This window comes from Amphiura filiformis, chromosome 5 (assembly GCF_039555335.1).
Source record: "Amphiura filiformis chromosome 5, Afil_fr2py, whole genome shotgun sequence".
Taxonomy (NCBI): Eukaryota; Metazoa; Echinodermata; class Ophiuroidea; order Amphilepidida; family Amphiuridae; genus Amphiura; species Amphiura filiformis.
In genome coordinates this window covers 52,023,184-52,095,272 of record NC_092632.1, presented here as the reverse complement: position 1 = coordinate 52,095,272, position 72,089 = coordinate 52,023,184, and the positions used below count along the sequence as shown (strand labels likewise).

Here is a 72,089-nt window from a genome sequence, read left to right as displayed (position 1 = left end):
TCCAAAGACAGGAAAGTCTACTTTGCTATCGCTGTTGCTTCTTTATGTGGCGGGTATTTACGTATGCTCTCAGATGGAGATGTATTTTGTAAAGGACAGTCCTGTGAGTAAATCCAAAATACCGGAAAGTCTACTTTGCTATCGCTGTTGCTTCTTTGTGTACAGAATTGAGTATATGGCGGGTATTTATGTATGCTCTCAGGTGGAGATGCGTTTTGTAAAGGACAGTCCTGTGAGTAAATCCAAAGACAGGAAAGTCTACTTTGCTATCGCTGTTGCTTCTTTATGTGGCGGGTATTTACGTATGCTCTCAGATGGAGATGTGTTTTGTAAAGGACAGTCCTGTGAGTAAATCCAAGATACCGGAAAGTCTACTTTGCTATCGCTGTTGCTTCTTTGTGTACAGAATTGAGTATATGGCGGGTATTTATGTATGCTCTCAGGTGGAGATGCGTTTTGTAAAGGACAGTCCTGTGAGTAAATCCAAAGACAGGAAAGTCTACTTTGCTATCGCTGTTGCTTCTTTATGTGGCGGGTATTTACGTATGCTCTCAAGTGGAGATGTGTTTTGTAAAGGACAGTCCTGTGAGTAAATCCAAAGACAGGAAAGTCTACTTTGCTATCGCTGTTGCTTCTTTGTATACAGAATTGAGTATGTGGCGGGTATTTGCGTATGCTCTCAGGTGGAGATGCGTTTTGTAAATGACAGTTCTGTGAGTACATCCAAAGACAGGAAAGTCTACTTTCGCTGTTGCGTCTTTGTGTACAGAATTGAGTATGTGGCGGGTATTTGTGTGTGTTCTTCTGTGGGGTGCGTTTTGTAAAGGAGAGTTCTGTGAGAACATCCAAAGACAGGAAAGTCTACTTTGCTATCGCTGTTGCTTCTTTGTGTACAGAATTGAGTATATGGCGGGTATTTATGTATGCTCTCAGGTGGAGATGCGTTTTGTAAAGGACAGTCCTGTGAGTAAATCCAAAGACAGGAAAGTCTACTTTGCTATCGCTGTTGCTTCTTTATGTGGCGGGTATTTACGTATGCTCTCAGATGGAGATGTATTTTGTAAAGGACAGTCCTGTGAGTAAATCCAAAATACCGGAAAGTCTACTTTGCTATCGCTGTTGCTTCTTTGTGTACAGAATTGAGTATATGGCGGGTATTTATGTATGCTCTCAGGTGGAGATGCGTTTTGTAAAGGACAGTCCTGTGAGTAAATCCAAAGACAGGAAAGTCTACTTTGCTATCGCTGTTGCTTCTTTATGTGGCGGGTATTTACGTATGCTCTCAGATGGAGATGTGTTTTGTAAAGGACAGTCCTGTGAGTAAATCCAAGATACCGGAAAGTCTACTTTGCTATCGCTGTTGCTTCTTTGTGTACAGAATTGAGTATATGGCGTGTATTTATGTATGCTCTCAGGTGGAGATGCGTTTTGTAAAGGACAGTCCTGTGAGTAAATCCAAAGACAGGAATGTCTACTTTGCTATCGCTGTTGCTTCTTTGTGTACAGAATTGAGTATATGGCGGGTATTTATGTATGCTCTCAGGTGGAGATGCGTTTTGTAAATGACAGTTCTGTGAGAACATCCAAAGACAGGAAAGTCTACTTTGCTATCGCTGTTGCTTCTTTATGTGGCGGGTATTTACGTATGCTCTCAGGTGGAGATGCGTTTTGTAAAGGACAGTCCTGTGAGTAAATCCAAAATACCGGAAAGTCTACTTTGCCATCGCTGTTGCTCCTTTGTGTACAGAATTGAGTATATGGCGGGTATTTATGTATGCTCTCAGGTGGAGATGTGTTTTGTAAAGGACAGTCCTGTGAGTAAATCCAAAGACAGGAAAGTCTACTTTGCTATCGCTGTTGCTTCTTTATGTGGCGGGTATTTACGTATGCTCTCAGGTGGAGATGCGTTTTGTAAAGGACAGTTCTGTGAGTACATCCAAAGACAGGAAAGTCTACTTTGCTATCGCTGTTGCTTCTTTGTATACAGAATTGAGTATGTGGCGGGTATTTGCGCATGCTCTCAGGTGGAGATGCGTTTTGTAAATGACAGTTCTACCGTGAGAACAACCAAAGACAGGAAAGTCTACTTTGCTATCGCTGTTGCTTCTTTGCATACAGAATTGAGTATATGTGTCGGGTATTTGCGCATGCTCTCAGGTGGAGATGCGTTTTGTAAATGACAGTTCTGTGAGAACATCCAAAGACAGGAAAGTCTACTTTGCTATCGCTGTTGCTTCTTTATGTGGCGGGTATTTACGTATGCTCTCAAGTGGAGATGTGTTTTGTAAAGGACAGTCCTGTGAGTAAATCCAAAGACAGGAAAGTCTACTTTGCTATCGCTGTTGCTTCTTTGTATACAGAATTGAGTATGTGGCGGGTATTTGCGTATGCTCTCAGGTGGAGATGCGTTTTGTAAATGACAGTTCTGTGAGTACATCCAAAGACAGGAAAGTCTACTTTCGCTGTTGCTTCTTTGTGTACAGAATTGAGTATGTGGCGGGTATTTGTGTGTGTTCTTCTGTGGGGTGCGTTTTGTAAAGGAGAGTTCTGTGAGAACATCCAAAGACAAGAAAGTCTACTTTGCTATCGCTGTTGCTTCTTTGTGTACAGAATTGAGTATATGGCGGGTATTTATGTATGCTCTCAGGTGGAGATGCGTTTTGTAAAGGACAGTCCTGTGAGTAAATCCAAAGACAGGAAAGTCTACTTTGCTATCGCTGTTGCTTCTTTATGTGGCGGGTATTTACGTATGCTCTCAGATGGAGATGTATTTTGTAAAGGACAGTCCTGTGAGTAAATCCAAAATACCGGAAAGTCTACTTTGCTATCGCTGTTGCTTCTTTGTGTACATAATTGAGTATATGGCGGGTATTTATGTATGCTCTCAGGTGGAGATGCGTTTTGTAAAGGACAGTCCTGTGAGTAAATCCAAAGACAGGAAAGTCTACTTTGCTATCGCTGTTGCTTCTTTATGTGGCGGGTATTTACGTATGCTCTCAGATGGAGATGTGTTTTGTAAAGGACAGTCCTGTGAGTAAATCCAAGATACCGGAAAGTCTACTTTGCTATCGCTGTTGCTTCTTTGTGTACAGAATTGAGTATATGGCGTGTATTTATGTATGCTCTCAGGTGGAGATGCGTTTTGTAAAGGACAGTCCTGTGAGTAAATCCAAAGACAGGAATGTCTACTTTGCTATCGCTGTTGCTTCTTTGTGTACAGAATTGAGTATATGGCGGGTATTTATGTATGCTCTCAGGTGGAGATGCGTTTTGTAAATGACAGTTCTGTGAGAACATCCAAAGACAGGAAAGTCTACTTTGCTATCGCTGTTGCTTCTTTATGTGGCGGGTATTTACGTATGCTCTCAAGTGGAGATGTGTTTTGTGAAGGACAGTCCTGTGAGTAAATCCAAAGACAGGAAAGTCTACTTTGCTATCGCTGTTGCTTCTTTGTATACAGAATTGAGTATGTGGCGGGTATTTGCGTATGCTCTCAGGTGGAGATGCGTTTTGTAAATGACAGTTCTGTGAGTACATCCAAAGACAGGAAAGTCTACTTTCGCTGTTGCTTCTTTGTGTACAGAATTGAGTATGTGGCGGGTATTTGTGTGTGTTCGTCTGTGGGGTGCGTTTTGTAAAGGAGAGTTCTGTGAGAACATCCAAAGACAGGAAAGTCTACTTTGCTATCGCTGTTGCTTCTTTGTGTACAGAATTGAGTATATGGCGGGTATTTATGTATGCTCTCAGGTGGAGATGCGTTTTGTAAAGGACAGTCCTGTGAGTAAATCCAAAGACAGGAAAGTCTACTTTGCTATCGCTGTTGCTTCTTTATGTGGCGGGTATTTACATATGCTCTCAGATGGAGATGTATTTTGTAAAGGACAGTCCTGTGAGTAAATCCAAAATACCGGAAAGTCTACTTTGCTATCGCTGTTGCTTCTTTGTGTACAGAATTGAGTATATGGCGGGTATTTATGTATGCTCTCAGGTGGAGATGCGTTTTGTAAAGGACAGTCCTGTGAGTAAATCCAAAGACAGGAAAGTCTACTTTGCTATCGCTGTTGCTTCTTTATGTGGCGGGTATTTACGTATGCTCTCAGATGGAGATGTGTTTTGTAAAGGACAGTCCTGTGAGTAAATCCAAGATACCGGAAAGTCTACTTTGCTATCGCTGTTGCTTCTTTGTGTACAGAATTGAGTATATGGCGTGTATTTATGTATGCTCTCAGGTGGAGATGCGTTTTGTAAAGGACAGTCCTGTGAGTAAATCCAAAGACAGGAATGTCTACTTTGCTATCGCTGTTGCTTCTTTGTGTACAGAATTGAGTATATGGCGGGTATTTATGTATGCTCTCAGGTGGAGATGCGTTTTGTAAATGACAGTTCTGTGAGAACATCCAAAGACAGGAAAGTCTACTTTGCTATCGCTGTTGCTTCTTTATGTGGCGGGTATTTACGTATGCTCTCAAGTGGAGATGTGTTTTGTGAAGGACAGTCCTGTGAGTAAATCCAAAGACAGGAAAGTCTACTTTGCTATCGCTGTTGCTTCTTTGTATACAGAATTGAGTATGTGGCGGGTATTTGCGTATGCTCTCAGGTGGAGATGCGTTTTGTAAATGACAGTTCTGTGAGTACATCCAAAGACAGGAAAGTCTACTTTCGCTGTTGCTTCTTTGTGTACAGAATTGAGTATGTGGCGGGTATTTGTGTGTGTTCGTCTGTGGGGTGCGTTTTGTAAAGGAGAGTTCTGTGAGAACATCCAAAGACAGGAAAGTCTACTTTGCTATCGCTGTTGCTTCTTTGTGTACAGAATTGAGTATATGGCGGGTATTTATGTATGCTCTCAGGTGGAGATGCGTTTTGTAAAGGACAGTCCTGTGAGTAAATCCAAAGACAGGAAAGTCTACTTTGCTATCGCTGTTGCTTCTTTATGTGGCGGGTATTTACGTATGCTCTCAGATGGAGATGTATTTTGTAAAGGACAGTCCTGTGAGTAAATCCAAAATACCGGAAAGTCTACTTTGCTATCGCTGTTGCTTCTTTGTGTACAGAATTGAGTATATGGCGGGTATTTATGTATGCTCTCAGGTGGAGATGCGTTTTGTAAAGGACAGTCCTGTGAGTAAATCCAAAGACAGGAAAGTCTACTTTGCTATCGCTGTTGCTTCTTTATGTGGCGGGTATTTACGTATGCTCTCAGATGGAGATGTGTTTTGTAAAGGACAGTCCTGTGAGTAAATCCAAGATACCGGAAAGTCTACTTTGCTATCGCTGTTGCTTCTTTGTGTACAGAATTGAGTATATGGCGTGTATTTATGTATGCTCTCAGGTGGAGATGCGTTTTGTAAAGGACAGTCCTGTGAGTAAATCCAAAGACAGGAATGTCTACTTTGCTATCGCTGTTGCTTCTTTGTGTACAGAATTGAGTATATGGCGGGTATTTATGTATGCTCTCAGGTGGAGATGCGTTTTGTAAATGACAGTTCTGTGAGAACATCCAAAGACAGGAAAGTCTACTTTGCTATCGCTGTTGCTTCTTTATGTGGCGGGTATTTACGTATGCTCTCAGATGGAGATGTATTTTGTAAAGGACAGTCCTGTGAGTAAATCCAAAATACCGGAAAGTCTACTTTGCTATCGCTGTTGCTTCTTTGTGTACAGAATTGAGTATATGGCGGGTATTTATGTATGCTCTCAGGTGGAGATGCGTTTTGTAAAGGACAGTCCTGTGAGTAAATCCAAAGACAGGAAAGTCTACTTTGCTATCGCTGTTGCTTCTTTATGTGGCGGGTATTTACGTATGCTCTCAGATGGAGATGTGTTTTGTAAAGGACAGTCCTGTGAGTAAATCCAAGATACCGGAAAGTCTACTTTGCTATCGCTGTTGCTTCTTTGTGTACAGAATTGAGTATATGGCGTGTATTTATGTATGCTCTCAGGTGGAGATGCGTTTTGTAAAGGACAGTCCTGTGAGTAAATCCAAAGACAGGAATGTCTACTTTGCTATCGCTGTTGCTTCTTTGTGTACAGAATTGAGTATATGGCGGGTATTTATGTATGCTCTCAGGTGGAGATGCGTTTTGTAAATGACAGTTCTGTGAGAACATCCAAAGACAGGAAAGTCTACTTTGCTATCGCTGTTGCTTCTTTATGTGGCGGGTATTTACGTATGCTCTCAAGTGGAGATGTGTTTTGTGAAGGACAGTCCTGTGAGTAAATCCAAAGACAGGAAAGTCTACTTTGCTATCGCTGTTGCTTCTTTGTATACAGAATTGAGTATGTGGCGGGTATTTGCGTATGCTCTCAGGTGGAGATGCGTTTTGTAAATGACAGTTCTGTGAGTACATCCAAAGACAGGAAAGTCTACTTTCGCTGTTGCTTCTTTTGTGTACAGAATTGAGTATGTGGCGGGTATTTGTGTGTGTTCGTCTGTGGGGTGCGTTTTGTAAAGGAGAGTTCTGTGAGAACATCCAAAGACAGGAAAGTCTACTTTGCTATCGCTGTTGCTTCTTTGTGTACAGAATTGAGTATATGGCGGGTATTTATGTATGCTCTCAGGTGGAGATGCGTTTTGTAAAGGACAGTCCTGTGAGTAAATCCAAAGACAGGAAAGTCTACTTTGCTATCGCTGTTGCTTCTTTATGTGGCGGGTATTTACGTATGCTCTCAGATGGAGATGTATTTTGTAAAGGACAGTCCTGTGAGTAAATCCAAAATACCGGAAAGTCTACTTTGCTATCGCTGTTGCTTCTTTGTGTACAGAATTGAGTATATGGCGGGTATTTATGTATGCTCTCAGGTGGAGATGCGTTTTGTAAAGGACAGTCCTGTGAGTAAATCCAAAGACAGGAAAGTCTACTTTGCTATCGCTGTTGCTTCTTTATGTGGCGGGTATTTACGTATGCTCTCAGATGGAGATGTGTTTTGTAAAGGACAGTCCTGTGAGTAAATCCAAGATACCGGAAAGTCTACTTTGCTATCGCTGTTGCTTCTTTGTGTACAGAATTGAGTATATGGCGTGTATTTATGTATGCTCTCAGGTGGAGATGCGTTTTGTAAAGGACAGTCCTGTGAGTAAATCCAAAGACAGGAATGTCTACTTTGCTATCGCTGTTGCTTCTTTGTGTACAGAATTGAGTATATGGCGGGTATTTATGTATGCTCTCAGGTGGAGATGCGTTTTGTAAATGACAGTTCTGTGAGAACATCCAAAGACAGGAAAGTCTACTTTGCTATCGCTGTTGCTTCTTTATGTGGCGGGTATTTACGTATGCTCTCAGGTGGAGATGCGTTTTGTAGAAGGACAGTCCTGTGAGTAAATCCAAAATACCGGAAAGTCTACTTTGCCATCGCTGTTGCTCCTTTGTGTACAGAATTGAGTATATGGCGGGTATTTATGTATGCTCTCAGGTGGAGATGTGTTTTGTAAAGGACAGTCCTGTGAGTAAATCCAAAGACAGGAAAGTCTACTTTGCTATCGCTGTTGCTTCTTTATGTGGCGGGTATTTACGTATGCTCTCAGGTGGAGATGCGTTTTGTAAAGGACAGTTCTGTGAGTACATCCAAAGACAGGAAAGTCTACTTTGCTATCGCTGTTGCTTCTTTGTATACGGAATTGAGTATGTGGCGGGTATTTGCGCATGCTCTCAGGTGGAGATGCGTTTTGTAAATGACAGTTCTACCGTGAGAACAACCAAAGACAGGAAAGTCTACTTTGCTATCGCTGTTGCTTCTTTGCATACAGAATTGAGTATATGTGTCGGGTATTTGCGCATGCTCTCAGGTGGAGATGCGTTTTGTAAATGACAGTTCTGTGAGAACATCCAAAGACAGGAAAGTCTACTTTGCTATCGCTGTTGCTTCTTTATGTGGCGGGTATTTACGTATGCTCTCAAGTGGAGATGTGTTTTGTAAAGGACAGTCCTGTGAGTAAATCCAAAGACAGGAAAGTCTACTTTGCTATCGCTGTTGCTTCTTTGTATACAGAATTGAGTATGTGGCGGGTATTTGCGTATGCTCTCAGGTGGAGATGCGTTTTGTAAATGACAGTTCTGTGAGTACATCCAAAGACAGGAAAGTCTACTTTCGCTGTTGCTTCTTTGTGTACAGAATTGAGTATGTGGCGGGTATTTGTGTGTGTTCTTCTGTGGGGTGCGTTTTGTAAAGGAGAGTTCTGTGAGAACATCCAAAGACAGGAAAGTCTACTTTGCTATCGCTGTTGCTTCTTTGTGTACAGAATTGAGTATATGGCGGGTATTTATGTATGCTCTCAGGTGGAGATGCGTTTTGTAAAGGACAGTCCTGTGAGTAAATCCAAAGACAGGAAAGTCTACTTTGCTATCGCTGTTGCTTCTTTATGTGGCGGGTATTTACGTATGCTCTCAGATGGAGATGTATTTTGTAAAGGACAGTCCTGTGAGTAAATCCAAAATACCGGAAAGTCTACTTTGCTATCGCTGTTGCTTCTTTGTGTACAGAATTGAGTATATGGCGGGTATTTACGTATGCTCTCAGGTGGAGATGCGTTTTGTAAAGGACAGTCCTGTGAGTAAATCCAAAGACAGGAAAGTCTACTTTGCTATCGCTGTTGCTTCTTTGTGTACAGAATTGAGTATATGGCGGGTATTTATGTATGCTCTCAGGTGGAGATGCGTTTTGTAAATGACAGTTCTGTGAGAACATCCAAAGACAGGAAAGTCTACTTTGCTATCGCTGTTGCTTCTTTGTGTACAGAATTGAGTATATGGCGGGTATTTATGTATGCTCTCAGGTGGAGATGCGTTTTGTAAAGGACAGTCCTGTGAGTAAATCCAAAGACAGGAAAGTCTACTTTGCTATCGCTGTTGCTTCTTTGTATACAGAATTGAGTATGTGGCGGGTATTTATGTATGCTCTCAGGTGGAGGTGCGTTTTGTAAAGGACAGTTCTGTGAGTAAAAGTCTACTTTGCCATCGCTGTTGCTTCTTTGTGTACAGAATTGAGTATGTGGCGGGTATTTACGTATGTGCTCAGGTCGAGATGCGTTTTGTAAAGGAGAGTTCTGTGAGTGCATCCAAAGAGAGGAAAGTCTACTTTGCCATCGCTGTTGCTTCTTTGTGTACAGAATTGAGTATGTGGCGGGTGTTTGTGTGTGTTCTTCTGTGGGGTGCGTTTTGTAAAGGAAAGTTCTGTGAGTACATCCAAAGACAGGAAAGACTACTTTGCTATCGCTGTTTCTTCTTTGTGTACAGAATTGAGTATGTGGCGGGTATTTACGTATGTGCTCAGGTCGAGATGCGTTTTGTAAAGGAGAGTTCTGTGAGTACACCCAAAGACAGGAAAGTCTACTTTGCTATCGCTGTTGCTTCTTTGTATACAGAATTGAGTACGTGGCGGGTATTTGTGTGTGTTCTTCTGTGGGGTGCGTTTTGTAAAGGAAAGTTCTGCGAGTACATCCAAAGACAGAAAAGTCTACTTTGCTATCACTGTTGCTTCTTTGTATACAGAATTGAGTATGTGGCGGGTATTTGTGTGTTTTCTTCTGTGGGGTGCGTTTTGTAAAGGAAAGTTCTGCGAGTACATCCAAAGACAGAAAAGTCTACTTTGCTATCGCTGTTGCTTCTTTGTGTACAGAATTGAGTATGTGGCGGGTATTTACGTATGTGCTCAGGTCGAGATGCGTTTTGTAAAGGAGAGTTCTGTGAGTACATCCAAAGAGAGGAAAGTCTACTTTGCCATCGCTGTTGCTTCTTTGTGTACAGAATTGAGTATGTGGCGGGTATTTGTGTGTGTTCTTCTGTGGGGTGCGTTTTGTAAAGGAAAGTTCTGTGAGTACATCCAAAGACAGGAAAGTCTACTTTGCTATCGCTGTTGCTTCTTTGTGCACATAATTGAGTATGTGGCGGGTATTTACGTATGTGCTCAGGTGGAGATGCGTTTTGTAAAGGAGAGTTCTGTGAGTACACCCAAAGACAGGAAAATCTACTTTGCTATCGCTGTTGCTTCTTTGTGTTCAGAATTGAGTATGTGGCGGGTATTTACGTATGTTCTCAGGTGGAGATGTGTTTTGTAAAGGACAGTTCTGTGAGTAAATCCAAAGACAGGAAAGTTTACTTTGCTATCACTGTTGCTTCTTTGTGTACAGAATTGAGTATGTGGGGGTATTTATGTATGCTCTCAGGTGGAGATGCGTTTTGTAAATGACAGTTCTGTGAGTAAATCCAAAGACAGGAAAGTCTACTTTGCTATCACTGTTGCTTCTTTGTGTACAGAATTGAGTATGTGGTGGGTATTTATGTATGCTCTCAGGTGGAGATGCGTTTTGTAAAGGACAGTTCTGTAAGTAAATCCAAAGACAGGAAAATCTACTTTGCTATCGTTGTTGCTTCTTCGTGTACAGAAATAAGTAGGAGTGAGTATCGGATCAAGGGATGGGGTGGGGTGTTCTGCGTTCTGCAGATGAGATATATTCTGTTTAAAAGGACAGTATATCCAAAGACAAGAGTGTCTATACTTTGCCATCATTGTTAATTTTGCATACAGAACTGCACATCTATACCTAGGTGTGGGGGATGTGGTGTGGATGGGTGTCCCGGGGATGGGTGTGGGGTGGTGTGGTGTGGGGTGTATGTGATGACGCCCAAAAATTATTTCCTGCAAATGCACAAAATGACAAAATTCCAGTTCAAATCGTGCCTATGTTTAGTATTGTTGACCTATATACGGCCAGTTCCTTTTTTACTCGTCAATATATAACATATACCACACTGCACGTTGATATTTTATTTGTTACGTCGCAACTTTATTGGTTGTTATACCATTAACCATGTTAACATTAATTGCAAAGACAATGACAATAACACACTAAACTTTTCTCTTCACTATGTCCTCACACACATATGATTCGTTTAAAACTTAATGTACTGACCTTATAAATAATACGCAATATATTATCAATGCATTATGTGCTTACTTGTCCTAAAACATTTTACGACATTAAAAATCACAAAACCATCTACATGTACAAATATTCATGTCTCTCTATATTGCTCTTGTGTTTAGGGTACGTATATACACACACTGTTATTATTTTCTTCGTTTTTCTACACTGATAAGAAAATTTACATTACGTGTACCATCTGGTATTTTTGTTGTTTGTCAAAGTGACGAATGGCAATAATAAATTGTTTGCGTCGTATTCCCGGTTACCTTATACCGTAAAACCTCGTCTACAAGCATATAGTGTTTTTGATGGAAGCTAAATTAATACGATACATGCGTAAATATACCAACACAATAGATTGGTCTTACAATAATACTTGTTTGTATGCTTGGATCTGTAATTTATTTGCTCAAACTCCATAATGATTAATTTAATTTAGCTTTCATCAGAAGCATTCTATATGCTTGTAGACGAAGTTTTACGGTATTACAAGTAGCAAGTAAATATTGTCTTATTGTGTCAAAAACAACCCTTATTCTGAAAAGTTAAACACGCTGTTATACTAATATTATACAGTTTGAATGTGATGCGATCAAACAATAGTCATAAGTCGAATTTGAGTCATATCTCCAAAACAGGTTACATTGTTTACATTGTAAATTGTTTCCGTCCAGCATGCTTATAGAAATAATGGTCGTCTCCCAAAAAATAACTCCCTCTTTTGATGGATTCTACAGCAATTTGCTTGCCTATTTGCATAACATGCAGAATAATTATTCAATGGATAATTAACTTTGCGCAACAAATGTCTCATTTAACTTGAGCGTGTCATATTGAAGTAAACGACCCTTTATGATAATGACATGCCATTAATCTAACCATAATAATTACGAGCATTTCAAAACCAGAACTTGTTAAAGAAAAATATCGCAAACAGCTTCTCTGGGGCGTATGGAGATGGTAATGATAGAATATTTTCCCCTTTATAATATTTCATAGATTATAATAGCAGTTTCATGGAAATGTAAAAAGGCGCTAACGAGAGAGCATTCGTTGTGATTCACATGATTATGTTTACATGATCACACACATACTGTGGCTGGACTGTCTCAACGTTTGTTTTAATACCCGCTCAATATCAAGCTCAAGCAAATTGCTGAACATTAACTTACAGAATACCACAATGGTAAATGAAAACAGAAATAAGATGATACATTTAATTATCGGATCAATCATGTTACCCCGACAAAATATGTGAGCCCACAGATATTTCCCATATCTGTGGTGAGCCGTTTGCTTCATAAGCTTTTGAATCTCAAGAAAGGCATTTCTTATTCCGATCTCAACTGCCAAAGAGGGGTAATGTACAGCAGATGCAAACATGCGACAGCTAATTATACAGTGGCGTAGCCAGGGGCGTGCCCCTCTTGCCGTTGGTACATTGCAACCCGTTGCTGGTATTTCTCCACAGAACTATGATAGAACTTTTATACTTCATCAAAAAGGAGATTAGTGATGTAAAATTTTCTAAAATCATTATGGTCGTCTAATATCTCTGACAAATTAAGCGATGTCAAAGAAGGCGGGTTTGTTCATCTTAAGATTTTGGAACCGGTTTATTTGATAATCAGATAACCGTTCAAAAAAGTGTCGCAATGTCAGGCCGTTGGTGCATCATTACAATTGCACCATAAGACCCTAACCTCAAAGACATGGCTACGCCACTGCGCTTATATTTATCTACTTAATGTATAAAAAACGCTATACATGTATATTAACATTATTTCGTACGCAAATTTACAAGTCCACAACATTTTAGGAAAGACAATATTAACGCAACGACACTATAACGATACAGTGCGGTGTAGACAGCAATTCTTCCTGTTTTAGTGATCGCTGCCTTTTTTTTACTCAGCTAGCGGGGCACGCGGACATCCGGCTAGTGCAGAATAAAGACTATTATAGGACCCATTTTAAAAGGTTTTTTTTTAAATATAAATATCCATGGAACAAAACCTGTTGAAGATTGCTTCAGATATCGCCTGTTGAAGATTGCTGAAGATATACTACGTAACCCGGTGTTATTTCAGATTATGGATGGTCCCAAAACATGAATGGTCCTAGATACTATAACTGTATAGTGCTTGCATGACCCTGACGCAACAGAGGACCCGATGACGGCATCGACGGCGATGCATTCATCACACACGCGTCAAGATATAAATATATATTATTATGTATATAATATATATATAATATGTACATATATAATATAATATCCCCGCCTATATTGGCTGGATTAGCGACACGTCTTACCATTCAGCCTTTCTGTGTCTAAAGTGGTTATTATGTATGCATGGTACGTTTGCATGGTACGCAGGAGTCCCCGGTTCGAATCCGGGCGAAGGGTTTTGCTTTACGTTCCTCTTGTTTTTTTCTCTATTCTTGTTATCCTTGTGAACATATATAATACAATTGTATACCACTACTCAAAATATTATCCTGAATTTCCTTCTTTCTTTTCTGTCGCATGATTTCAGTATTTGGTATTGCAAGTGTTCTGCTACCTAAACATGTAATGCATTACACTCATTTGATATATAATATTACTGCTGCCTTCTAACTGCAGGCTATAGCATAGCTTTTATAACTATAGTCTCAGGAAAATATTATGCCAGTGTCAGGCCTATTGAAAAACAAACAAACAAACAAAAAACAATGTCTGTCTCAGATCTACTCGCATAGTTCTTCCTGCCAGGCCTCCACCAAAAATGCTAATTAATAAGTTCGATCCTTTAATTGTTTTGAAATGTATATTTATCAGTGGGCGTCTTACACTTACATTTATACATTCACACCTTATACAATATGGTTGCATAATTTACAACGATTAGGTCATATGCATAAAACATGTTTTACATGTTTTGATTGCAACAATTCTGATTTCTACAGGGCAACTTAGAACAGTTACATGATATGATACAATAATGTAAATTAAATTATTTAACATTTTAAGGCTAAACTAAATTGATCAGACAATATACATGAAAGCATAGTGCATTACGACAGTATATAGGTTTAAGAAGAATCACATTTTCTTCGATTCGGGTCTGGTAATGCATAATATATTATAATAGAGCATAAAGTAAGCATAAGTTTTTCTTCAAGGTTGTAATCAAATAAAAATTAACAATTTGTAAATAAATGTTTAAAAATTACATCCTAGCTATCTTACTTGTACTATAATGAGTAAAAAATAAATTCTAGCTAGCATGAATTATATATTGCACAGTGGGTTCTACCCGTATTAACAAAATTATTTTGTTATGCGTTTTGCAAAGCGCTATCAATGCAAAAACAATATTTTAAATAATTGCTAAATAAATCAACTGTTTTATGGTAATCCATACAGGTTTGATGTTTACAATTATCATGATGATAAAACAAAATGAAAACAAAAATGAAAACAATATTGATATAAAATTGGATAGATTGAGCACATCGGTCTCGCTATGAGATTTAAAATATTGGACGAGACGTAGTTTTGGATCCAATATTGTCACACACTTGGACTCATCAAAACATAATCATGTCTGCAGTTGTATGCGAATTCTTTCGTTTATGATATAATTTATGGGCATATTCAATGACTGATTCAATATTCATAATCAATTCAAAATTATTGAGTCGAGTTTTTATAATTAGTTGCTTTACATCAAGACGCTATGCTATGAGCATACACGACGAGTAATACCGTACAGTGCAAAAATATTTTACTCAACATTGAGTAAAAAGGTCACAACTCAACAAATGAGTAAAAAATTACTCAACATTGAGTAATTTTTAATCATTTGTTAATTTTTTACTCATTTGTTGAGTTGTGACCTATATGAGCTCAATATTGAGTAATTTGTCACTCATTTGTTGAGTTGTGACCTTTTTACCCAATGTTGAGTAAAATATTTTTTGCAGTGTAGCAAATAAACTATAGGGTCTATGGTAGAGTAGATATGCAATAATACAATGCTGTTTTGTTTTGCAAGCAATTTTAAGTATGAAATATAATTAAAACTATTAATGATACTTCATAACTGCAAATAAACCTAATGGCATAAAAACGCATTTTATGTTTTTTAAACAAAAATGCATGTCAAAAAGAGATTTTGAACTTGGTGGTGTAAATGAATCTAGACACTGTTAAATCTGCAAGCATTTTGTGCACATTTAAAATGCTTCAAGATTGTATGTCATTTGAAATATGTGTTTTAAAATATGAAGTGAAATTTAATAATTATGTAATAACAAATTATAATTGTACACCTTATTCTACGGCTTTATATCCTGTTCTGTCTGTGATACTTCCCATTCGTCGGCCTACGGCATAGATAATTATGACTATAAGAATAAGGCAGCCGAGAGTTGCTCCAACTGCTATAGAGGCTACGTTACTGGTTGGTTTCTTCTGTTTATCCGATTCACAAGGCTCTTCTGTAAAATAGATAGGAGGAAAAAAGGAGGAATTACTAGTATTATGCGCACACCTGCGCCATAGAGCATTGCGTTATATTGACGTCATGCAGGACAGTGCTGGTCATGCGCAGGTAGGTAAACGCCCGAGGTAACGTCATGAGATATAACGTATAATAGTTTTTTAATAGGCCTACGTTATATTTGGCGTATATAAAATAATTTTAAAAAAACCTCTCCTTAAGGGAAGGGGTATGAACGTTTGGACAGTATTTATTGTGGGACATTAGAACACATCAGACATATCGAATTGCATTCTGAATACGAAGAATGTCATTCTGATATCAAATAATTTTGATTTTTGAAATTCGCAATGTAATACACATTTTATGGCAAATCATTAAAATTGATATTTTTGATATTTAACAGTACTCGAAGTAAACTTTATAAATCTGATGATTTATACTTAACGTGTATGTAGGTGGGATGAAAAGCCGACGATCAATTGAAAATTTTGACCTTTCGTATTGAACATATGCATTTTTCCCCCAAAACACCAACAAAAATTAGGTCTTTTGGGGAAAAATCCATATCTTCAATATGAAAGGTCAAAATTTTCAATTGATCGTCGGCTTTTCCTCCCAGCTACATACACTTTAAGAATATATCAATAGATTTATAAAATTTACTTCGAGGACTGTTATATATCAACAATTTGAAAAATATCAAATTTTTATAATTTGTCATAAAATTTGTATTTTATCGTGATTTTCAAGAAATGAAAATTATTTGATATCAGAAAGACATGCTTCGTATTCCGAATGCAATCTGAGGTGCTCATGTTCCATAAAAAATACTGTCGAAACGCTCATTCCAGATCCCTTAAAAGCTCTTAAAATAGAGGCCTATATAGGACAGGTCAAAGCAGGTCTATATAATACGCTGTCCGTGTATAAAGCAAGATAATGTTGACGTTCTATTTTGTTTTTATATAAATTATAATTGAATTATTCATTCTTATGCATGGGAATAACAAACAGTATTTATTTTACGTCACGTCAACAGTGGAGCCAAAGCGGTTTGGCACACAGAAATTGTGGCAGTCGACTTTTGAGTTTTGGATAAGTAACACGGGGAAGAAAATTATTTATAATTATTGGCATAAGGAATTCTATAACATAAATCTATAATTAAGTTAAAATGGCATATTTAGGCCTTATTATTTAACTACAAATATCTGCTAAATTTAACTAAATATGATTCAGATAGCATGGTTAATTACACCTCCTACATATTCATGAGCTAATGCATGCGCCAACAGACTCGGCCAACTGATTCAACAAGATCACGCACAATAAAAACAACTAGACTTAGCTGTGGTCTAAGACCACGAACACAGCCGTGTTATGACCCCTTAATGACCTTTGACCCTAAAATATATGAAAACCCCATAGATATTGGCTAATGTCAATGTATGTGTGCACGTGGCATCACTTTGCCATGTTATTTGTGGCAGAAAGGGCATTTTGAAGGTTTTTCGTTTCAGGCCGGAAGTGACACCTTAATGACCTTTTACCCCAAATAAAAAAATACCACGTATACACTGAGTAACATCAATTCATGTGTGAATGTACCGTCTCTGTGCTATATTTTTCTTGGCTGATAAAGTTTTTGAAGTTATTTCGTTTTATACCGGAAGTGACCCCTTAATGACCTTTGACCCCAAATCTGTGTACACCCTTTGACACTGGGTAATAACAACATACATGTGTGCAAGTGGCATCACTGTCCTACGTAATTTGTGGGAGAAGATGTATTTTAAAGTTATTTCGTTTTATACCGGAAATTACCCCTTAATGACCTTTGACCCCAAATAAAAAAATACCATATATACATTGGGTAGACATAATTCATGTGTGAACATACCATCACTCTCCTATATTTTTCTTAGCTAATAGAAATTTTTTCAGGTATTTCGTTTTATACCGGAAGTGACCCCTTAATGACCTTTGACCCCAAATCTGTGTACACCCCATAGACACTGGGTAATAACAATGCATGTGTGCAAGTGACGTCTCTGTCCTACATAATTTGTGGAAGAAGATGCATTTTAAAGGTATTTCTTTGTATACCGGAAGTGACCCCTTAATGAGCTTTGACCCCAAATAAAAAAAATACCACATATACATTGGGTGACTGCAGATTATATGTGAACATACCGTTACTTTCCCATGTTTTACTGAGCTAATAAAAAATTTTGAAGGTTTTTCGTTTTATACCGGAAGTGACCCCTTATTGACCTTTGACCCCAAATCTGTGTACACCTTATAGACACTGGGTAATTACAATGCATGTGTGCAAGTGGCGTCTCTGTCCTACGTAATTTGTAGGAGAAGGTGCATTTTGAGCTGAAATCACGTTTTTGACCCCTGTGACCCCTGCGTGACCTTTGACCCAACAAGTTTCATGTGACATGTAGGGGCACGGTCAATGATCATTGTGAATAAGTTAGGTCAAAATCGATGTAAGCATGTGAGTGCTAGAGCAAATGTAATGGTTGACAGAAGAAAGAAAGAAGAACTAGACTTAGCTGTGGTCTAAGACCACGAACACAGCCGTGTTGTGACCTCTTAATGACCTTTGACCCAAAAAATATATGAAAACCCCATAGGCATTGGCTAATGTCAATGTATGCGTGCACGTGGCATTATTTTGCCATGTTATTTGTGGCAGAAGGGCATTTTGAAAGTTTTTCGTCTCAGACCGGAAGTGGCCCCTTAATGACCTTTGACCCCAAATCTGTGTACACCCCATAAACACTGGGTAATAACAATGCATGTGTGTAAGTGGCATCACTGTCCTGAGTAATTTGTGGGAGAAGATGCATTTTAAAGGTATTTCGTTTTATACCGGAAATGACCCCTTAATGACCTTTGACCCCAAATAAGAAAATATCATATATACATTGGTTAAACACAATTCATGTGTGAACATACCATTACTCTCCTATGTTTTTCTTAGCTAATACATTTTTTTGAAGATATTTCAATTTATACCAGAAGTGTCCCCTTAATGACCTTTGACCCCAAATGTGTGTACGCCCCATAGACACTGGGTAATAACAATGCATGTGTGCAAGTGGCATCTCTGTCCCACATAATTTGTGGAAGAAGATGCATTTTAAAGGTATTTCTTTTTATACCGGAAGTGACCCCTTAATGAGCTTTGACCCCAATTAAAAAAAAATACCACATATACATTGGGTAACTGCAGATCATATGTGAACATACCGTTACTGCGCTATGTTTTACTTAGCTAATAAAAATTTGTGAAGGTTTTTTGTTTTATACCGGAAGTGACCCTTAATGACCTTTGACCCCAAATCTGTGTACACCATATAGACACTGGTTAATATCAATGCATGTGTGCAAGTGGTGTCACTGTCGTACGTAATCTGTAGGAGACGATGCATTTTTAGTTGAAATCACGTTTTTGACCCCTATGACCCCTGCGTGACCTTTGACCCCACAAGTTTCATGTGACGTGTAGGGGCATGGTCAATGATCATTGTGACCAAGTTAGGTCAAAATCGATGTAAGCATGTGAGTGCTAGAGCAAATGTAATGGTTGACAGAAAGAAGAAAGAATTAGCTGTGGTCTAAGACCACGAACACAGCCGTGTTGTGACCCCTTAATGACCTTTGACCCCAAAATATATGAAAACCTCATAGACATTGGCTAATGTCAATGTATGTGTGCACGTGGCATCACTTTGCCATGTAATTTGTGGCAGAAGGGGCATTTTGAAGGTTTTATGTCTCAGACCGGAAGTGACCCCTTAATGACCTTTTACCCCAAATAAAAAATACCACGTATACACTGAGGAACATCAATTTATGTGTGAATGTACCGTCTCTGTGCTATATTTTTCTTGGCTGATAAAACTTTTTGAAGTTATTTCGTTTTATACCGGAAGCGACCCCTTAATAACCTTTGACCCCAAATCTGTGTACACCCCATAGACACTGGGTAATAACAATGCATGTGTGTAAGTGGCATCACTGTCCTACGTGATTTGTGGGAGAAGATGCATTTTAAAGGTATTTCGTTTTATACCGGAAATTACCCCTTAATGACCGTTGACCCCAAATAAAAAAAATACCATATATACATTGAGTAAACACAATTCATGTGTGAACATACCATCACTCTCCTAAGATTTTCTTAGCTAATAAAAATTTTTGAAGATATTTCGATTTATACCGGAAGTGACCCCTTAATGACCTTTGACCCCAAATCTGTGTACACCCCATAGACACTAGATAATAACAATGCATGTGTGCAAGTGGCGTCACTGTCCTACATAGTCTGTGGAAGAAGATGCATTTTAAAGGTATTTCGTTTCATACCGGAAGTGACCCCTTAATGAGATTTGACCTCAAATAAAAAAAAATACCACATATACATTGGGTGACTGAAGATCATATGCGAACATACCGTTACTGTCCCATGTTTTACTTAGCTAATAAAATTTTTTAAAGGTATTTCGTTTTATACCGGAAGTGACCCCTTAATGACCTTTGACCCCAAATCTGTGTACACCACATATACACTGGGTAATAACAATTCATGTGTGCAAGTGGCGTCGCTGTCATACGTAAGTCGTGGGAGAAGATGCATTTTTAGTTGAAATCACGTTTTTGACCCCTTTGACCTCTGCATGACCTTTGACCCCACAAGTTTTATGTGACATGTAGGGGCACGGTCAATGATCATTGTGACCAAGTTAGGTCAAAATCGATGTAAGCGTTTGAGTGCTAGAGCAAATGTAATGGTTGACAGAAAGAAGAAAGAACTAGATCTGGTTACAGATCTGGACCTGCCCGGGGCCGGAAATGCCAGTCTTAACTTAAAGTTTGACCTTTGACCGGCTATTATGGACATCTCACATAATGGTGCATCACTGTAGCATGTAGGGGCTTTATCCGTCTTCCACAGGCTGAGATACAGCTACTTTTCCGTAATTTTAATTTTTTATGTGCAAATTTGACGTTTTGACCTCCTTAATGACCTTTGTCCCCAATATAAAAAAACCTCATATACACCGAGAAAATGCATTGTTACAGTTTAAATTAAACAAATCTACTATGCTTAGTTATGGAGAAAAAAATTCTTGAAGTTATTTAGCTTAAAACCGGAAATGACGTCTAAATGACCTTTGACCAAAAAATAAAAATACCGTGCATACATCGGGTAACACTAATGCATATATGAAGTTTATATCACTCTGGTCTGGTCACGTTTTGAGATATAAAAAAATGAACATATTTGATGATTTTTGGTTTTTGACCGGAAGCAACCCCTTAATGACCTTTGACCCCAAAACTGTAGACACCCTTAAGACCCTGGTTAGTAGCAATGCATGTGTGCTAATGACAACACTCTGCTATGTAATTTGTAAAGACAGTGATTTTTTAAATATTTTTAGCATTCTGACCGGAAATGACCCCCTTAATGACCTTTGACCCCTTATATGTGAACACCCTATAGACACCAACCAAAGTCAAGTCACATGACCTAAGCATGTCACCATCACATGTAATTTGTGGAAGAAGAAGCATTTTGAAGATATTTGGTTTTATCCCGGAAATGACCCCTTAATGACCTTTGACCCCAAATCTGTGAACACCCTATAGACACTGGATATAGACAATGCATATGTGCAAGTGACGTCATTGTACGATGTAACATGTAAGAGAAGAAGCATTTTGAAATTTGTTGCCAGAAAGAAGAAAGAAAGAAGAAAGAACTAGATCTGGTTACAGATCTGGACCTAGCCGGGCCGGAAATGCCAGTCTTAACTTAAAGTTTGACCTTTGATTGGTTATTATGGACATCTCACACCGTTAATGGTGCATCACTGTTTATCCGTCTTCCATAGGCTGAGATACAGCTACTTTTCCGTAATTTTAAACATTTTTTTGCAAATTTGACGTTTTAACCTCCTTAATGACCTGTGACCCCAATATAAAAAACCCTCATATACACCGAGAAAATGCATTGTTACAGTTTAAATTTAAAAAATCTACTAAGCTTAGTTATGGAGATAAAAATTCTTGAAGTTATTTAGCTTAAAACCGGAAATGACGTCTAAATGACCTTTGACCAAAAAATAAAAATACCGTGCATACATCGGGTAACACTAATGCATATGTGAAGTTTATGTCACTCTGGTCTGGTTATGTTTTGAGATTTAAAAAATGAACATATTTGATGATTTTGGTTTTGACCAGAAGCGACCCTTAATGACCTTTGATCCCGAAACTGTAGACACCCCAAAGACCCTGGTTAGTAGCAATGCATGTGTGCTAATGACAACACTCTGCTATGTAATTTGTAAAAACAGTGATTTTTGAAGATTTTTAGCTTTCAGACCGGGAATGACCCCCTTAATGACCTTTGACCCCTTATCTGTGAACACCCTATAGACACCGACCAAAGTCAAGTCACATGACCTAAGCATGTCACCATCACATGTTATTTGTGGAAGAAGAAGCATTTTAGAGTAAAAATCACATTTTTGCCATTGTGAGCAGGTCACAGGTCAAATGGAGTTCAATGTCATATCACATGTGGGGACATGGTCAGTGGTGTTTGTGACTAAGTATGGTCAAAATCGGTCAAAGCATAACAGAATTAGGGCGAAACGTGGCAAGTCACGCACGTGTTGCCAGAAGAAGAAAGATCAGATACCACCACAAGACCGAGCCGGTGTCCCGGCTAGGTAAAGATCCAGTAGCATTTCAAGACCTAGCCGGTGTCCCGGCTAGGTAAAGAAGAAAGAAGAAGAACCTGTAAGAAAAAGACACAGCCGTGACTAACGTCACGGCTGTGTAAAGAAAGAAAGAACCTGTAAGAAAAAAGACACAGCCGTGACTAACGTCACGGCTGTGTAAAGAAAGAAAGAACTAGACTTAGCTGTGGTCTAAGACCACGAACACAGCCGTGTTGTGACCCCTTAATCACCTTTGACCCCAAAATATATGAAAACCCCATAGACATTGGTTAATGTCAATGCACGTGTCCACGTGGCATCACTTTGCTATGCTTTTTGTGGCAGAAGGGATATTTTGAAGGTATATCGTTTTATACCGGAAGTAACCCCTTACTGACCTTTGACCCCAGATGTGTGTACACCATATAAACACTGTGTTATAACAATGCATGTGTGCAAGTGGCGTCACTGTCCTACGTAATTAGTGGAAGAAGCATTTTAAAGATTTTCGTTTTATACCGGAAGTGACCCCTTACTGACCTTTGACCCCAAATCTGTGTACACCCCATAGACACTGGGTAATAACAATGCATGTGTGCAAGTGGCGTCACTGTCCTACAGAATCTGTGGAAGAAGATGCATTTTAAAGGTATTTCGTTTTATACCGGAAGTGACCCCTTAATGAAATTTGACCCAAATCAAAAAAATACCACATATACATTAGGTGGCTGCAGATCATGTGTGAACATATCGTTACTGTCCCATGTTTTACTTGGCTAATAAAAATTTTTGAAGGTTTTTCGTTTTATACCGGAAGTGACCCCTTAATGACCTTTGACCCCAAATCTGTGTACACCATATAGACACTGGGTAATAACAATGCATGTGTGCAAGTTGGGTCGCTGTCCGACGTAAGTTGTAGGAGAAGATGCATTTTTAGTTGAAATCACGTTTTTGACCCCTGTGACCCCTGCGTGACCTTTGACCCCGCGAGTTTCATGTGACATGTAGGGGCATGGTCAATGATCATGGTGACCAAGTTAGGTCAAAATCGATGTAAGCATGTGAGTGCTAGAGCAATTGTAATGGTTGACAGAAAGAAGAAAGAAAGAAGAAAGAACTAGACTTAGCTGTGGTCTAAGACCACGAACACAGCCGTGTTGTGACCCCTTAATGACCTTTGACCCCAAAATATATGAAAACGCCCATAGACATTGGCTAATGTCAACGCATGTGTGCACGTGGCATCACTTTGCCATGTTACTTGTGGCAGAAGGGGCATTTTGAAGGTTTTCGTCTCAGACCGGAAGTAACCCCTTAATGACATTTGACCCCAAATAAAAAAATACCACATATGAATTGGGTAACCACAATTCATGTGAGAACATACCGTTACTGTCCTATGTTTTTCTTAGCAAATAAAATTTTTGAAGGTTTTTCGTTTTATACCGGAAGTGACCCCTTAATGACCTTTGATCCCAAATCTGTGTACACCCCATAGACACTGGGTAATAACAATACATGTGTGCAAGTGGCGTCACTGTCCTACAGAATCTGTGGAAGAAGATGCATTTTAAAGGTATTTCTTTTTATACCGGAAGTGACGCCTTAATGAGCTTTGACCCCAAATAAAAAAAAATACCACATGTACATTGCGTGACTGCAGATCATATGTGAACATACCGTTACTGTGCTATGTTTTACTTAGCTAATAAAAATTTGTGAAGGTTTTTCGTTTTATACCGGAAGTGACCCCTTAATGACCTTTGACCCCAAATATGTGTACACCACATAGACACTGGGTAATAACAATGCATGTGTGCAAGTGAGGCCGCTGTCCTACGTAAGATGTGGGAGAAGATGCATTTTAGTTGAAATCACGTTTTTGACCCCTATGACCTCTGCGTGACCTTTGACCCCACGAATTTCATGTGACATGTAGGGGCATAGTCAATGATCATTGTGACCAAATTAGGTCAAAATCGATGTAAGCATGTGAGTGCTAGAGCAAATGTAATGGTTGACAGAAGAAGAAGAAAGAACTAGACTTAGCTGTGGTCTAAGACCACGAACACAGCCGTGTTGTGACCCCCTTATTGACCTTTGACCCCAAAATATATGAAAGTCCCATAGACATTGGCTAGTGTCAATGTACATTTGCATATGGCATCACTATGCCATGTTACTTGTGGCAGAAGGGGCATTTTGAAAGATTTTCGTCTCAGAACGGAAGTGACCCCTTGATGACCTTTGACCCAAAATAAAAAAATACCACATATACACTGGGTAACCACAATTCATATATGAACATACCGTTACTGTCCTTTGTTTTTCTTAGCTAATAAAAAATTTTTGAAGGTATTTCGTTTTATACCGGAAGTGACCACTTAATGACCTTTGACCCCAAATCTGTGTACACCCCATATACACTGGGTAACACCAATGCATGTGTGCAAGTGGTATCACTGTCCTACGTAATTTGTGGAAGAAGATGCATTTTATAAGTATTTCGTTTTATACCGGAAGTGACCCCTTAATGACCTTTGACCCCAAATCTGTGTACACCCTATAGACACTAGGTAATTACAATACATGTGTGCAAGTGGCGTCACTGTCCTACGTAATTTGTGGGAGAAGATGCATTTTAAAGGTTATTTCTTTTTATACCGGAAGTGACCCCTTAATGACCTTTGACCCATATAAAAAAAATATCACATATACACTAGGTAACTGCAACTCAGATGTGAACATACCGTTACTGCCCTATGTTTTGTTTAGCTAATAAAAATTTTTGAAGGTATTTCGTTTTACACCGGAAGTGACCCCTTAATGACCTTTGACCCCAAATCTGTGTACACCATATAGACACTGGATAATAACAATGCATGTGTACTAGTGGCGTCACTGTCCTACGTAAGTTGTGGGAGAAGATGCATTTTTAGTTGAAATCACGTTTTTGACCCCTATGACCTCTGCGTGACCTTTGACCCCACAAGTTTCATGTGACATGTAGGGGCACGGTCAATGATCATTGTGACCAAGTTAGGTCAAAATCGATGTAAGCGTGTGAGTGCTAGAGCAAATGTAATGGTTAAGAAAGAAAGAAAGAACCTGTAAGAAAAAAGAACAGCCGTGTAACGTCACGGCTGTGTAAGAACCTGTAAGAAAAAAGACACAGCCGTGACGTTAGTCACGGCTGTGTAAAGAACCTGTAAGAAAAAAGACACAGCCGTGACTAACGTCACGGCTGTGTAATAAGAAAAAAAGACACAGCCGTAAAAAGAGAATCAGCCACCAGCGTTTGTGCGATTTTGGCCCGATGATCAAGGACTTAATGGTCCTGTCTTGGAGTCGACCATATGTGAGTGGACGCGGCGAATCAGCCGTAAACTCGGCAAATCAAATGTATGTGAAGGTCGTATTCATAGGTGTATCAATTCGTTGCGACAAGTATCTTATCAAACGCTGTTTAAATCAATCAATAATACTACTGCTGAAGAGGATAATAAGCTTCTACCTATTTCTATAGAATAGTTCTAGTCTTTGTTTGCTTTGGCTAAATCCTGTTCAAGTGGTAGATAACAAAGCATTGTATTTTTGTCTAGGTATGTATAATCAACAATGAACAATGAGAGGATATTTCTGTACCTCGTTGACTTGGGGATGATTTGAAATGACCGCCAATTATGACTGTTGGATATTTATTACCAGAAGTGTAGAAAAAGAGGCACATGTAGAACCGATAAAAAATACAATTTTATCTAAGGAACAGAGTTCAACAAATCATAACCCCGCTTTTGGATATCGTTTGAAGTCAAATGATATACCATTTTAAAGCTTATGGTATATATTTTCTAAACACGAAATAAAACAAAATTGACCGGGCCGACTTTACGGCTGATTCGCCGCGTCCAGTCACATATGGTCCTGGACCATAAGCCTATTTAGAATCAGGCACCAGCGTTTGTGCGATTTTGGCCCGATGATCAAGGACTTAATGGTCCTGTCCTGGAGTCGACCATATGGTCCTGGACCATTAGCCTATTTAGGCTCATTTTAGACAAATGAAAGATAAAATATATGCATCTTTCAACACATAATAATATATGCAAGTTCAACGGACGCCGAAAAGAATTGGCACATTTAGCTCATAAATATTTAAGAGGTGTAATAAACCAAATACTACATATAGGCCTATCCGGGAACCTCCGGGTTCGGTGTGATAGGCCCGTATAGCCACGGTACCTCTGGAAAAATAGTTTGCCCCATTTCCCGTATAACCATGTAGTATTTGTATAAGGTTGTATTTTTATCCCTTGGTGCAGCTTGATTTATTACGTGATTTTTAATTTCAGTCAAGAATGGGAGTTGTGATTGAGTTACATCGGGTGTCATGATATCCGACGTACGCCTACAAGATACAGGTACGTGGATGGCAGGTGGAATATATAGTAAACTAATACAACATGATAATTGATCAATTTATGTTCACCCATTCATCATGCTCATCTTAACCTTTTATATGATGAAACCATTATGTTAAAAACATCGTGTAGGTAGTTAAAACAACAAGTTTGTTTCCCGTGGGCATTTTGTTTTTGGAGCCATTTTACCGCAATTGTGTTTGTTTGAGAAATCCTCTTGAAAAAGAAAAATTTCAAGCAAAAAATGAATGAATGACACAATTTTGCATTTTTTCTCGTTTTGTTTTACAAACAATAATAAAATCAATAAATCATATGAAAAGCAATATATAAATTTCCTAAAACTCAAAAATGTTTTATGTCTAACCTACTCGGCACTATCGGCACTGATTTGTCGTTAAAGTATTTTAAAGTGATTTGAGGCATAGGCCTATAATAGCCTATGTTACCATAAACCCTGACCGTGAACGTAATTTTGTTAAATAACAAAAACACGCATTTTGAAATTTCGTTTTTAGGCCACCTGTGGGAAAACAAAACTGTTCTTTTTAGCCTAAAACTCCTTTCATGGTTATTAAATATCAACCATCTACTTATTTCAGCCGCCGTGTACTTCTAGTTGCTGTATGGTATACCATGGATATACAAACTTAAATATGTTTTGCAGACTGAAAATAGTTTGTTTTGCAAACTCAACCTATATTTTATATGTTTTTGCTAACTAGAAATATTGGTTGTAAACTATAGTTGTTGCAAACGTAAACAATATTTGTTGCAAACTTAAAATATTTGTTGCAGACTTTAAAGGCCAAAAATAAAAAGAAAAAAGAAGAAGATAGTTTGCTTGTCCTCCACAACTTTTTCAGAATTGGGTCGGTTGGTCGTGATTTTTCCCAATTTTTTAAAGGTCATAGCCAAAACATGACTGTATGCCTTTAATTAGCTTAATAAATAGCCCAAATAGTTGTGAATTGGGATATTTCTCTACTGATTACCACTACAATCATTTTTTTAAACAATTTAGAAGTGTGTAGAAACTGTAAAAAAACCTTTTCACGATGTCAAAAATGTTGAAAGATATTTTTTTTCTGGAATTTCCAAAATTAGGGTCGGCATTTGTACAGTAAAACTAAAAAAGATTTTTCTGATTAGGGTCGGTCGGTGAAGGACAAGCAAACAATCTTTTTTTGGGGCCTTATAATTAACATATTTTTTTTTTTAATTAAAAAATATTATATGCACCAAACTTGAACCTACCTTCACTAAACGTCCCATTATTTTTTGGTTTCATAAATGGTTGTAATCGTATCTCGTCAATTTTTAGAACACTTGTGTGCATTTTATCTGATGATGACAGCTCGATTGAATCATCTGCTTGGCAGGTATAAGCACTCCTATATGGAGTCTCAAAAAATTCTGCTTTCGAATCAACACGTACTGTCACTTTTCCAGCTGTATTCAGAAATAGAAGAAACAAGAAATAAAATACAATTATTATAATTATGCTAACATCGTCTTTTCTTTTACCATTGTGAATTGAGTTCCTTTGATGCTATCTTCAGTAGATAGCCATGTGAATTCGATGCTCCTTGGTAGATAGCTATGTGAATTGAGTTCATTTGATGCTATCTTCAGTAGATAGCTGTGTGAATAATTGAGTTCATTTGATGCTATCTTCAGTAGATAGCTGTGTGAATTGAGTTCCTTTGATGCTATCTTCAGTAGATAGCCATGTGAATTCGATGCTCCTTGGTAGATAGCTGTGTGAATTGAGTTCATTTGATGCTATCTTCAGTAGATCGCCGTGTGAATTGAGTTCCTTTGATGCTATCTTCAGTAGATAGCCGTGTGAATTGAGTTCCTTTGATGCTATCTTCAGTAGATAGCCATGTGAATTCGATGCTCCTTGGTAGATAGCTATGTGATTATTGAGTTCATTTGATGCTATCTTCAGTAGATAGCCATGTGAATTGAGTTCCTTTGATGCTATCTTCAGTAGATAGCCATGTGAATTCGATGCTCCTTGGTAGATAGCCGTGTGAATTGAGTTCATTTGATGCTATCTTCAGTAGATAGCCATGTGAATTCGATGCTCCTTGGTAGATAGCTATGTGAATTGAGTTCATTTGATGCTATCTTCAGTAGATAGCTGTGTGAATAATTGAGTTCATTTGATGCTATCTTCAGTAGATAGCTGTGTGAATTGAGTTCCTTTGATGCTATCTTCAGTAGATAGCCATGTGAATTCGATGCTCCTTGGTAGATAGCTGTGTGAATTGAGTTCATTTGATGCTATCTTCAGTAGATCGCCGTGTGAATTGAGTTCCTTTGATGCTATCTTCAGTAGATAGCCGTGTGAATTGAGTTCCTTTGATGCTATCTTCAGTAGATAGCCATGTGAATTCGATGCTCCTTGGTAGATAGCTATGTGATTATTGAGTTCATTTGATGCTATCTTCAGTAGATAGCTGTGTGAATAATTGAGTTCATTTGATGCTATCTTCAGTAGATAGCTGTGTGAATTGAGTTCCTTTGATGCTATCTTTAGTAGATAGCCATGTGAATTCGATGCTCCTTGGTAGATAGCTGTGTGAATTGAGTTCATTTGATGCTATCTTTAGTAGATAGCCATGTGAATTCGATGCTCCTTGGTAGATAGCTGTGTGAATTGAGTTCATTTGATGCTATCTTTAGTAGATAGCCATGTGAATTCGATGCTCCTTGGTAGATAGCTGTGTGAATTGAGTTCATTTGATGCTATCTTCAGTAGATAGCCATGTGAATTGAGTTCCTTTGATGCTATCTTCAGTAGATAGCCATGTGAATTCGATGCTCCTTGGTAGATAGCCGTGTGAATTGAGTTCATTTGATGCTATCTTCAGTAGATAGCCATGTGAATTCGATGCTCCTTGGTAGATAGCTGTGTGAATTGAGTTCATTTGATGCTATCTTTAGTAGATAGCCGTGTGAATAATTGAGTTCATTTGATGCTAACTATAATAGTTAATATGATGCTATTTGCTACTGAGAAATAAAAGCAAATCTACTATATATATTAAATATAACATCAAATGAACTTCACACAGCTATCTACTGAAGATTAAGATAGCATCAAATGAACTCAATGCACACAGCTATCTGCTAAAGATAACATCAAATGAACCCAATTCATACGCCATCTACTGAAGATAGCATCAAAAGAACTCAATTCAACGACTGTCACCTGGAGATATAAAGCATCAAATGAACTCAGTTCACACGGCTTCTACTGAAGATAGCATCAAATTAGAATGATTAGTTCCAAGCGGAAGCCACAAGTCTTCGACTACTTCTTATGTGAGCAAAAACTCAAACCAGTCGACACAAACCCATACCTTGGCGTCGAGATTTCTTGCATGATGCCGTAGAACCTCCACATTGACAACACTGTCAAGAATGCAAAGATAAAGTCCGGCATGGATCTGGTGCAGAGAAATCTCCAAGTCCAAGTAAACACAAAATTCTAGCATACAAATTGTAAGCCCTACTTTAGAATATGTATCCATCTGGTATCCGCACACACACACAAATATTGCTAAACTTGAACAGCGCTCCGCAGGCCGTTTTGTTTGTAGTAACTATAGCAGATACAGCAGTGTAACATCCAGGCTTCATGAACTGGAATGACAATCTCTTCAAAACAGAAGAGAAGCGGATAGACTCACACATTTTTTTTTTGTAAATTCAGAATGGTGATCTACATGTATCTGCTCCGGATAGACGGCTTATTCCAACTATAAGGGCATCCGCTTGCACTCAGCAAGATATAAACATCTCATATTTTCCCAAACAAAGTGTCGACTGGAATGCCCTGTCCCGCCCCTCGGTCATCAAGGCACCTTCTACATCATTCTTTAAAGAAAGACACAAAGAATATAGGCCTATAAACCAGAGTATCTAGCAGTTGACCCTAACCCCCATTGGCGTGATCCTCCAGAGGAGGCGGTGCCGATTATATCAACCCAGATCCAGACCTCAATTCACACGGTTATCTACTGAAGATAGCATCAAATGAACTCAATTAACACTGTCATTTATTGAAGATAGCATCAAATGAACTCAATTCACACTGTCATCTACTGAAGATAGCATCAAATGAACTCAATTCACACTGTCATCTACTGAAGATAGCATCAAATGAACTCAATTCACACTGTCATCTACTGAAGATAGCATCAAATGAACTCAATTCACACTGTCATCTACTGAAGATAGCATCAAATGAACTCAATTCACACTGTCATCTACTGAAGATAGCATCAAATGAACTCAATTCACACTGTCATCTACTGAAATAGCATCAAATGAACTCAATTCACACAGCTATCTACTGAAGATAGCATCAAATGAACTCAATGCACACAGCTATCTACTGAAGATAGCATGAAATGAACTCAATTCACACAGCTATCTGCTGATAATAGCATCAAATGAACTCAATTCACACATGCACCTACTGAAGATGATTTCAATTCACACGGATATCTACTGAAAATAGCATCAAATGAATCAATTCACACAAGTATCTACTGGAGATAAATGAACTCAATTCTCCCGGCTATCTACTGAAGACAGCATCAAAATGAACTGAATTCACATGGCTATCTACTGAAGATAGCATCAAATGAACTCAATTCACCCGGCTATCTACTGAAAATAGCATCAAATGAACTCAATTCACACAGGTATCTACTAAAGAGAAATGAACTCAATTCACACGGCTATCTACTGAAGACAGCATCACATGGCTATCTACTGAAGATAGCATCAAATCAACTCAATAGAGGCCGTCAGCCTTTCGCCATCTTGTGGGTACAAATGATCTGCGTGTTCATGCATTGGACGCTACGCGCAGGGCGCAGCTTGCCACGCAGCTGTTTTCACGCGTTGATGCGGTGATTTTGTTGTTCACGCATGCAGATCGAATGACCATCGCAGCGTGTACCCACAAGATGGCGGTATATGACGTCACGCTGACGGCCTCTATTCAAATGGCTCGCAACTGAAGATAGCATCAATTGAACTCAATTCACGCAGCTTTCTATGGCTGACAAATTAACATCAAAATCTTGAGGAACAAAAACAAATCCATTATTAATTTGTTTCCTTGCGCGACACAATTCATCGACGCTTCAGGCCCACATGCATGCACAGCTAGAAGCAAATTTATCCGCGATTTTTAAACATAATAATACACTCATATTCATATGCACTTACGATCAGCAGCGTCTTCGAAATATGTGGTATCCTCAGTGTTGTAGGTAAACTCTAAATCTTCTGCAAGCCAGTCATCAGTATCTCCTGAGCGTGTCTGTCAATGATTTCAACAAATCCAATAAGTCTTATATAATGCTTCACACGGGATATTTTTAAGTGGGTTTGACATAAAATAGAACAACAATAAAACATTTTTACAATCATACACTGTAAAAAATGTGTCTAGCTCTGATTCCAGAAAAATACAGCACTAATGTTTGGGGATGAAAAAATATTATCCTGTTTTGCCGAATGAAACATTGGTAAATCTTATAATCTTTCTAATAAAAGTTAATTTATTGGCCATTTGAGGGAAAATGGGTCAAAAACATGCAATCAATCACAAAATTTAAAGACTTGGCACAAGTCTAAGTATTCCAAATTTTGAGTATGGGCTTCAAGTTTGCTTATAATTTATTTATTTTTTTTGTTAATTTTGATAATTGATTATAACAGATATTAAACAAAACCAATCCATTACCTGAAATTGGTATTGTACAAGTCTTTAGACATGATGTCAGAACATACAAAAAACACTCTAAAAATGCATGTTTTGGGCCCATTTGATCAAATATTAAACTGTAATGCCATAGTTAGGGGAAAAAGTTCACTTTGGTGACCACTCTCTGGCTAGTAAGGTTTGACGATTGATTCAACTTCTATGGACCATTTAGAAAAAAATAGCCACCATGTCCCTCGCGAAAATCCGGCATTTTTCGCTAGAGGCCAAAATCAAAATGGCCGCCGCCACCATTTTGAAAATCAAGTTTTGAACCAGAGCACCTATAATCATGCACACAGACACTTTTCGGATATGTCGAGTACAAGGATTCCGATTCTGACATTAGTTTGACATTACGGCATCATTTTCCCAGAAATCCAAGATGGTGGCCGGCACCATCTTGAAAAATTTAGTTTTGAACAAGGACCTAAAATCGTGTACAAAGACACTTTTTGGATAAGTCGACCACTGATTTCAAATTTGACATTACTTTGACATTACGAACTCATATTTGCAGAAATCCAAGATGGTGGCCGCCGCGCCATCTTGAAAAAAAAAAGCATATTGCAGATTCTAAAACCCAGATAAGCACTTTTATAAACCCCAGATAATCCTGCCGTAACCCCAGATAAGCGACTAGGGATAAGGCGCCATATTCTGTAGACCCTCAGATAAAGTTAGTCATTTTTAAACCCCAAATAAATGCCTTAACATAGCATATTAAATAAGGAACATAAACCCCAGAAAGGTATCTAAACCCCAGATAAACATAAGGTGCCTTAACTCTAAATAGATAAACCCCAGAAAGGTTACCCCACATAAGGTCTTAACTCAGATAAGGGTTGTTCGTAGACCTCAGATAGGCATCTAAACCCAAAATAAGGCGCCTTAACCCCAGATAAGAGACGTAAACTCAGTATAAACCCCAGATAAGGCGCCGTCTGGGGTTTACTTCTCTTATCTTAGGTTTATGTTCCTTATTTAGGGTTAAGGCGCCTTATTTGGGGTTGGGACTGGTTTATCTGAGTGTACGTCCCTTATCTGGGGTTACGGCGCCTTATGGGGGGTTTAGACTGCCATATCTGAGTTTACGTCTCTTATCTGGGGTTAAGGCGCCTTATCTTGGGTTTAGATGTCTTATCTGAGGTTTACGACCCTTATCTGGGGTTAACGACCCTTATGTAGAGTTAAGGCACCTTATGTGGGGTTTAGATGCCTTATCTTAGGTTTATGTTCCTCATATAGGGTTAAAGCGCCTTATTTGGGGTTTGGACTGCTTTGTCGGCGGTCTACGTCCCTTATCTGGGGTTACGGCGCATTATCTGGGGTTTAGATGCCTTATCTGGGTTTAGACTGCGATATGCTAAGGTTAAGGCATCTTAGCCACAGGTAAGGAACGTAAACCCTGGATAAGGCCGTCTAAACCACAGGTAAGGCGCCTTATCCCAGATAAGGGATGTAAACCCAAGATAAGGCAGTTTAAACCCCATATAAGGGACATGAACCCCAGATAAGGCGGAAATGACACACTTATGCTTCTGCTCTCATTCAAAAATCACATTTACGCTCTACCAAATGGGGGCCATCTTGGATTTCTGGGCAAAAATGATTGTGTAACGTCAAATTAATGTCAGATTCGGATTTCTTGAGGTCGACTTACCGGAAAAGGTGTCTTTGTACACGATTTTAGGTAATCTGGTTCAAAACTTATTTTTTTTCAAGATGTCGCCGGCGGCCACCATCTTGGATTTCTGGGTAAATATGAGTTCGTAATGTCAAAGTAATGTCAAATTTGAAATCTTTGTGGTCGACTTATCCAAAAAAGTGTCTTTGTACACGATTTTAGGTCCTCTTGTTCAAAACTAAATTTTTCAAGATGGTGCCGGCCACCATCTTGGATTTCTGGGTGAAAATGATGCCGCAATGTCAAACTAATGTCAGAATCGGAATCCTTGTACTCGACATATCCGAAAAAGTGTCTTTGTGCATGATTATAGGTGCTCTGGTTCAAAACTTAGATTTTCAAAATGGTGGCGGCGGCCATTTTGGATTTTGGCCTCTAGCGAAAAATGCCGGGATTTTCGCGAGGGACATGGTGGCTATTTTTTTTCTAAATGGTCCATAGAAGTTGAATCAATCGTCAAACCTTACTAGCCAGAGAGTGGTCACCAAAGTGAACTTTTCCCCCTAACTACCAGTTATACCTAAATAATTAGAATTTAGCTATATATGTTTCATTTGACAAAATATAATAATTTATATATATTTACTCTGTTACACGAGTTTTACAGTGTGGGTCCATATTCCTAAATGTAATGAACAGTAAATAAAATATCATTTGAGACTTTTTAAAAAAAATAGTTGCGTTGTTCTACATTATGAATATATACCGTAGCTGTTTAAACAATCTTGCTCTGTATCATGCAAAATTAATGTTTAAGGGGTACTATACCCTCGATAAATTTAGTGTTATTTTGCATTTTTCTCAAAACTAATAACACACTGGTAACAAAAGTATATGTATTATTTAGGGGCAAGGAATCAATTACTACACTGGAATTTCAGTGACCCAAGACAAGCGGTTCGTTATTTATGATAAGAAATAAGGTACCGCTAGGATGTACCTCATTTCCTATCATATATATGCTGAACCGCTTGTCTTGAGTTACTGAAATTTCAGTGTAGTAATTGGATCCCTTGCCCCAATAATATACATAACTTTTGTTACCAGTGTGTTATTATTTTTTGAGAAAAATGCAAAAATAGTCACAAATTTACCACAGGGGTGTAAGTACCCCCTTAAAGAGGAATATTTTGATTTCAACGTATTACTATTTGTACTTATACCGTAGTAAATGCATTAGAAGACAATATAGTCCAAGAAATTGGGATCAATATGTAGGCCTACTACAATCGTGCAAATCATGTTAAATGTGCCCTTTTTGACAGGGTAACATAGTACTTTTAGTTCAACCACCTTTTCACACAAAATATAGGACTGTTGTTGTTGACATGGTACCAAAATCTACAGGCATATCTCTGCCAATTTTCGAAATACAGGTAAATTTAACATGACGGTTGTGGAAATCTAATGTACTATTATGTTTGTAAAATGTAGTTGAGAATACTGACCTTACTAAATTTCATTTTAAATGAATATGCTGCTTCTCTATCCAGAAAGGGTCCCCATTGTACATTGAGAATCTGCGCCTCGCCTGGCTTCTTACCGCTGTCGCAATCTCCTCCGATTTTAACTTTGAAATCTGAAAATGGTACTTCGGCGGTCTTAGGTAATTCCTGATATTGGATGAAACAATAATATTATACTGGTAATGTTACCAAGAATGATACACGGAAGTTACTGTCAGTATAACAAACTAAAATAAGTTTGGCATCATAATACGATAATCAGTGATATATAGACCAGCCATACTCTAAATGAAAAAGGAATTTTATTCAGCATGATTAGGAACTTTGGATTTATAGTTTTAATAAATTATGCGTATCAAGTTACTGAGATATTGATGAGGTGGGGGGGGGCAGTAGATGCATCAACATCTCAGTACAAGTGAATAATGTTGTACAATTTCTCGAGGAACAAATGATACGCATTTATTAACCATTTCACGCGACTAAAAAATCCCGTAATTTTTGCATCCACCCGCAAGAAAATTGAATGCGTTTTATGCCCGGCTAGTAATTTACTAATGTTTATACTCTGATTGGATCTCACTATCTAGGAGTGCATGAATAAATTAAATGAATAAAATGCTTTGGCATGTCATTTTTCACTTGGTCAACTCAAAAGCCTTTGACTCATGGCTAAATACGCAACAGCATGAGTGTTATTCTCTGAGTAAACCTAAGAGGTCCTAAAGCCATATAATGGACGACCTTATATGAAATTGGTTAATTGTTTTCAAACCTGATTTTATGTTATATTTGTAATATCTACACATGTCCCAACTTAACCTAAAATGGATTCGCTGTGTTTGTAAGTCAACAAAGCAATTTCTGACATAAAGTCGTATTTAAATTCACACATCAAGTCCCCCATATAGCATGCAACCAAATTAGCCAGTGGGGTTTCTTTCACTTTATCGCGTTAAATGAACAGAACCCCTTCCCCACAGTTACTACTCATATTATTTCAACATTTTGGGTAAATAATAATAAAATAAAAATTTGACGGAAATCGTACATTATGGTGTTAACCCTTGATACTTACCATTCCATCTGGACCCAAAGCGGTATAAGGAATTTCAAACTTTGCTTTTAAACACAATCTCAAACATACATTTCCATCTATGTCTTCATATTTATAGTCGGCTGTAGGTAGGGGTTCTTGGGTTGTTGGAGTTTGGGTTGGAACCACTGCTGAAGTAGCCTGAGGTGAGAGTAAATTGCAAGAATCATTAAACAATAAACATTTAATAATCAGGAATATTGACGAGATAGTTTGAAATTTAATACAATTTTGAATTATTTTACACATAATGTTTGTGTGCAAAATAATTCTTGCAGATTCGGTCGCTTAGCAAAAATATCGTAAAAGTTGTATTTAATGTTCTGCAAACAGAACTAAATTACAGTACATGGCGTATGAAGCAACAGTGGCATGCGCCGCACATTGAAAGTGTGTGTGGGGGGGCAGGTTGTTCAGTTCCCCGAATGGAGTCTGATTAGGAGAAAATTTTGATGTTTTGAACGTTTTTCTCCCCGAATCCCCCGATTGACCAACAAAAGTGGGGGCTTTTGCGCACGCCACTGTAAAGCAATGTAAAATACAAAATCATGCATAACTCGCAAATGCAAAATCGTGAATATAACTTTCTGGGCAAAAATGTGCGCAAATTTGCAATTTTGAAACTTAATTTGCTACAAACATGTAAAATTTGCAGATTTTGTGTGAATTTCTAAAAAAAAAGGTGGTCGTTGGTTGTAAGCTGATGAAAAGGGGGTCATAGGGTGGCAGATTTGAATAGGGGTCTATACACATGACGCGTGCCAATATATGCGAGTGACCCCCGGGCGCCGCGAGAGCAATAATTCCTCTTAAAATTGCAACAGTTTCTCCCTCCAAATTGAAAAAAGAAATACATTCTACAATTTGAGCTTAGCGGCTTTGCCTTTGAATTTTGAAATTATAAGGAAACATTCAAAATTGCATATCTTTGGCCCTTATTTCCAAAACTTAATAACCAAATATTAAAATTTGACTTTTTATTGCCAGTTAGTGCCGAATAAAGAATCAGGATCGGGCCATATATATTTCATTTGGGTAAGAAATATATATAGTTTTGAATCCCAAACATTATAGTGCTCTACTTTCTGGAATAGAGAGTAGATGCGCCACAATATAACCAAGGTTTTATAGCTTTGTAATGCTTTGATATAACGTACAATACTTACAAAAGAGAAATCATGTAATATTTTTGTTTAGAATTGAAAAACCAAAGACAATTTGCAACACGTCTTAGAATATACATGAATTAATTTGATTTAAATTCAAGCATTAACAGTCTAAGAAATATAAACAGTCAACGTTAGTTCAGAAATAACATCATCGCTGGCGAATAGGGATAGCATTTGAAGTACTTGTAGAAATGCATTACATACGCTTATCTCGTAGGGCTGGAAATAGACCGTTGTATTTATGCATCATCAGCAAGTGAGTGAATAATCCTCTCAGAATAATTTAAAGCACCAGTCACCAGGCTTATTATCTAAAAGGTGCGTGGGTTTTCCCGGTCCCGGTCAGTAAATGTCTTTTTCCGAGTTTGGGAAATTCAACAACAGCGTGTTTTTTTTTTACGGTTGGACAATAAAATCACTATTATGTTCTGTGTGTACAGTGAAAAATGGTAGATTTTGTATTGACTCTTGTATCTAGGGTCTTTGATATTAGTCAATCAAATCTGAAATTGATCGTGTATGGGCCGCATTAAACTGAGCAGGAATAAAGACCTGGATCGTAATTCTATATAATATTCATACCATGCTGATCACTCGCACCTGTAAGATAAGTATCTTTAAAAAGAGCGGTATTGTATTCAATCTATGGTTGCAGACATACACAGGTGATGAGTGCAACCTGCTTGTAGTGCAGCGCGATATATTCAAAAATTGTTTGAACGTATTACTATGGTAGTTACTAGTAATCCGATTATTACATCACTTCGACAGCGAATAGTATGGTAGAGCCAAAAAGCTCCTCAATGAGACCCTCCATTTATAATCAAACCTGCACTGGTATAATTGAAGACCGAATTAAAAAGACTAGTCTGCGTATGACGTCCTGTCAACCAGACCAAAAATGCCATACAGCACAGGTCAGCAACCAATCATGGTGCGCCTTTGTCATGACGTCAGACGCAAACTAGTCTTTTTAATTCAGTCTTTAATAATAATGCTGGTAACTTATTCCAAATGAACGTGAAACGAATTACAACTTCTCTTTTTCTTTTATAGACGAATCCAACGAGCCAAGTCATGGTCAGGATTTGGTCGGCCATTATTGGGTCCCCGCAGCACCTAACTGGTGTTGTGACTGCCCAATTGGGTGGATTAAAGCCGCTTAAAATTCGATGTTAGATTCTTTTGTGTTGTAAACTGTCATCATTCTTTTGTCTACCCTACAAGGCCGCATCTTTTCACATTTTAGGAGCTTTGGCGGCCATTGAGGTGTAGGAATGCGTGAAATTGGATTCGTCTATAGACGTCTATAATAGACGAATCTAACGAGCCAAGTGATGGTCAGAATTCAGTCGGCCATTACTGGGTCCCGTCTCCACCAAACTGGTGTTGTTACTGCCCAATTGGGTGGATTAAATCCGCTTAAAAATTGATGTTGAATTATAATTGTGTTGTAAACTTTCATCATTCTTTTGTCTACGAGTAACACGGGTGATGGAATGCAGTTTAATATTCCCGCCAAGGCCACATCATTTCACATTTATGTGGTATAGACCAAAGGGGGGACCCAGTAATGGCTGCCATTGAGGTGTAGGAATGCGTGAAATTGGATTCGTCTATACGTGAAGCGCAAGATACGTACCTCTCCTTTTTCTGATGGTTTCGAAGTTGGTGAAAAACCAGGATCAAGAATATCTAATGCCGATTTTGGAGATTCTGTTATGTTATTGTTTTGATTAAAATCTGGAAGGTGCGGGAATTTGTCTTCGTATGCACTAGTATCATCTTCTCCTTCGATTTGGCACGTCCCTAAAGCTGTTCAATTATATAAGATATATATAAATATTAGTATGGTCTTTCTCAGAACCAAAATTGGTATATGTGTTGCGATCAAACAAAATCAGTCGGAACTCGGAAATATTGATTTTGAGATATAGCTATATACAAAGGAAATATTTCATTTTGTTTCCTGTTGTTTTGAAAATTCTTTAATTGCTCATATCTTTGGAATTGGTTGTTCAATTTCAATGGGGTTTTTCTGTAAAATCCAAATTTGTAAATCCTTTTTACTATACTATATATAAGAAACTGAAAATTTAAATTCCCGAGTTCCGACTGATTTTGCTTGATCGCATCACATAATTATAATATTTCTTCATCACTCTGGTGTTTCTGAGATGTTTGTGGATTTATGCGACACTTTTGCGATATTTTTTTAAGTTTAATTTATTAACGTGCGTGTGTTATACATACATTGAACACAATTTTATCGTGTTTATGCGTCAATATAAACATCTCAAAAAAAGTAACTAACCCCTCTTAAATAATGGCTATTATTCAAAAAGGGGCTATTGTATTACAGATCTGTAAAATGCGTTGGAAGCATAAGTTATTTCTGCGCATTTGCATTTGATACGATAAATAAAACAATAAAACACTGGACAATTTAATGTAGTGAAGTCTAGATTTGAAAGTTGCACTTATATACAAATTTTAACAGTACAAAAACACTCAGATATCATTACACAGATTTCCTTCCATTACACTGAATACAAAATCAATACAATTTACTGCAACTTTCAAATCTTGGGTTACATTGATTTAAATATAAGCTGTGACGTCAATATGAGGTTTCAAAATATGCAGAAATACATTCGGCTTCCAACGCATTTTACAGATTTGTAATACAATCCGTTTTTGAATAATGGTCATTATTTAAGGGGGGTTAGTTACTTTTTTTGAGATGTTTATTAACACACAGAGGATGATTTAAGCACTTCCCACCACGCCACTGTGTTGACTTGCGGTTAGCACAGCTGTGTGAGTGAACATGACACGACTGCTCGCACATAGCATTGACGGCCATGGTTAAATTTGAATTTGGACTGATATATTTACAATAAAAACGCATTCACAATGCTGGTCGATTTCACATTTTATGTTACCTATAGAAGGTGTGAATTATCCTTCATGCATACATCACTTTAGATCTGAAATCGACCAACTAATAATGACACACGCACAATTCTTAAACAACATCTTTTGCACAGAGTTCAATGGGATTTGAAAAGTAAAGTGGCAGTTGAAACTCTGGTGATAACACGTTTGCAGTGCATGATGGGGCTTCCTTAAATCATCCTCTGATTAACACATGTATTAACGCTTCTGTTAATCAAGTGTTTTAACATTTCAGGTCACAGAAGTGCATATTATAGTGTTAAAATTGATGTTGTTCAAATTGGTGTGCATTATTTAGTGTTATTCTCAAAAATGTAATATATGTCAAAACATGTTTTTGCAGCGTATATATCTTGCACTCGAGAGGCCATGTCGGATTTTCAATCAGAAGAAATCACATTGAAAATCAATACAGAGATGGGACACAAGAAATGCATATAGCGTGCTATGCTTTTAATTTGTACTTCATTATATAGTGTAATAATTAACTATTATTGGAAAAACCATATTATTGGATTGTATTACAATAGTGTAACATGATGCTGTACTTTGCATTTGGCATTTAAAGCAGTGGTACAAGAAAAGCAATAAAAATGACCTTAAAAGCAGTATCGGATTTAACGCGTGACAATGCTGATAACAATTTAGTGTAATTTATTAACAAAATATTATACAATTTCAATTAACGATACTGCTTCATGAAATGTATCGTTGTTTGAAAACATGAAGTGAAATATTGTTATGCATTAGGCCTATATAATATTTTTGAGGAAGACTATATACGATTATTCGAGAACTTGATCAATACTGATTCGTTAAACATTGTTGGCATTAGGCTTCAGTATTATGTGACGTTTTGAGCAAACTACGATTATTCGAAGAATGGGTCAATGCAATACTGACAGTCAGAATTAATAGGTACATTTTCTGGACACGTGACACCCATGGGCGCAGACATATTAGCATTATGGAATGTGACCCCGAGCACAGCGGGTGTTCTTCCAATGTATTTGAATAGGAAGAATTTCTCCTTTGATGCAAAATAAGTTACTTGTCGCAAGTTGATAATATTATGGTAAGAGTTTCCGTAGATAAATATTTTTTTCCGTAGATAGATATTTTTGAAATTACGTTTTGATGATATTGTGAAGAAATTAAGATAACATAATATTTAATAAATTTGCAATGCACAAATTTCTATCAAAATTGCAGTCAAAAATACTATTCCAATTCAAAATTACTAAGACTTGAATAGCGAGGTCACCGCCGAGGGTCAGAGATCAGGCTCGAGGTTACACTCACATTGATACGCATTGGGGGTCACGTGTCCAGAAAATTTTCCCGTGAAAATTTACCTATTAATGTTGACTGACTGATTACTCTGATTAAATAATGGCGTACATGTCAACATTTCCATTTAGATAGATATAGATTTAAAAAAACCCAAGTTTTTATGATATACCATTTACTATTGACCCTGTATAAATCGGTAGGCCTATACCTTATGCAATAAAAAAAAAATGCTGCAAAAGTAATTCTTATCGCAAAAAATATTAGTATTATGCATGTGCATGCACTTTTTGTCATTCAGTAATGGGTAGGCTAATTGTCTATAAATAAAACCAAAGTATATGCCTCTAAAAGAGATCACGGAAGAAATCAAAATGTTCTCTATGGATTCAGCTCAAAAGGAAAATGTCTTAAATTTCTCACTTGGTTAAATATTTTACGCGTTACAGTCATCGTAGTAATCTGAGTTTGAGTAGGTACTATACATCATGTCTTGCTTCATAGGAACATCAATACACTGAATCCCATGCTGCTCGTTTTGTACTTGCATAATTCGACATGCTGAGTGCCAGAAGTGGGTAAGTGCAATAGTTGCCCTGTGAACATTTAGCAATTTACACATTAAAGGGGCATTTCGTGATCCACAGCCTCATCCCCCCACTTTTCTCAAAAAAAGTTGAGATTTTTATATCACTGGAAACCTCTGGCTATATAATGTTTATGTACAAAAGATTTCTTGCAGATTAATTCGTTTAGCAAAGATATCGTGAAATTTGAATTTCGTTCTGGTGCACCAGAACGAAATTACAACGCATTGTCTATGGAGCAGTGTAATACATATAATCATGCATAACTCGCATACGTAAAATCGGAATCAACTGAAATTTTGGGAATAGGTTTTTTTCGTGGATATTTAATGAAAAATGACCTAAATAGAGGATGCTAGGATCACGAAATACTCCTTTAAACAAATCAATCATTCTATAAGACCTTTTAGTTTGGGTCCCAAATTTTATAAGATCGGACTGATAGTAGATATTTAGAGAAACGTGGAAAATGCTATTACATTATGACGATGGGTTTGAAACCCAGTCAAAACAGAATGAAAATTTGTATGCCCTTTATATAACCATACACGAGTCCTTTGGTACCAAATGATGTGCATATCGATACTCAATATATTTACTCAACACTGAGTAATAGAATGTACCGCTAGAATGTACCTCATTCCTTTATAATGAACCACTTGTCTTGAATCACTGAAATTTCAGTGAAGTAATTGGATTCCTTGCCCCTATAATATACATAACTTTTGTTACCAGTGTGTAGTTATTTTTTGGGAAAAATGCAAAATTACTCACAAAATGTATCAGGGGTGTAGTACCACCTTAAATTTGTCAATTCAAATAATAGTTTTCTCTTTTTCCCACTCAAATTATTTGAATATATGGTTGATGTATACTATAGCGTTATCTGGGTTAAGGGTTGGTGGTGATGCAATGTGCGGCACATGGAGTATGGCCCAGAAAACCCGCAACATTTTACTTGCAGAGCTTCTGATTTTAATAATTTAGAACCACTATACTGCTGATAATAACGCAAATGGTTATATTTTCTGGCTGGTGTGATGTGAGAGCTACTACTTTGTTGCAAAAATATCCAAAAAAATCCCAAAAACATGGACCCTACGTTTAAGTATACGACTGTCATTGCATCACCGCCATTCCGTCATTTTTGGTGTCGTATATGCCCTATACCACCTTTGACAATTATTGTCTTTGGTAGAAATATCGTGGATGATTTCCCATGATGTGCCAAATATCAACGATTTACTGAAAACCGATTAGAATGGTTCCAGGCATGCCAAATAAACCACAAAACTGGACATTGAAAATGATATTCATCTTTGGATACATCATATTTGCAGAGTTTGATTCTGGATGCTCTGGGTGCTAACCATAACCTTCAACATAAAAAATCCTAGTTTTGAGATATTTTCTCAAAATATTTAGAGCTATCTAAAAAACCACTGAACCAATACTAGGCTTATTTGTACTCATTTTCTTGCATTTTTCATGCTGATTCCAAATATGGTAATGAAAAATTAAAATTCTGAAATTTTTGAAATTTTGAATTTTTTTATTTGTCGTCTGCAGTCGACACCCGCGTGGAGAGAGTTAAATCGGAAGCTCTGTTCTCGGTTTTCTGGGACACAATGTACAGTGGCGTCCGAGGTAGCAATTATGTTTTTTAAAAAAAGAGCTCTTATATTTCATCCCATCCTATGGTTTTTTATCAAAAGAGTAATATAATGCTCTACTTCATATGAGCTTGTAATAAGAGCATACTATGCATTGATTTATACAAAATATATAAACTCCATTATCATACACTAGGATTCACAACATACTCATCTATCAAGGGCGCAGTTCTTTAACCCCAATACATTTGTACATTCATTGAATGACCTTTAAAAATTTGGGTACTTAAACTCATCCTCTGCAACTTGAGGTCAAATTTTGCACTATGATTGTTTAATTGAGGCTATTGAACTATGCCATTGGGATGAGGCCATTGTGGTCCATAGTGATAGGCTTGGTTATTTTTAGATGCAATGATTACATCGTACAGCTACAAGAAATTAGAAATGGGGTGTTTTTTTCCAGATTTTGGCGACATATTTTGAATTCATATTCGATTCAACACTGCACGCATTAGTATGTCATCTAAGCATGTCATTGCAATGTCATAGCATTCTTTTACTTTGGTTGAAACATAATTTATCTAAATTGATTGATGAGTGTGTGTAATAAAATTAGGCAAGTGGGAAATGGAGCTCTTGTGAACGGTATCAAATATCAACGAAAGAAAAACACCACGTCGAGGTGTCAGCCATTTTGAAATGAATTGTGCTATAAGGTTTATTAAAATATGCTAAACTTTTACCAGCTTTTTCGCAAGGAATTTAATTAGTACTTTGTCATAATAGTATATAAATTATATAAATATATAAATTATTCATGTAATTATAACTCTAATGCAATACGTATTAACATGTGTATATGTTATGAATAAATAACATTATTATCAAATTAACAAGCTTCCACATGAACCAACTATTAAGCCAATACATAATTAAAAAATCATTATGTGCTAGTTTACACAGTGGGAAAGTGATTTTAATATGTACAAATCGCCACGAAGCATAAAAAATTCATCGCTGTTTCCCCAGGGTGTTTTTTGTTATCATGTTTTACCAAATTAATGCTATTATTGTAAAGGATAGGCCTAATGCACTTTCTCAACTTCTCATGCAATCATTTTCTGTAGGCCTATACATGTATGAAAAGAAGAAAAACAAACAAGGAAGACAAAAGGAGGAGGGAAAAGGAGAATGGGAAATATAGTAAAAGAGAAAATAGTATGAGAAAGAAAGAAGGAGGAAGCACAAAAAGGCAACGATATATAACCAATGCCAATTCACCTCAACCGCTATCTCTATACTTATATCCATGGCAATGTTTAAAAGAATTGTCTGACGACGCCCAGGTTAGGTATATTTGTTAGTAGGCCTACTTATTGATATTTGATTGTGTTATTTGGAGACTAATCCAGAATCCAGAAACTTAGTTTGGTACTCAGAAATGCACATTTCATAAGTAAATTAGACCTTCCTGATCTAGGCTTTTAAGATCGCGAGTAAAAAGATTTTCCTGAACTAGGCACATCTTTTATCATGGTCAGAAATGCAAAGATCACAAGTAAAGTAGGTTTTCCTGAACAAGGCACATCATTTACCAAGGTCAGAAATGCAAAGAGCACGAGTAAAGTAGGTTTTCCTGAACAAGGCACATCATTTATCAAGGTCAGAAATGCAAAGATCACGAGTAAAGTAGACTTTCCTGAACAAGACACATCTTTTATCATGGTCAGAAATGCAAAGATCACGAGTAAAGCAGGTTTTCCTGAAGAAGGCACATCTTTTATCATGGTCAGAAATGCAAAGATCACGAGTAAAGCAGGTTTTCCTGAACAAGGCACATCATTTATCATGGTCAGAAATGCAAAGATCACGAGTAAAGTAGGTTTTCCTGAATAAGGCACATCAATTATCAAGGTCAGAAATGCAAAGATCACGAGTAAAGTAGACTTTCCTGAACAAGGCACATCAATTATCAAGGTCAGAAATGCAAAGATCACGAGTAAAGTAGACTTTCCTGAACAAGGCACATCATTTATCATGGTCAGAAATGCAAAGATCACGAGTAAAGTAGGTTTTCCTGAACTAGGCACATTAATTATCAAGGTCAGAAATGCAAAGATCACGAGTAAAGTAGACTTTCCTGAACAAGACACATCTTTTATCATGGTCAGAAATGCAAAGATCACGAGTAAAGCAGGTTTTCCTGAACAAGGCACATCATTTATCATGGTCAGAAATGCAAAGATCACAAGTAAAGTAGGTTTTCCTGAACAAGGCACATCATTTATCATGGTCAGAAATGCAAAGATCACGAGTAAAGTAGGTTTTCCTGAATAAGGCACATCAATTATCAAGGTCAGAAATGCAAAGATCACGAGTAAAGTAGACTTTCCTGAACAAGGCACATCAATTATCAAGGTCAGAAATGCAAAGATCACGAGTAAAGTAGACTTTCCTGAACAAGGCACATCATTTATCATGGTCAGAAATGCAAAGATCACGAGTAAAGTAGGTTTTCCTGAACTAGGCACATCAATTATCAAGGTCAGAAATGCAAAGATCACGAGTAAAGTAGACTTTCCTGAACAAGACACATCTTTTATCATGGTCAGAAATGCAAAGATCACGAGTAAAGCAGGTTTTCCTGAACAAGGCCCATCATTTATCATGGTCAGAAATGCAAAGATCACAAGTAAAGTAGGTTTTCCTGAACAAGGCACATCATTTACCAAGGTCAGAAATGCAAAGAGCACGAGTAAAGTAGGTTTTCCTGAACTATAGGCACATCAATTATCAAGGTCAGAAATGCAAAGATCACGAGTAAAGTAGGTTTTCCTGAACAAGGCACATCAATTATCAAGGTCAGAAATGCAAAGATCACGAGTAAAGTAGGTTTTCCTGAACTAGGCACATCAATTATCAAGGTCAGAAATGCAAAGATCACGAGTAAAGTAGGTTTTCCTGAACAAGGCACATCATTTATCATGGTCAGAAATGCAAAGATCACGAGTAAAGTAGGTTTTCCTGAACTAGGCACATCAATTATCAAGGTCAGAAATGCAAAGATCACGAGTAAAGTAGGTTTTCCTGAACAAGGCACATCAATTATCAAGGTCAGAAATGCAAAGATCACGAGTAAAGTAGACTTTCCTGAACAAGACACATCTTTTATCATGGTCAGAAATGCAAAGATCACGAGTAAAGCAGGTTTTTCTGAACAAGGCACATCATTTATCATGGTCAGAAATGCAAAGATCACGTGTAAAGTAGGTTTTCCTGAACTAGGCACATCAATTATCAAGGTCAGAAATGCAAAGATCACGAGTAAAGTAGGTTTTCCTGAACAAGGCACATCATTTATCAAGGTCAGAAATGCAAAGATCACGAGTAAAGTAAACTTTCCTGAACCAGGCACATCATTTATTAAGGTACTCAGAAGTGCAAAGATCACGAGTAAAGTAGATCTTCCTGAACCAGTCAAAATATTTATTAAGGTACTCAGGAATGCAAAGATCACGAGTATAAAGTAGATTTTCCTGAACCAGGCATATCATTTATTAAGGTGCTCAGAATGCAAAGATCACGAGTAAAGTAGACTTTCCTGAACCAGGCACATAATTTATTAAGATACTTAGAAATACAAAGATCACAAGTAAAGTGGACTTTCCTCAACCAGGCACATCATTTATTATCATCAGAAAATAATTACAGAAAGTAAAAAGCAGAATCGCAAGGCACGTCATTAATTTATCAAGGTCAGAAATGCAAAGATCACAAAAGTAGATTTTCCTGAACCATCCACATTATTTATTCAGGTACGGTCCTCATAAATCAAAGATCACGAGTAAAGTAGATTTTCCTGAACCAGGTACACCATTTATTAAGGTACTCAGAAATGCAAAGATCACGAGTAAAGTCGATCTTCCTGAACCAGGCATGTCATTTATTCAGGTACGGTACTCGGAAATCAAAGATCACGAGTAAAGTAGACTTTCCTGAACCAGGCACGTCATTTATTAAGGCCCACAGAAATGCAAAGATCACGAGTAAAGTAGACTTTCCTGAACCATGCACGTCATTTATTAAGGCACACAGAAATGCAAAGATCACGAGTAAAGTAGACTTTCCTGAACCAGGCATGTCATTTATTAAGGCACACAGAAATGCAAAGATCACGAGTAAAGTAGACTTTCCTGAACCAGGCACGTCATTTATTAAGGCACACAGAAATGCAAAGATCACGAGTAAAGTATAGTTTCCTGAACCAGGCATATCATTTATTAAGGCACACAGAAATGCAAAGATCACGAGTAAAGTAGACTTTCCTGAACCAGGCACGTCATTTATTAAGGCCCACAGAAATACAAAGATCACGAGTAAAGTATAGTTTCCTGAACCAGGCATATCATTTATTAAGGCACACAGAAATGCAAAGATCACGAGTAAAGTAGACTTTCCTGAACCAGGCACGTCATTTTATTTAGGTAACCCAGAATGCACGTATCACAAGTATAGTGGGCTTTCCTGAACCAGGCACGTCATTTATTAAGGTACGGTACTTAGAAGTCAAAGATCAAGGGTAACGTGGAATTTCCTGAACCATGCATATAATTAAATAAGGAATGTAGAAATGCAAATATCACGAGTAAAATATACTTTCCTGAACCAGAACCAGGTATATCATTTATTAAGGTACTCAGGAATGCAAAGATCACGAGTATAAAGTAGATTTTCCTGAATCAGGCACATCATTTATTAAGGTACTCAGAATGCAAATATCACAAGTGTGGACTTTCCTGAAACAGGCACATTAATTATTAAGGTACCCGGTACTCAGAATACAAAGATAACAAGTAAATAAAGTAGACTTTCCTGAACCAGTCACCTATTTAGATACTCAGAAATACGAAGATCACAAATAAAGTGGACTTTCTTGAAGCATTTATTATCATCATCAGAAAGTAAATGTATATCAAACAGTGGACACCGTTGTTGCAGAATCACAAGGATAATGTAGTGTATTAAACTATGTTTCATTGAAAAAGGCTGAACTCATGTAAGTGGGGCTATGTGCAGTATATAGGCCTACTTTAATAACATTGTATAAATCGAATTATTGGTAATTGCCATTTTTCATTTAAATAAAACATTCAATTCGTGCCCACGTGAAGGAATCACCAGAGTTAATTAAAGCTTCTTTAAAGGTCAAGCATGGCCAATGTGAGTCATGAATTGCAGCAAGGATTATTCATTTTAACGTAAATGAACCTGCATGTACGTACATGTATAGATTGAACTATATATTTATTAAAATATCTATTTAATGTGTTGTCATGCATGCTCTCATTGCTTCGAAATTTATAACAGCTAATATATCAATAATTGTACTTCAAAATCGTGGCTACAAGCTGAATCCTTATTAACATGCGGAAGCACGAATCCACTTCTTCCCATCAAGTGTCTTGTTGTCTTTATTTAAACTGAAACTTCACTATAGATTGCTCGTGTTGGCATTTAAACGCATTTTATGATAGATAATAATGAAACTGTATTCATTTTCTTTTGATGCGTTATATCAAATTGTTAATATTTCTTGACTCATCTGCCATATAGAAATAATTCGGTGAATCACTAAAAACCATAAAGATTCATGAAATACTATAATGAGCTGCGTAGGTAACCCCGAAAGATAATTTCCAAAACGTTTGTCACATTGGCCGCATTACACTTTACCAATGCTATTTTCATTGCATTGGGTTATTCAAATGTATAAACTCCGATCATGAAAGACATTTTCTTTAAAATCCCACACAGGGGGTGTAGATTTAAATGTAGTACATATTACAGGTAACATCATTTGTAATTCACACTCATTGTGTGGGACATTTAGGTCATGTCTTCCACAGAGTGTGTATGGAATAGCATGCAAAGAAGGTAATGGCGACGAAAAAAGAAAACCCTGTTCTACGGACCCGACCGACCCAGATTTTGAACAAATTGAGGGAAAAATATTCCTGTACAAATGAATGCCGACCCAATTTTCGGATTTTATTTCATTTTCTCAAATTGCAAATTATTTACAAATTTTTGGTTATTTGGGTCATTTCAAAACAACAAAAAAAAACCCCGTTTTTTTTTCGTCGCCTAAAAGAAGATTTATGACCTTCCCCTTTAAAGTATAATAATATACCTTCCCCTTTAAAATATAATAATATTAATAGGCCTATATAAAATATTATTAGCATCTCCACAGACCATTAAGAGAATAGAAATGCAGGCGGTAATTTACGTTAAAATAGAGCACAAAGTTTTAACAGACAGTGTTAATTAGGCCTATATAGGCCTACATTTGTTGAAAGTCTACCCAATTGCAAACAGAAAGCTACCCAATTAATGTGGGCTATATTTTGGTGTTTTTAGAAACAAGATTTGATCAAGGCCTGCAATATTGAAATATGGGTGTCATGTTTCTAAATTAAAAAAAATAATGTGTCCAAATATTTAGACAATATGTCGTATCATAGTGATGTTCTGCTAACCCCAAAACACATGAAAAGAGCTTCGAGTGCTTGTATACTTTTCTATACGATACACAATGTACAATCATATAAATTCTCAGCATTTTCATTAATTATATAACATTTTATCAAAAAAAGGTTGCACACCTGAGCGTAATGAAAATAAATGATAAATTCTGTATGGTGTTTTTAATCAGAACTGACGTTGCACAGGCCTTTTTTCAAATGTCTATTTCTGCGTTCTAATAAGTGTAATGAAGGTAACATTATACATCGTATAGAGCTTGAGGCTTTCAAAATATACGCATGATTATTTTAAATTCACAGGACAAAGCAGTGTCCTTGCAAAGTAAATGCCTGTCGCTTTTAATTGTACTGGCAAAATAAATCTAGGCGATTTTGGAAGAGGTTGCCTTTAAAAGATATCACCATTTGAATTTGGATTTGGAAGATACCTTCTCTTAAATAACAGTATTGCGAACCACCAGCATACATAACTCGATGTAGAGAGTCTTTCCTATTCAGAGGAAATATTGCAATTACACACCTTATTGCCTTTTAACAATAACCATTGACACTAGCACATATCAGAGAAGATGTAAGAAAAGGATGGAGAACAGAATTATATCCTTGAGATAATCCCGTAGGTAATCCTGTTGCACCTATCATAGTCCTTTATTCTCAAGTGGTGGGTTAACCAACAGTTAACAATGAGAGTAAATTCCTGAACCTAGTTCAGTTGGGGATGATTTGAAGTGACTGCCAATTATGACCATTTGATATTTAATACCAGCAATGTGAAAAAAAGAAAGAAATAATGTAGTGCCAAAATAATGTACCCTTTTACGGAAGGAGCAAAGTTTAACAAGTTATAACTCCGCTACTGAAGTACGAATGTCAGCGGCGAATGTCAGGTTATTATTTCCCAGTCTTTAAAAAAAATTGCAGGCAGAGGTGGGAATCGATCTCGGTACCTCCCGGTTAAACAGCACTGTGAAAGACCACTAGACCAACTAAATATCTGTTGTGAGATGTGTGACATTAATCTTTGATATTGCTTAATGGAACAAATCGCGGAATTAAATCAGTAATAAAAGAAATAGATTCTTATATAGCGGTCAAATTAGATAAAAGGGGAAATATTTGTCCCTGCTCGAAAGAAAATATAGGTTAGAAAATTATCAAATAAATTTAAATTACAAATTGAGATTTTATATTTCTTTCTTTCACGAGGCGACATTATCACAGACAAACACTGTATAAGCTAAAAACTCGACGCTCGTCACTAGATGCTGTCATTTAGCTCAATGCATGGTAGAGCATCAGACTGCTGATATCAATATCGTTGGTTCGAGTCCTCCTGCCAGCAATGGTTATATTTATGATTTTAATGCTACGCTAAAATTTGTTCAATTTTTTTCGTTTATTTATTTATTTATTTATTTATTTATTTATTTGTTTTTGTTTATTTATGTAAATAATTTGATATATTTGAAAGAGGTATTTGAGCAATTTTATAATCCTATGGGGTTATTTTGAACCCCACTCCTCCCAACTTGCCAAATGCACAACACCTATGAGTTTGCATCATACATGTCATCATTAGTCACGATTATGCACTTTCAGTTTCCCACGCGTTTGAACGGGAATTGGATTGCGTACTTTTTCGATGTCTAGTGAGCAAATTTTTTCATTATTTTGAGAAAATGATGTCAAATTTTCTATTCTATATTGTTTGGTAATAATGTCTTTTGCCAATAGTATGTTTAAAGTTGTAATTTTGTGTTTTTGATCGCAAAGATCGGATATTTTCGTTCCCGATTCGAATTCTGAACCCTTCGCAAGGGTGTCGATTTCGGCAGAACTTTGACGATAATTTTGCCTTTTTGGACACTTAAATGCTTTCGATCCTTAATTTTGTTTCAACCGAGTCTTAAATTATCAAGCACAATACAGTTGGTACCACATTTATATACATTGATGAAATTTTAAAGATTTTTTTTCAAGTTTCTAACCGGCGCAAATCGTTAAGTGTGTATTTCCCATTGACATCCAAAATGGCGTAAGCCAGTCCTCAATATACATAGGTAGTAGGTACGGCGTATATAGGACTGGCAAGCGAGTCTATGTCATCATCATAAAAATTTGAAATTCAGGTCCCACAAAAATACAGTAATTGTGCAAAGAGGACATAAATAATTTCTTTCTGCAACCATAATGGGCCGCAATATATCACTAACCGCATAGTCCGAGGCAAGGTTCATTATTGTCAGGGTTAGGGTCTTAGGGTTAGGGTCTTATGGTTAGGGTTAGGGGTTAGGGGTTAGGGTTAGGGGTTAGGTTTAGGGTTAGGGTTAGGGGTTAGGGTTAGGGTTAGGGTAAGGGTTAGGGTTAGGGTTAGGGCAGAGAAGATGATGAAAGAGGAGGTCGCTCGCTGCCCACATCAAATAAATAATGTGTGCATCCGCCTATTGGAAACAATGATCTAATCCGATTGATCAACTAATACGATAAGTGGCTTTGCGAGTCACGACTGTCTAGCTCTAAACGACGCATGCCCGGATATCAATTTGTTACGTCAGTTGACCGCGAAATATAATTTCTGTATTGTTTGGCATGACTGCCTGCTAAGTTTGACCCGAGATCCCTGTGAAAAAGACCCGCATTTTGGATCCAAATAGCATTTTTGGACACGTTTGGACACAAAACGGGAGTATATGGAGAAACTGACACGAGTTTGAATTACTGATTACACTGGTTTTATGTTTCCGTAAACTGCCGCAAATATTCAAATAGTTATCATTTAAATTTCTTTTCCTTTGACCTTATATTAATTTGACTGGAAAATTAATTATGCTTGACTTTCCATAACTTAACAATTTTTTTGATTTTTTTAATGGGAGTTGCAATATATATAATGCTTAATAAACAAAAAAAGCATGATTTGACTGCAAAATTGGGACTTTAACGATGTACTTCCGTGTGTGGAATATTTCCTCCACTGGAGAGAACTACCAAATCAGACGAGCGTGTGGCGGATGAACAGATTACCACAAAGGAAGTTTCAAGTGGTGTTTTAAGTACCCCAAACAAAGAAAAGTGAATAGAGGTTAACTGTGGGTAATCGGATTATATGTTCGAGCGATCTCCTCTTTTCTCATCTTCTCTGGTTAGGGTTAGGGATTAGGGTTAGGGTTAGGATTATATTCGTATTTATTATACTACTGTCTGTTCAATTAGCTTAGATTCTTGTATTTTAGGATATTTGAAAAAATAAAACATTGTGGTCAAAGTCATCAAAGAAAAGTGTTAGCACAGCCTTAGACCCAACGTGATTTATACTTTTCAAATTCCTAAGTTCAATTTGAAACCCCATTTCTTTTCAATTTTGGTCTTTTCCCGCGATATTTTTATAAAAAGCCGAAGAACGTCGGGCACCATAAACTTTTTTGAATCAATCCATTTAGTGCAATGGGGACGAATGTCATAATAATTAGATGCGCTGAGATAGTATTTATTCGACCATCCGCATCAGGAAGTATTGTCCAGCTAAATAGCTATATTTGCCAGTAGGCCTAAACCCCACTATTGAAACATTTTTATCTTTTTAAAAATAAATTGGGGAGGGGAGGGGTGTCTCATTGTTTTTGGTGGGACTGTCCTAGATGTGCTTTGCACCTGTTATTCCTTGCCTTTCATTGGTGCAAACTTTTATCTACTTCGGGTTTTGTTTATGTACTTTTGAATATTCATGTTCAATATATTTTGATGTTATATTATAATTATTGTATATCAGATATACCAGTGACAAAGTGTAATAAATAAAAATAAATAAATTATGTTATTATAAAATGTGAAGATGAACTAAGGTTTTCCAGAATTATAGGCCCGGCTTATATAAATACATTCCTTACGTATTAATTAATTAATTAATTAATTAATTAATTAATTAATTATTGTGTCTGTGAAGGTGTAGGCCTAGGCCTATTATAAAACTACACATTTATTTTCAATTTGTTACTCCGTTTTGTTTGTTGAATACAATCTATGCGAAGGACATTTGGAAACAAAATAACTTTTGTACAAGAAAATATTATTTAAAACAATGAGGTTACAAAAAACAAATCTTGTAAAGTATCTGAATATGTCAAGCGAATGCTGATATTCTTGGGAAGGAATGATGGTATTAAACAAAATTCAATTTACATTGTAAACCAGTTGAAATAAGAACGAAATCCATAATTTTAATATAATTGTTTAGGAAAAAAATAATGCTCAGCATAATGTTATGCATAAAACGTAATCGTGCATATAATCTCGTACAAAAACCGGTGGACTATCATCACCTATAGACCCTATCCAATAACCGGAACGGTATAAAGCTGTATAACAATTGAAATGGCAGGACATATTGGTGGACAGATTGTTTTGCTAAATTGGATAGGGTCTATGCCCTAAGTTGAGAATGGACCGTCCCACTCGATTTGTGATAAGGTCGCGAACCCTTTTGGTGGACCCAAGTAACTGCCTAAAATGAGGCAAAATTGAAAAGAAATGGGGTTTTAAATTGAACTTTGGAATTTGAAAAGTTAAAATCACATCGGGTCTAAGGCTGTGCTAACACTTTTCTTTGATGACTTTGACCAATTTTTTTAATTTTTTCAAATATCTTAAAAATACAAGAATCTAAGCTAATTGAACAGACAGTAGTAATAGTATATTGTGTGTATGCAGTTTATTCCGTAATCAATAAGTATCATAAACAAACACCTTTCTGGCACAACGAGTCATAGCACAGTCGTGTAGGCATTAGACTATGGATACAAAGGTTGTGGGTTCGAACCCCAGGTAAACCGTTATAGAATTTTATTTCTATCGATTTCTTTTTATTTTATTAAGTAAGAGGAAATAATAATGGTAATAAACTCGTGTTATATCTAGCCTCATAGGCCTATTAATTACATGTATGTACTATATATGTGTTATCGCATTGTGGCCCATTCGATTTTAGTGCAGCGTATACCGTCCAAATTTTTAAAAACCTAAACCATATGTGGGCAAATTCATTTTTTTAATAGATGCACTATCTAATTCTGCACATTATGACACCTCATTGAATGCAATGTGACCTCAAGAAGTAAAGTTACAAGCATTTGATAAGACGAAGAAATTGGGTAACTGACATACTCGCTATTCGCTATACGAAATACGCTCATTCGATCAGGCTGAGTTCACATAGTATACCCTATATGAACTCAGCCTGAACGAATGAGCGTATAAAGTAAAGAGAATACCGTATACCGTATACTTCTATGTGAACTCAGCCTTATGGTTGCAGAAAGAAATAACGCACGCCGGCAACTAGACTACTATACAAAAAATAGTATCAAATCTTTCCTGCTCAATCAATATAATACTTGCAAATAGATCATAGTTTACTAATCTAATCCTGTAATATAGACATGTTATATCACCTGTATTTGCATGTAGAGTCTATACATGGTTTGTTATGGTAGGGATTAGTGTCCGATCTCTGTAATGTAATGTAAATGAAGCATATTGATATGCAGGAAGAATCGATCAGGGCGCTATCTATTAGGGAAAGATAAACACTATTCAAAATATCAATAGACAAGAAGAAAGGGATGTAGAGATTTGTAATTGAGTCATGCATGATTTATCAGAAGGTTCTTTCCAATTCCCAAACGTAATGCGTAGAAAGCGTAAAAGGTTCACCATAAGAAACTGAAGAAGATCTCTACAAGATCGTTTTATCTTTATAAAACCGACCAAGACAAACAAAATAGCAAAATAATAATGATGATGACGATGATGATGATGGTAATAATAATAATAATAATAATAATAATAATAATAATAATAATAATAACACTAATAATAATAATATAATAATAATAATAATAATAGTAACAACAACAACGAAGAAGAATGATAGTAATTATTTTACTGGCGAATTATGAAATATAAAAATAAAATAAGATAACGGTACCGGTATGTCTTTAATGGTTTAAAACATGTCTCCAACGTATTTAGTGTTTCTTGATGTGTGAGGTGGATGTGGGGGTGTGTGGGGTTGGTTGGTAAATATGTATGAGTTTTGGTATACATGTGTAAGCCTTAATATATTCTAATAATGAATCCTTATATATTGTAAAATAACGTATTAACGGTGTAGCGGGATGTAGTAAATCGACTTTGAGCGGCGATGTACCTTGGACGATATTGGGTCACAAAAAGGTGCCCGGTGATTTTATTATGCCTGGCATTTTTGTGGTAACTGTCAATAACATTTTGTTACCCAAAACTGACAATAATTGGCATATTATACATTTTTTGTATCAGCAGAATAGATTGTAGTATTTTCAAGACATTGCCTATATAGTATTGTGTTTTTAATTATAAAATGTACAGCCACTTGTAATATAAATGCCAAATTAATTATCATGTATTAATAATAAATTATAAAGATACCTGCTAACGTTTTACAAATGTCGTAAACATGGAACTACATCACTTACCACATAACAATATAAGCATAAACGTTGACACAAGATGCCTCGTATAAATAACCATCTTCATTGCTTATTTCCACCTGCTAAAGCAAGCTTACTATGTACTCAAAAATAAAGACAATCTTTTTTCCGTTCGTGTACACCTTTTAACGATCCCTGAGCTTGACCTCGTTGCAGAAAGACGATCAATGATAAATGGTCACGTGATTAGGTTTTCTTTCTTTCACAAGATGTCTGTTCGTATCGAAGACTGTGACAACGATGGAAATTATTGATCCCGTGCATTATTTATTTGGTTCTATGCTGTGGCGCGCCGATACTGCAGTTCAGGGAGTACCGGTATATTGGCGACGACATTAGATTGCCTGCGACGGGCATGACTAACGCAATTACCTTTTGCGCATGCGTAATATAGATTACGTTGTACGTTGAAGCAGTATTTTTAACCTTAGCATTAACATCTATAATTTATATATCTTAATTCGTTTTAGCTGTATTTTATTTCACTTGATGATTTTGTCATGAATTTGATGCTTGATACGATAGCCATAACCACCTGGTGAAAAATAAATAATTAAAATCTTCACGTTTTGAATCGTGCATTTTGCTGGAGCGATATCCTCTTCCTCAGTCTTTTAAGACATTTTTATTTTTATTATCAATATCCATTTATTTTTAACTATCAGTATCCAATATCCAAGGTTTTTTTTCCCGCGTGTGCTTCATAATGATAATAATGTAAAAAAACGAAAAATGAACAAAAACAAAAAACAAATAATATCAACAATACTACTACTACCAAATGCTATTATAAGAAAAATATTATTAATGGTAATGATAATAAAACAATGATTATTGTTACGTTATTATTACACAATTTGTAATATACATGAAGGCTTACATAACATAAAATGTTTAACATTTAAAAATGCAAAGCAGATACTCTTGCAAAATTTTCTCATTCAACATGTTCAAGCACTTCATAAAATTAATAATGAATGGAAGGTAAACAAATGGAAACATATATATGAAGCAATACTAGAACCAGGTAAACACTTTATTTTAACTCTAAACACACACTAATATACTTAAACGTTGTATCATAGGAGGCTTTTATATCGTAAATGTTTATAACCGTGTGTTTACGAATAAACTTTAGAGTACGATTATTTTAAAAGGGAATGAAAGCGTTAGACTTTATTTTGGATTTATAATATGTAGGATCATACGTTTCTGAAAATACCAATAATTTCTAGAAAATGTGGAAATTAATACTTTTTAGTTGTTAATAAACACTTCATGACTTTAAATTTAAAAAGTGTTACATAAACCTAGATATTTTTATATGCAGTAATCGAGCTACCATGTGGCACACCAAGACCCACACATGGACACACCACCCCTACACCCCACAGCCACACCCCGTGCACCCCCACGCACCCGCCCTGCACACATAACACACCGCACCCAGACAAACAGAGAGAACAACCAATTGCAAATGTGTGAACTTTTCTGGTATAAGGTTAAACACTTTTCAATACATTGAATTTTATCTATATATTTATTTAAAATCTTCTTGGGGCTCATCCACTAAAATATATTACTAAAATATAATACGAATACTAATAATGCTAATACTAATTATACCATTAATACTAATATTTATTAAAATATTAAATTCTTTAGAAGTTTGATTTGGACCTCAAAGTCATACCGCTTCCTGTTGTAAATTTCTTTCTATTCCAATTTTGAGAAATTTATTATAAAAATTAATCGAAAGTACAACGAATGTAGAGACTTGAATACTCCGTTGGAGCCTCAGAAATGGCACATTATTTACCTACACTGAGATAAACACGTTCCTTTTTTATTCGCACATCCTATATACTTCATTATGGCGGTATACATTAAACCAAACATTGCTGCACAGAACATAACAGTGCATGGCACCAGCTGACAATCAAAAGACACGAAGATGTTTTTAGTCAAAATTATTTTATACTTTGAAGCAGCTTCAAACTTTAAAGTTTGTTTCAGAGTAATTGTATATGCACAATGTGCTATGAATTAAATTATATTTATAGGAGACATTTTTGTGTTCAATTACTAAATGCATAAACTCATTTAAGGGTCATTCCACGTGAATTGTTACGAGCACATCTCACTCTCTACCAAATTAGAGCTCAAATTATTATGTTATTTAAGAGTGAGAGATTGGTATTATATGACATTTATAAAAGAGGTAAATGCTGTTATGTTGCATGAAGTCAAAGAATTACGAGTCATGAAATTCGTTAAAACGCATAGGTAAAATTGACATCATATAAATAATGGTCGGGAAAGATAAGCACAACGTTTCGAACAAATCCGACGGTAATGTAAACTTTCCGTTACCTGGGTCGCATCGCATCCTTGTATTTTGAATATCGCCATCTAATATATATATTATTATACATTGTGTAGAAGGGAAGATTGTGCCACTCAGCTGAATTGTACAAAGCCCGGTTACAAAGTACTAATCCATGGAATCGGTGCCTTTTTTTACAATCAGGAAATCATAACTAAAAGTAACACAAAAAAGTTGACTGCTTTTCGGCTAAAAGACCGCATAAATCTAAATGTCCATTGCAAGGGGTTTCAATCTTTACAAGTTGCATAGCATTAAGCGCTTTAAAGCGAACAGAAGCCATTGAACAAACGTGAATATGATATCATTATTGCAACAAATGTGACGGTAATGTAAACTTTCCGCTACTTGGGTCGCCTCGCATCGGTCAATACAACAAAGTTCCAGGGCTGTTCTTTGAATAGCGCCATCTAAATGTACAGGTAAATAGGGGGAGCTGTGCCGCTCAATCGTTATAAATCAGTAGCTTTGAAGTCAGGAAATCATAGCTAAAAATAACACAAAAATTGACTGATTGCTACTTATTTATCTATTTTAATAAATAAATATGTAGCAATCAGTCCATTTTTTGTGTTATTTTAATAAATAAATAAGTAGCAATCAGTCAATTTTTGTGTTATTTTTAGCTATGATTTCCTGACTTCAAAGCTACTGATTTATAACGATTGAGCGGTACAGCTCCCCTATTTACCTGTGTGTTTCATGTAGTCAAAGCGAGTTAATTAGTTTATTTAAGAATAATAATTCTCAATGTCTATTTCTTATTTCTCGACCCAATGGGTAGGAGCAAAATTATGCACGTTTGTCTTGATGACTGCTTCAATTTAAACCAACTGAAGTGTTCAAATGTAATTTTGTATAGTTTTTGTTCATTTCCGCCGCGCTAAATCATGACTTGTACAAAAGAATGGACAACTATGCGAGTCTGGTGTTACAAAATACTGGAATAGGAAACACTCGACTGCCAGAGAATGTGTCGGAGTCGTGTATAGGCCCTACCGGGCGTGTATACTTGGTTGCCCCTCATCAGAACATTATTAGCTATTATTGACGTCCCATCTATAATATTGCATGGCGCCATCTGCATAATAAAAAAGTCATAGCGCATGAACATTGACTGTGAAGACATCAAAAATGAGGCTTTTGCTGAAACCATTAATCGCTCGCAATATAATTATACTCTAGTTATAGCCTAATATTAACCACAATTAAAATGATTGACTTTCGTACTGAGCTATTTTTCGTAACACAAACTATACGAAAATGAGGGTTGTTTCAACCCCCTGTAATTTTCTATATTGAACGTCATAGCGTATAAATATTGCAAAGACATTAAAAAAGGACTTGAAGCTTTTGCTAAAACTTAATTCATTGCTGGCATCTCTAGTTCTGCGCGGTAGTGATGTCAACCACGATTGTAATGATTTAACCCTCTTACTACTGTGTCATTGTGCTATAAAACAAACTACGTAGAACCTGTATTGTTGCAACCCCATTACTGTTCTATATTTGCTATACCATCATTCAAATATTATGTTTGATATTGTGTTACCAGTAACATTATACGGATACATTTTGGATATTTCAAGAAAGAAGCTCAAGAAATACAACAAACGTAACGTAAAACACAACTCAACTTAAATCGAATGTTTCTGTTCAATAGTAAAGAAACAATCGACCATTGAAATAACACTCCCCGTATCACATTGCACTCTCACTCGGTTTTTAGCAAACATGCGAAATCGTGTGTTTCATTTTTTTGTTAATGAATAATTTGATCAAACTAACAATGCCTATTGGCAGGAGCAAACAACACGAAAGGTGTTTTTTTTTACCACCGGAAACACGCAGGTCCTTAAGATAATAGATGTTTTACTAGACGAAACATGTATACATCGTCCTTAAATAAATTTGCTGCATGAACTCGCCCTGTTTTCTACATACAGTATGATATGCGAGTGTACAAATGGCTCTTGATGAGCCCGAAATGATTTATCTATCTGGAAAAAGAAGAAGCTGAGATGAATGTAAGATGCAGGGATTGACATGATCAACTTCTCTCACTCACCAATTTCTTTCTCTATCTTTCTCACTCGTTCCTCCCATCTGTCTGTCTGTCTGCTGTGGTGTCTGTTAGTCTGTCTCTCTGGGTGTATGTGTGTCTGTTCTCTTATTTGCTATACCATCATTCAAATTATGTTTGATGTTGTGTTACCGGTAACGTATACGGATACATTTTGTGTCAAGGAGCGTACATTGGGATATTAAATAACATCGGTTCTGTTATCATCTGATTTCAAGAAAGAAACTCAAGAAATACAACAAACGTAACGTAAAACACAACTCGACATTAAATCTAATGTTTCTATTCAATAGTAAAGAAACAATCGACCATCAGTTACATTAAAATGTCATTGAAATAACACTCCCCGTATCACATTGCACTCTCACTCGGTTTTTAGCAAACATGCGAAATCGTGTGTTTCATTTTTATGTTAATGAATAATTTGATCAAACTAACAATGCCTATTGGCAGGAGCAAACAACATGAAAGGTGTTTTTTTACCACCGGAAACACGCAGGTCCTTAAGATAATGCATGTTTTACAAGACGAAACATGTATCGTCCTTAAACAAATTTGCTGCATGAACTCGCCCTGTTTTCTACATACAGTATAATATGCGAGTGTACAAATGGCTCTTGATGAGCACGAAAGGATTTACTTCTGTTACCTATCTGAAAAAAAAGAAGAAGCTGAGATGAATGTAAGATTGTCTTGCAGGAAAATTTACATGGTCAACTTCTCTCACTCACCACTTTCTTTCTCTATTTTTTTCACTCATCCTTTGTCTGCCTCTATGTCTGCCTGTGTGTCTGTCTGTGTGTATTTCTCTTTGTCTGTATGTTTGTCTCTTTGACTTTATCTGCTATATCAGTTCGGGGGCACTGCTAATTCAAAGACGTCTCTGATATCAAAGACTCTTCAGTGCCGAGACACCTGACAGTATCATAATTCAGAGACGTCTCATAAATCACATACTCCCTAGTCTCAAAACCCAGCCGCAAACGATATTAGTAAATGTTGGTGAACGTGAACCGGCGCAGCGGGAATAATTTTGCGAGTAGGCCTAATCAGGGTTGTAGCTAGCCCAAGTTGAGTGCCTGCTAATTTTACTATCCAATTCATGAATTAAAGCGCAGGTTCGGGGTACACTCTTTATAGTAAACGTAAAAAATCGGGGAATGCCAAAAAAAATTTGTTGCTCTTTTTCATAACTTGAGCTTAAATGTTGCAGAATAACTTTTCTTCCTCGACGACATTTGGCAAACTTTCAATTCTCCGTATACATCAAAACTCAACATGTGGTGATGAATACACTTCTACATTAATATTTCATAGAGTATTATACTTGAACTGCAACATTATATGGGAGTAGTAAATTAATTGTTCAGGCCCCGACTCATGGAAACAATTTCAACCAATACCAAGAAGAAACTAGAAGCATTTTTATTCACTATTTCATTAAAACATTTTTATTTCCTAAAATTATTATCATCGTTATTATTTACAGGGCGTTTCTAGATTCCGAGACCGCCGGGGGCTGAACTGAACAAAATTTCAAAATGTTGAACATCGGCGCGGCAGCGCCGCTAGGGTTGTCTGAGGGGCGATGTGCCCCCTCACCCCTCCGAATTAGACAATTTTTTTCAATGTGAAGGCCCAATGGAGCCATTTGGTGCAACATGTTTATTGGTTATTTTCGGAACATAGGCCTATACTTTTTACAGATTTCCAACTGACCCGCAAATTTGTTTTAAATGAATACGTGTGCTCAATAACTCCTACAATTCAGCCTAAGTGTAGCCTTTTTGTTTTAACGCAAGGGGTGCTTGAGGGGGATATGCTATAATAGGCTTATAGGCATATATTTATGAATGATAGGCCTGTAATTCATACAAATTTCCTGCGGACCTGACTTCTGGGCCGCAAATGTTATGGGTATGAACCTACTCAATTAGGCCTATATCATATGGATACTTGCAAGTTAGCCTTTTCTATTTGACGGAGAAGGGTACCTGAGGGGGATGTGCTCCCTCAGAAGTTGGGGAAATTTCAAAAAATTAATGAAAGGCACAATAAAGTCATTTTGTGTAAAAGTTTACACTTATTTATTGGTATTATTTTCGGCATAATAGATTTCAACGGACCCGAGTTGTGAGGGGGATATTATCCTCAAACTAAAAACATTTTACATTAGGCCCCTATTATTAACTTATTTTTCCGACCATCATGATTAAGCATAGCCTATAGGCCATATCATCATGTCATGATAATGCATAATATGTATTTTAGAACGGATTTCCAGTGGATGCGATTTCCGTGTCACAAATTTCAAGCATGAACATATGATGCGCAATGACTCAGAACGTACTTTTCTTCTTTTCTTCCTTGTTTTCTTTCCACTTTTCTGTCTTTCTTTTGCCTAAAAATGCCCGGACTTTGAAATGAGGCTAGGTGGCTGTGGCAAAACAAAATTTTCATCCCAGTTTTGCTAATATTTTGTACCGATTTTTGTAACATTTTCGTCCCGGTATTGGTATTATTTTATATTTGTTTTCAGTTTTCGGGATATTTTTGGAAAATTAGACCGAAAAAGTAGGCCTTTTCCTTTTCCCTCCCTTTTCCACCCCTTCGATTTTTTAGGGGGCACTGTCTATATACCGGTACCTTACTGCCCCACTGGCTTTGCCCAGGCCCGTACGAAGGGGGAGGGGCGTGCGGTGTGGCAAAAGAAAACAAATATGTTTTTTATGCTTTTTTAGGCAAATAAGTCCAAAGTTTTGGGTAGAAGGTCCACTTTTTAAAAAATCGCACCACCCCCTGGAAAAAGGTCCACCTTTTAAAATCAGCACCCCTAAAAGAAATAGGCCTACTGCGTACGGGCCTGGCTATGCCACTTCTCTGTCACTCCCATCCCCTTCCCTCCCTCTCTTCCCTCTCCCTTCTCTCTCTCTGCCTCCCTCACCACGATGGTGGCGCCCTTGGTTGGCTGCACGAAAACTCACTCTCCAATATAAACTTTGTTTTTTGACTGTTTTTAACGATTTTGTGGAACTTTGTTATATATCATTATCTTTGTAAGTACTTCGTTATCATTTCTACGCATCTGGAATTGAACTTTATGTGTCGCATTTATGTAATTTTGATCAATTTCCGTTTTACGAACCACTGTTATTTATATTGCATTGACTCGTTACATATACACGCATCGTTTCATGAATCTCGGACTTAGTATTTCTCACAAGAATGAAACCACTGATGTATGCAAGAGACTCGCTCATCGCCATAGGAAAAACTGTGATAAACACTATTCATAATGATATTGATCCGTCGACGTGGTTTGTTTTGAAACATCTTGATATTGCAAAGAGGACAAAGCGTGGTTGCCGTGCTGGTAGGGATAAAGTGCGTCCCATCTTGACTCGTATCACTAATCGTGCGAACCACAGTGCTGTCAAACTTGCACCTAGACAGTCAACGACCTTTAAGGGCGCTACCCATGTAAATCACAATAACTTGATTTCTATACGAAAATCCAACTTACGCGTGCCTTGTGCGAGATTTGCATTATGGAATGCCCAATCAATGAAAGCACGCACAAAAGCAGTGTCAATAATTGACTTTATCATTTCCAATCAATTGGACATTTTTGCATTTACGGAAACATGGCTCACCGGTGATGATCGTGACAACCGTCTTATGTCAGATTTACGGAATGCGCTACCGGATCACGATTTCCATCACATTCCCCGTGGAACAAGAGGTGGTGGAGTTGGGGTCATCCTCCGCAAAGGCTTTGAAGTCCTAGTCAATCCACCCCTTCTGTATAAATCCTTCGAGAGTATGGACCTTACTATCACCCATGGATCTTCATCTCTCAGGTTGTTTACCATCTATAGAGCGCCACCGTCGAAACGGAATAAGTTGCCCCCCGCCAAACATTTCTTTGATGAATTTTCTTCACTTGTGGAAATGGTCACAGCATTGCCTATCCCTATTATCATCGCTGGGGATTTTAATTTTCACATGGACGTTCCTGATGATCGAGATGCGATGACCATGACTGACCTTCTCGACTCTTCCAACCTGAAGCAGCATGTTGATGGTCCCACCCACAAGACTAGTGGTCATACCCTTGACCTTGTCATCACACGCACCACCCTAGACAGTGTGGTTTCTGATCTTGTTCTTGACAGTAGTTTACCTTCAGTTCACAATGCAATTCGCTGTGTTTTAACATCTCCCGGCCGAAGGCTGCTAGACGTATCATTTCTTTCCGTAAACTCCGTGACATCGATGTTAAGGAATTTCAGAATGATATCGCTTCCTCATCACTAGCAACTGATCCATCGGATGATATTGAATTGCTTAGTGTTCAATTTGACAGTGTGCTAAGCCAATTACTGGATTGCCATGCTCCTCTGGTGTCCAAGGGTGTGACCCTGCGACCACGTACACCCTGGTATGACGATGAAATACGTAACGCAAAACGCAATCGGAGAAGATGTGAACGCCAATTTGCAAAATCTGGTCTTCAAATTCACAAGGAGCTTTATCAAGATAGCTGTCAAAATTATAAAGACCTTCTTGACGCCGCGAAGAGTGGTTATCACAGATCTAAGCTCTCTGATTGCGGTCAACGCCAACTATTTCGCGTTGTTGACAATATGTGTTCCGCATCATCTGCAAAAGTGCTTCCAACTCGCGAAAATGCTGAAGATTTAGCTAATGAATTTGTCAACTTCTTCAGGAACAAAATCCAACGTGTGATTGACAAACTTGACAACATTCCTTCGTCTTCTACTCAAGCTAGTCTACCTGGCTTGCGGTTCTGCGACGCATCTTTCACTGACTTCAATGAAATGACACCTGAGTCGGTACGTAAGATCATTATGCAATCACCGACCTCCACCTGTTCACTGGATCCTATTCCATCCGATCTCTTAAAGACCTGCATCAGTGAACTCTTGCCAATCATCACTCGCATAGTCAACCGTTCGCTTCTTTCGGGTGTTTTCCCGTCTTCATACAAGGTCGCACGTGTCACACCGCTAATTAAGAAACCTGGCGCTGACGCTGAGGACTTGAACAACTACAGGCCCATATCCAACCTTAAATTCATATCAAAGGTTGTTGAGCGGGCAGCTACCTCACAGCTTCAGGAGTATTTGAGCGAGAACCACCTCTACGGGAAGATGCAGTCAGCCTATCGGAAGCATCACAGCACCGAATCAGCTCTGTTGCGGGTGCAAAACGACATCATGCGGACTCTTGATAAAAGGCAGGATGTTGTGCTGGTCCTTTTGGACCTCTCATCCGCATTTGACACCGTGAATCATCCAATCCTGCTTCAGCGACTCCGTGATCGGTATGGTATCGGAGGAAATGTTCTCAATTGGTTCTCCAGCTATCTTTCTGAACGAGACCAAATGGTACTGATTGGTGAAAATACGTCTGATCGCCAACGTCTAGACTGCGGGGTTCCGCAAGGATCTGTCTGTGGTCCATTCATTTTCACCCTCTATACCGCTCCTCTCGAGGATGTCATCGCGAGCCATGGTGTTCAGACAATGATATATGCGGATGACACGCAACTGTATCTGACTTTCCAACATTCTGACAGAGCGGAGCAACTCCAGCGGCTTGAAAACTGTGTTCGCGATGTAAAAGCATGGACAGTCTCCAACAGGCTTCTACTGAATGACATAAAGACAGAAGTTGTCCATTTCTCGTCGTGTTTCAAAAGAGTGCCAGATCCAATATCTGCCTTTGTGATCGACACATCAGAGGTTTTGGTTGCAAAACAAGCGCGAAACCTCGGCGTTGTCATGGATGAACATCTGACAATGACTTCTCATCTTAACAATGTTTGCCGTTCCGCGTGTCTCGCTATTCACAAGATTGGACAGATTCGAAAATACATAGATCAATCAACAGCAGAACGCTTAGTGCACGCTTTTGTTACCTCGCGACTGGACGCGAACAACAGTCTTCTTTATGGTCTTTCTAACAGCAATATCGCCAAACTCCAAAGGGTACAAAATTCCGCGGTTAGACTAGTTACACTCGCGAAGTCAAGACAGGACATCGATACATTGCGTCGTGATCAGTTACACTGGTTACCAGTTAAGGACCGGATTGTTTTTAAAATTCTTCTCCTCACATACAAAGCTCTCAATAGCCTGGCTCCATCATACATCACCGACCTTCTTACAGATTACACACCGCGCCGCACACTTCGTTCTTCTTCGCAATGCCTCCTTGCTCCTCCATCCAGTCGCGAGGTATCAACCTGCTATTACGGCAATAGAGCTTTCAGCACATCAGCTCCCAAATTGTGGAATAGCATTCCGATTGAAATTAGGAATGCCAACTCTCTTGCCGAGTTCAAGCGTTTGTTGAAGACTTATCTTTTTAAATTTCCTACTGTATAGTGCAATCCCGAGTGCAATACATTTGTGCTGGGAATTGTATTATATTGCATGCCCTTTTTAAAATCTTGCTACTGATCTGTACCATTTTATATGTTGTATTTTTATTATTGAACTCAACTGTGTATTATAAACTCTTGTATCACCTGGTTTTTAACATGTTTTTAAGATGTAGTTTGTAATAGGTTATCTTTTTAAAAGCGTACTTTTAAGCTTGTATTTCATTCTGATATTATTTATGCATATTTATAATTTGTTTTTGCTTTGATGTATTTTATTGTACAGCGCTTAGGGGCCTCTGGGCATCAAGCGCTTTATCAAATGCTGCTTTATTATTATTATTTTTTTTTTTTTTAAGACCCGGGGGCTGCAGGCCCCAAAGCCCCACCCCCTGGGCACGCGCCTGGTTTACCGTAATTTGTTGATCTATTTTGAGCCACCTGATCATAACATAACCCCACCCCTATTAATAAAATACAAGTGTCCATATTTATCCGAATTCATCCCCATGCACGTGTGCAAGAAGAGTCAGGCCACGAGGTTAGGCCTGAACGTTTCCATAGGGGCCTACCATTTCCCCCCAGTCATTTTTGAACATATTATTGAAAAGGTGCCGCCAGCGTGCCGCCACAATGCGTGCCAAATATCGCTCCCCTCCCCCCTCGTTGACTGGCAAAAAATTCCTTGTCCCCACATTGTTTTCCTTGCCAAAATATTCACCCCTTCCCCGTGAAATTGGATTTTTTTACTTCAAAACGTTGGATTTGGGCCGTAAATGGCTCGATTTTGCAATCTAAGTATTTTCTGAGACTATTTGTCAGAATTTGCACAGATAGATATGATGTTTGCACAGGCAGATATTTGCTAAACATAGGAAAGCATATTCTGATACATTCACCTTCGTGCCAAATTGCTGCATCTAGCGCCGAACTGTCAAAAAAGCACGACGTATGTGATATCACAGACCCCCGTATGTGAAATCACTGACCCGTCTTTGATATCAGAGACGTCTTTGAATTAGCAGTGCCCCCGAACTGATATACTTGTGTGACACACATAAGTATAGTGCTCATAAAGAGTTAAATCACCTAATTTAAAGTTCATTTTGTCAAAATCAAAATAATAAAAAAACCTTCAGTTTGTTTGACAGTTTTGTTTTTCTGACAGTTGCGCCAGTTTCTGGCTTTCTCAAAGCGTTGATGATGTTATTGATCCATCTGCTTGAAGCGGCACCTTGACGGATTTGTAAGTGTTACTACTGCCTCCAGCGTTGATTAGAGGATCAAAAATATGAAGATAAAAAAATGTGCCCTCGTCTCTGTTCATGGTAATGTCTTCACTCTTTCGAATCCAAATTGCTTCTTTGATCTATCTTGCTCTGCGATTTTCTTCAATCAATAATAATAATGAACTCTAACAGCAAACTTATACCTTAATCGACTTTGGAATGCAAAATTCAAGATTTTGCAATTCAAATCGATTTGGAACGCAGGGTTTGGAGATAAGAAATCTTTCAAATTAGGTCAAATTGGCAATACCAATGTAATATAAATGTATAGACGATTCTTAAGTTACTCCGTGTGTTGAGATTTAGAGAGTAATAAAACCATTTGCGGCTTCGTGCTTCAAGATCCGTATAAGTCAATATATAAACCAAAAAGTATGTACTCGACCTTTATATCATAGCCAATATTAAAGCAATAAAAAGAGGTATGTTATTCATGCTGTCATACAACATGTACAAAGATAGCCAAAATGTGAAACTCACTTGTGCGTAAGAGCCACTTATATAGTACTACGAGTAAGGCAAGTTGTGGAATGATATAAATAAATCGCAAATTCTATGTATGTATGTTAAATTGCTTTTTCGCAGCCATTTTGTATACTTTAGAAACTTCCATGACTCGCTGTGCATCTCAATTCCTCACGGCCATACTTTGAGAATACGAATATTGACGAAGAGTGAACGTGTACAGCATAACGTCACAATGTGCCTCATAATATATAATGGAGTGCACTAGATGATGAGTGTTCTCTAGCCTTATGATATTTGGAAACTCATAATTTGTCATTCTTAAATAATGTATCATATTTATTCTTATACTTATATCTTTTCCAAGTGCAGGCTCAAAACTGTATTATTTTTATTCTTATCTGGAAGGATTAAAAATGTACTTTCGTCGTGTTCAGACAATCGTAGGTAACTTATATAAGCAAAATCGAATAGTTAGGTATTTTCGAAAGTAAGATCGCTAGGTAGTGGCAATATAAAAGACGCACTCATTGTTAGATATAGCTACTTACGAGTAAAATATGGTATAATTTCCAAATAGCGTGCCAAAGGTTGCTTGCCACCCCGGCTGCCACCCCCACTCGGCGAACCCAATATGTAAACCTCAAAATGATTGTGTGGTCTATATGTATGATGCGGCCGTTGCGAGCAGGATATGTGCAGTTGTGCTGCACAGTAAAAATGATTCGACCTTTGCAGTACTTAAACCTGGTTAACAGGAAATTACTCCAGCAAAATCAATCGATAAAGTCTAGCCCATCCTCCACATTGAATGGTGGACTGCACTTATGCCCAAATATGGCACTTGCCAATCAATAATCACCCTCTTGAAATCCCCTGACTCGCTCCACTGACCAAAGTTATGGACAGATATGGGAGTTGTTTTTGCTGTTATTTGTCATTTACATATCAGGGAGGTACAAACATTTGCAGATGCCCGACCTACTCAGTTTTAGCCTACATGTAATGTATACATTATTCTTGATTGACATCAAGTGCAAAAAGTATCCGTCAAGTGGTTTAACTTTAATGCCCTTCGGAAGAGAGCGGTCCACAAGTGAGTGATGGTCACTAAAAGTTGCATTCGATTTACACAGGAAATTTTGCAGGCCATGCCGTGCCCTTCCTTACTAAAACACCAAGTGCGAATATTTCCAAACATCTAAATTAGCTAAAAATTTGGGACATGTTACAAAACTACATTTGCTAGAATGTCAGAGAGTACAAAAACATTGGCTGCTTATTTTTTACATAGTGACGTTAACTAGGCAATGTCAACATCATTTTACCTTTGACTTTGATTTCATTTATGAGTACAGCAGCACAAGCACAATGTAGCAGTATGTCGTCAAATATTGGTACGTTCTTTGATCATACTAAATTGAACCATTCCTCTACATCAGTGAGGCAGGCTATTTCATTTTAAAACATTATTTTATCTTTGACTTTGATTTGATTTATGAGTACAGCAGCACAAGCACAATGTAGCAGTATGTCGTCAAATATTGGTACGTTCTTTGATCATACTAAATTGAAGCATTCCTCTACATCAGTGAGGCAGGCTATTTCATTTTATTTTACCTTTGACTTTGATTTCATTTATGAGTAGCAGCACAAATACAATGTAGCAGTACGTCGTATGTCGTCAAATATTGATACGTTCTTTGATCATACCAAATTGAACCATTCCTCTACATCAGTGAGGCAGGCTATTTTATTTTAAAACATTATTTTACCTTTGACTTTGATTTCATTTATGAGTACAGCAGCACAAACACAATGTAGCAGCATGGCGTCAAATATTGATACGTTCTTTGATCATACCATTGAATAACATTTTGCAGTGTCATGTTTCTGCCGCTGCTGCTGATTAAGCTCTCGAATGTCAACAATTATTTATATTACCTTGAAAATTATAACAATATTATTCACTAGGTAAGATATTTTACCCTTCCCAGAATCCTTTACAACATGACACATCACCTCATTTCATCAAATTACACTCTCATTAATTTTAATAGGTTCCCTTTGTTTTCATCTTGAAAATAGACTGGTTAAACATGGGTCGATAGTAAAAAAACCCAACATATTTTGCA

The 72,089-nt window shown here is 37.3% G+C and overlaps 1 protein-coding gene across 1 annotated transcript; it reads right to left on the bottom strand.

Annotated features, from left to right (window-relative positions):
- Positions 1-14,935: 14,935 nt before the first annotated feature.
- Positions 14,936-57,672, bottom strand: LOC140153337 (lysosome-associated membrane glycoprotein 5-like). Its single transcript, XM_072176064.1, has 7 exons — positions 57,308-57,672; positions 39,442-39,614; positions 36,613-36,771; positions 35,517-35,681; positions 31,844-31,937; positions 27,845-28,039; positions 14,936-15,409 (listed from the first exon to the last, which is right to left on the bottom strand). Exons 1-7 carry the CDS (start codon positions 57,366-57,368, stop codon positions 15,243-15,245), a joined length of 1,014 nt encoding a protein of 337 aa, XP_072032165.1. The 5' UTR covers positions 57,369-57,672; the 3' UTR covers positions 14,936-15,242.
- Between the last annotated feature and the right edge of the window lie 14,417 nt (positions 57,673-72,089).

Bases quoted from the DNA above. Each gene is read 5' to 3' on its own strand.
- LOC140153337 (XM_072176064.1), bottom strand. From the start codon at position 57,368: ATGAAGATGGTTATTTATACGAGGCATCTTGTGTCAACGTTTATGCTT. The intron at 39,615-57,307 runs GTAAGTGATGTA...ATAATTGAACAG, and splicing joins TATGCTTATATTGTTATGTG to CTTTAGGGACGTGCCAAATC. The intron at 15,410-27,844 runs GTAGGTTCAAGT...TCTATTTTACAG, and splicing joins TAATGGGACGTTTAGTGAAG to AAGAGCCTTGTGAATCGGAT.